Source organism: Anabrus simplex, chromosome 5 (assembly GCF_040414725.1).
Source record: "Anabrus simplex isolate iqAnaSimp1 chromosome 5, ASM4041472v1, whole genome shotgun sequence".
NCBI classification, from domain to species: Eukaryota; Metazoa; Arthropoda; class Insecta; order Orthoptera; family Tettigoniidae; genus Anabrus; species Anabrus simplex.
Window position 1 is genome coordinate 348,752,273 of NC_090269.1, and position 72,089 is coordinate 348,824,361.

Genomic DNA, 72,089 nt, shown 5'->3' on the forward strand with positions numbered 1-72,089 from the left:
TACCTTCCACCCCTACAAGGGCCTTCATGGCCTGTACGGAGATGTACAAGCAACAGATTAACACTTTTCGACGATACCAGATTTCTTTTTAACTTACGGAGCCAGCTACCGACGCTTGCACAATGTTCCCTTTCTTCGAAATCATACTAAAAAGTTTCATTTGGGCAACCCTTATACATAGATTTCCGTTATAAATTGTTATACCTTATAACAAGGCTGTAAATATCTTCCTTTAGTTCTACACCTCTTATCTTTAAATAATAACAACGAGTCTAATCAGCGTCGTCCTGGTCTCCTCCTGGCCGAGCTCATTCACCCCACATAGCCCCACCAGTAGGGTGACAAACCTTCCCGCATTTTAAGGTATTTCGTAAATGTCCCGCGTGGGACGTCATTTATACCGCAATTGTTCCATTTTTTATCTGAACGAATTTTCGTGTTATTGCCATCGGTGCGAATTTTCACAATACATAACTGTCCTGCCATCTAGCTTCAAATAAACATAACGTAATGATTGCCAACATAACGATCTTAGAAAGTGCTAAGAAACAGCTTGTAGTATCTTTGGAGAAGCATTCTGGAGGTACCTTTGAGTTACCGCTAGTCAGTGGCGTGGCGTGTGTGGCCATTCTGTAGCACGAAGCGCATCAACATAGATGTGTTGTATTAAGGGGGGAGACCCAGCTTAACAAAGGAAAAAATAGGTTAATATTCATTCGATTGTTAAATATGCCACAATTGTTGTTGACAATTGCTGCACATATCTCAGTATTGGCATGCTTCCTGGCAACCAGAAGCAACTTCAATAACGTCAGAATTTTAATTATTTTAATATTTTAAAATAAAATATTCAAAATTTCCCGCCTTTTTAACAGTAGATCACTGTTTCCCTTATAAATTCCAAGTTTATAAGAATTTTCGTACTTTTCCTTTTTTTAAAGTGTGTATCAAAACTCCAGCTACAAAATGAACATGAATCACTAACATAGACTGTGATTTGGATTTTTTGTCGCGTTTTTATTCCGAGCACCAGAATATATTAATAGCTTTTAAAATAAAAATGTTATATAAAATCGAATTTAAATCCTATCGATCTGAATGAGGTACAGATTGTAGTACAACATTACGGGAGCAAACTCTAAAAAAATCATAATTATCCGTGAATCACTAAGAGAGTTATGAAGGAAACCATGATATATTGTTAAAAAGGCGGGAAATTTTGAACATTTTATTTTAAATAATTAGAATTTTGACATTATTGAAGTTGCTTCTGATTGCTCTTAAGGATTCCAGTCCTGGGATATGTGCAGCATTTGTCAACAACGTTTGTAGCATATATAACAATCGAATGAATATTAGCCTATTTTCCCCGTGTTGAGCACTGGCATTTTTTATGTAAGTTTTTGTGATTTTTGGAATAGATTAGGCGTCAGATAACGATGACTACTTCTACTTCGTTACAAAAATGAAATCCATCATTTAAACCCGAGAAGTCAAAAGGGAAAAATAAACGCGTATGTGCACGCAATGCAAAGTCGGAAACGATCACGCCATACTTGGAGGTAACGTTTACAAGATGTTTTGTAAACTTTGCAAGAAGACGTTCAGTATATCTCATGGCTGAAGGGTCTTCAACCCTCAGGCTGGCAAAGAAATTTGACAATTAAGATGAGTGAAGTGCATTTTTCTATAGTACTTTTTGTCAAAAAAGAGGGGAGTTGGCAATACAAAATGCTTTTGAAAATGTTATCCGACGCCTAATCCATTTCAAAATCACAAAAACTTGCCGTTTTAAAATTACCGCTAAAAATGTAGCTGTTCCCCGAAATTTTGGAATGTCCCCCTTTTTTGACTGTCTTGTCCCTCATTTCTTCCTTCAACAGTTGGTCAGCCTACCCACCACCGAAGTTGGTACATGCGTACGGCTTCAACCATTGCGTTCATTCTTAACGTAGTCAGTATCTCGTCAGTATTCTCACCGGCTTAAATCATTCATTCTTGCTAATGACTGCTACTTTTTACCTATGAATAAGATACCTTGTGTCTACCCAACTTCCACTCCTGTACAGGAAAGGCCTTCCGGAAGTAGACCGATGTAAGGAAAATTTCTCCGAGAGCTCCGTTTTCTTACAATATTATCATTGATCACAACTACGAGCTCCCTGCATTAACTTTGTTACACTTTGATTGGATTTACTTCTTACTATACCACCTTCTTGGTATAATACACATTCTATGTATGTGAAAAGATCTACCCTTTCCAGTTAAGTTTCTAAAATTTCTTTTCTTTTACGATTTGCTTTACGTCGCACCGACACAGATAGGTTTTATGGCGACGATGAGATAGGAAAGGCCTAAAGTGGGAAGGAAGCGGCTGTGGACTTAATTAAGGTAAATCCCCAGTACTTTTCTGGTGTGAAAATGGTAAACCACGGAAAACCATTTTCAGGGCTGCCGACAGTGGAATTAGAATCTCTATATACCGGATGCAAGCTCATAGCAGCGCGTCTCTAACCGCACGGCCAACTAGCTCGGTGTTAAATATTTTTACTTGACATTCAGTCCTCTTAGGTTTCTTCACAACTTGTATCTCTAGTCTTGGAAATGATACTTTTCGTGGTATACTCACTGCTTCTCTTTTCAAGCTTCAAGATAGATTGCAGGCTTTTAGCACAGTACAGCATTAAGACCAAGTCATGGGCATCGGCCAAACAGATCAGTACATTTCCATTTAGCTGAATACATCCCTGTCATTTTATAGCTCTCAGTAAATGCGCACAGTAAAGGTGGAAGATTATAACCTTGTCTAACCCCTGCAACTACTTTCAAGCAAGCCCACACAGCAACGTAACATATACAAACTATTGATAGCAAGAGACTCGTCTGCAATTGTTAAACTAGGTTCGGACAAAGTTTTGGTGATGAGCGGGGAAATATGAAGCTAAAATATTATGAAAATTACTTCTGGTGATTAATACGTCGACTGTCGGAGGGAGAAGAAGAGATGCTGCGCGTTTGTTATTCCTGTAAAGTGAACACTTGATACGGACAAATGAAGCTGTTTGAAGACCGTAGTCATTAGCAGACGAAGTGTAATGGAGAAGACGAATTCTCGCAGTATCTAGGTAAGTGATCAAAGAAATTCCCCTGGAGAGTGCTTGTTATAATACCGCTTAACATTGAGATGTAGGCCGTTGTTGTTGCTTGTAATTAAGAGGCTAGATACCGAGCGAGTTGGCCGTGCGGTTAGGGAGCGAAGCTGTGAGCTTGCATCCAGGAGATAGTGGGTTCAAACCCCACAGTCGGCAGCTCTGAAGATGGTTTTCTGTGGTTTCCCAATTTCACACCAGGCAAATGCTGGGGCTGTACCTTAATTAAGGCCACGGCCGCTTCCTTGCCACTCCTAGACCTATCCACTTCATCATCGCTATGAAACCTATCCCTGTCGGTGCGACGTAAATCAAAATTGTAAATAAATCTCTATGTACACTAGTATCCAAAAGTTAAGCATAAGTTACGAGTAAGCAGGGCAACAGGAAATAGACCACAAATCGCACGACATATGAACCTACCAAACTTACTTGTTCGCTCTGTATAGGAAATGAGTGTCCCCTGCTTTGACTAGCGGCATAACCGCAAGGTAAACAGAGCCAGTGCCTGCGCCCCATATTCCCTCAGTCGTGTTTGCCCTGTTATAGTGTGCGAAATGTAGCATCGTGGTGAACGTGACAATATAATGACACAACGTCACCATTTGGACCCCTTTTTGCAGGGTAGAATACTCGGCCGCCTTTAAGCAGGCCAGACACAAGACCAAAGTCGTCGTATCCTTGATTGTGCCACAAAGTGTCATTTCCAGGCTTTGGAGACGATTTTGAGACACAGGAAATGTTAGTCATAGACCAGTACCAGGTCGACCAAGGGTAACCACCCCACAGCAGGATCGAAATCTGGCCTTAACCGCCCGACGAAATCGGAGTGCACCTGCAAGACAATTGTCGTCGGAGCTTGCAGCCGTCTCAGTGGTTGCCGTTTCCAGGCAAACTGTGTACCGGAGACTCAGAACAGCAGGGCTGTTTGCCCGACGTCCAGCGGCGTGCGTCCCGCTCACTCCAGCACAGAGACAGCTCGTTTACTGTGGAGCCGTCAACATCGAAACTGAACCATGAATGAATGGAGGCATGTGCTCTTCACAGATGAATCCCACCTCAGTTTGCAGAACGATTCCCGTCGCACATTAATCTGGAGAGAACCGGGTAGCCGATACAACCACCGGAACATCATGGAACGGGACCAGTATGTTGGTGGGGGCGTCATGGTGTGGGGCGGCATCATGTTGAATGGCCGTACGGACCTGCACATCTTCATGGGTGGTCCGAGGAACACCTTTAACGCTCGGAGATACAGGGATGAGGTACTGAGACCACATGTTCGACCCTTCAGAGGTACGGTTGGTCCAGACTTCCTCTTAATGGACACCGCACCACGCTGCTCTGGTGGATGAATTTCTTGCTGGGGTAGACATTTATCGCATGGACTGGCCAGCGAGGTCTGGGCATCTGAATCCTATACAACATGCCTGGGATGCATTGGGGAGGCGAATTGCATCCCGCCAACCTCCATCAAGGACACTCCAAGACCTTCTCATTGCCCTTTCAGAGGAATGGGATCGACTGCCACAAGAGCTCTTGGACCATCTGATAGAGAGCATACCACGTCGGTGCGAAGCATGTGTGGCCGCTAGGTGTAACCATACACCCTATTAACAACATATTTTGTTGTGGAAGACATTGCCAAGTTTTGTTAGTTGTTGTCAAATGTGTACCTTAGCTATCAGAACCTTTCTGACACTGTTTTCATAGACAAGTTGTGTGACATATGGCGTGTGATTCAGCTTCCGTTGGTTCAGCAATCCGTCTGACATTCCTATCAGGCGGTAAAGCCTCGTTTAGTGATTATGCTTAACTTTTGGACACTAGTGTATAAAATGCTAATTCCAACTGGCTTTAATAAACGCGCAGCCCAAACTACGCGTCATAAAATGAAATTTTTGGGATACATTTATATTAGAGTGTAGGTGCTCACTAAGGAAGAATTGTTCGATATTCGGTCGCTAAGGGAGTTGAAAGGGGGTTGAACTGTTTAAATTAATACATCTATATCTCAAAAACTAAACCGTTTACAGACGTAAAAATTGGTATTTGAAATCTAAAAATAAAGATACACGTACTTTTTGTTTTCCGGAAATTCCCTTAAGGGAGGGGGGATGAAAAGAGATTGAATACCTTTTATGAGGATACTTTTATCTCAAAAACTGAAGATGTTACAGACATGACAAAAAATGGTATTTGGAATCTACTCTAAAAATAAAGGAACACGTAATTTTTGCACTCGAAAAATCCACTTCGCGTCGGGTGGGGTGTGAAAGGGTTAACAGGAGTTAAAAATGGGTGAATTTTTGAAATGAGTACGGTATATCAAGAGTATATATGAAAATGTAACATTCTATAGACGTAAAGATTGGTACTGTATTTGGAATCTCCTGTAAAATTAAAGGAACACGCATAATTTGTTTTTGGAAAATCCACTTAAGGGGAGTGAAAGGGGGGAGCTGAATTTTAAAAATGAGCATATCTACAGTATATCTAAAAAGTTAACATGTTAAAGGCGTGAACATTGGTATTATTAATCTTTTAAAAATAAAGGAACACGTATTTTTTATTTCCGGGAAAAAGGATACTGATATCTCAAAATTGAAGGTTAGAGGCGTGAAAATTGGTACCTGGAACCTTCATTAAGAACAAAGAAACACGCATTTTATGTTTCGGTAAATCCAGTTGAGGGGAGTGAAGTATTTTTATAATGATACTTATCTGCATAAATAAAATCGTAACGACAGTGTGTCTATACATTGACTATTTTGGTGAAATTATCGTACAGTTAGGGCTATCCGTTTCAGGTGTAACAATGACTATCTGCATATATTTTAGCTTTCCTTTCCTGAAAACACTCAACTTCTACCCCTCCCCCCAAAATCAAGATGGCGGAAAAATCTGCCAGACGAGCTAGAAAATTGGAACTTGGCAAAATTATAGGTTTTGGCCTGTAACCGAAAAATATCGAAAGATAGAGGCAGTTTTAATGACGGCGCAGAGACTCGTTCCGATGTATGTCGTGGCTACACGATAAGTCGTTTTACAAAACGAATGGCACACCCGAACTCAGCATGTCAAGAGCTACAACACTGGTCCAGTGATATTTTGTCGTATCTCCATCCCTTATACGTTATAAAGAGCAGCCTTTCACGATTTTACGTAAATTTTGTACGTTTATACGTATTTTTATACTTTGGCACACTTACAGGCAAGATAGAGTAATCAAATTCGGCACATCTATTCAAATAACGCATGGCCATATAAAAGCCAACTTTCATTATTCTAGCTTCGACATAAGTATACGGAAAATAATGTAATGTGTTAAGAATGTACCCAAATTTCGCCCTATTCACAATCTCTAACTCAGTCTAACCCCTAAATATTTGAGATGCGAGAAAATGTTATAGGACTAACCGTGTAGAATGATAAAAGGGCGTCTGATAGCGCAATCCGTTTGTCGATATGATGTACCAGTTAGGAGCAGTAAATCTTGAAATGAATCTCAGCACTTATAAACGTGCCCATGCTTATCTGTCATCTACAGTATATCTCTCTATATAAAAGGCTAAGCGGGTAAAAACGGGGATGAACTGTTTAAATGAGTACATCTATATCTCAACAACGCAACAGTTTACAGATGTAAAAATTGAAATTTGGAATCTAATTTAAAAATTAAGAAACATATTTTGGTTTTCAAAAACAGGAGTGAAAAAGGGGTCAATTATAAAAATGAGAATAACAAGAGTATATCTAAAAATTTAACATTCTGCAGACGTGAAAACTGGTATTTAGAATCTCCTGTAAAGGTAAAGAAATATGCATAATTTGTTATCGGAAAATCCACTTAAGGGGAAGTGAAAGAATTTTTAATATGAGTATACAGTATCTACAACATGTCTAAAAAAACTGAAGATGTTACAGACGCGAATATTGGTATTTGGAATCTTCATTAACAGTAAAGAAACACGTAGTTTTTGTTTTGGAAAAGTCCACTTAAAAGGGGGGCTTGGAAAGAAGTGAGTAGGGGTTGAGGGTTTTTTTTTTTTTTGCTACTTGCTTTACGTCGCACCGACACAGATAGGTCTTGTGGCGACGATGGGACAGGGAAGGGCTAGTAGTGGGAAGGAAGCGGTCGTGGCCTTAATTAAGGTACAGTCCCAGCATTTGCCTGGTGCGAAAATGGGAAACCACGGAAAACCATTTTCAGGGCTGCCGACAGTGGGGTTCGAACCTACTATCTCCCGAATACTGGATACTGGCCACACTTAAGCGACTGCAGCTATCGAGCTCGGTGAAGTATTTTTGTTATGATATGATTCGTAAATAAATAAAATAATAACGACCGTGTGTTTGTACACTGAATGTTTTGGCGAATTTTTCTAACAGTTACCGTTTCAGGTGAATAGTGATCATCTGCATATTTTTTAGCTTTACTTTCCTGAAAGTCTTCATTTTTTGCCCATCTCACCCACATCAAGATGGCGGCACAACCTGCCAGACGAGCTAGAAAATTGAAAATTGGCAAATTTATAGGTTTTTAGCCTGTTACACACGCAAAAATTCCAAGATGTTTAAATTTTTCACATTTTACCCCCGGAAAATATCGAAATATGGAGGCAATTGAAATGACGGTTTAGACCTTCGTTTCGAGGTATTTCGTGACTAAACGGCAATTCGTATCACAAAAACGATTGAACAATTTCCGTTCAGTTTGGAGTGATCTACAACTTTCGACTCGTGTTGGTTTTATGACTTTTTGTCGTATCTTTATCCCTTATGCGTTAGATTTGGACGTATTTATCGATTGAACGTAAATTTGGCACTTTTTATACATATCATTCATAGTTTGACACACTGATAGGAAAGACAGAATAATCAAATTATGCACAAATATTGGCCCAGAAAATAGCCGTATAAGAGTCAAATTCTTTGTTTCTTGCTGTCACTTAAGTATCCGAAAAGTAATGCAGTGTTTGAAAACCTTACACAGATTTCGCCCTATTCAACGTTTCTCTCAACCTAACCCATAAATAGACGAGATACGAGAAAATGTCATAGGATGAATCATTTAGACCGCTAAATGAGACATCTTATGTAGCAATACGTTTGACAATGTAGTGTACCATTTAGCAGCAGTTAATCTGTGAATGAAGATCTGCAATATTGTAAACATGCATATACTTTCGTATGTTGTTCTAAATATATTCATTGAAGTCGATTTGTAGCGATCTAGAAAGGGTGTGTCAGCCATTATAGTTAATACTTTACAAATCGATAGTGACTGTCAGCAAGAGGGCGTCTGTTACCGGTACTGTAATCAATACTCCCCACATCTACTTTGGCTGGTAGTAGAAATGGGGTCCTTCTCCAACTCCTGAGTAATTGACATTAGTAAGGAGGTTCTACCAGTGTAATGAATAATTCCCTTCTTGATTTGACTGGTAAAAGGCAAGGGAGCATGAAATTTTCTTCAAAACTCCCCTAACCGATTGTGTCTGGAAGTAGGAAAGGGGTCTGCTATTGTGACGAAACTCGCCAAATCGATTGGGACCGCACAGTAGACAAGAAGGACTTCTATTATATTGAAAACTTCCCAACTCGGCTGTGAATGGTAGTAGGCAAGTGAGCCTGCCGTTATCATCACAACTCCGCAACTCGCACTTTACAATGGAGACAACGTATGGGGACCTCCCGATGCTGTTTTTGTATAACGTAAGAGACATGCAATTTTAAAATGATCAAATTATGTACAAATATTGGCCCAGAAAATAGCCGTATAAGAGGCAAATTCTTTGTTTCTTGCTGTCACTTAAGTATCCGAAAAGTAATGCAGTGTTTGAAAACCTTACACAGATTTCGCCCTATTCTTCCTCTTCCTCTTATTATTATTATTATTATTATTATTATTATTATTATTATTATTATTATTATTATTATTATCCGAAGCGTTTATCCCACTGGTGCAGGGTCCACTTGATGGATGAAGGAACATCATTCCCTACGATGGAAAACATCACTGGGCTTTAGGTGGAAAAAGCTCTTATGTCGTCGTCGATGGCATCCTGTCATCGTTGTTTTTGTTTTCCAATTGGTCGAGATTGGCTGACTTTAAGGTGGTAGGCCATATTTGCAACGGTGTTAGGTGCTGCGCGCATGATGTGGCCATACTATTAAAGTCGTCTCTCACGCATGTTATCATTTACTGGGGCGATGCCAATCTTCCGCCGAATAGCGTCGTTTGTATTGTGGTCAAGGTGAGAGATTCCCATTGACCAAGGCAACATGCACATCTCCATAACGTGAAGTTTTCGCTCTATTCGTGTCGTAACTGGTCAGCACTCTCTTCCATAGATAGGGACTGGTATGGCATACTTTCGACTTCAGGTGTATCGGCATTCTCTAGTCATAGAGCATCTCCATTACCTCCCTCCACCACATTCATCGAGCATTTATCCTTGCCAGCACTTCAGCGTAAATGTTGGTGTTTCTACATAAAAGAGATTCTAAGTAACGGAAGGCCTTCGGCAGGTACTCACCATTCACTTCCATTTCACCGTCAGTTTGGTTTGTAAGGAATTCTGTCTTCTTGATGTTGAGACGAAAACCAAATCTGCTCATGACATCATTCCAGGCTTGGACCTGGTGTTGAAGATCATGTCTGGAGGTGTTGGCAAGCATGCTACCATCCGCGTAGAGTTAGTTCCATGGAAGTTCGCGCTGTAGGTCTCGAGTGATCATGTCCATTACATGAATAAAGAATAGAGGTGACAAGGGTGAACCTTTATGGACACCAACTTTGATCGGAAAGCAGTCTGGTATACCAGCGGCGCATCATACTCTACTACTGGTGTTAACGTACCACAGTTGAATCAAGACCGACTCCAATCCTCAGACCTTAATGTTACTCTCGATCGTTCAAAGATGGCGAATCGAGTAGCCGGAATTGTTGGAAATGTGGGTTTGTTGTGGTTTATTGTTATCGTGTGTAGTCGGTGTAATTTTATGAAAGTTGACGATAAATGTTAGTTTCTTTGTAGAATATAAGTGTGCGAGTGTATTTATATGAGTCAGTGGATACACAGGATCTGTAATTATACGCAGTAATATGAGAATGTGCTTGTTTTGATCGTGTTTTTACCCATTAAAGAACATGAGTGCACTAGGTGGACCAGTTTTTAGTCTAACTATGACAATGCCTCTAATACAACTATTCTTAAGTTTCCTGCGGAATAGAACATTAGAAGAGAAATCGATTAGGAATACACATCGTGATTATTTTGAAGTCCATGGCCAAAACCGTAGCGTGCATACATCATTTTGAGAATAAGTCTGAGGTTAGGGAAGCCAGTTCTTTACTTCGAAACTATTCATGTTCCTCGAAAAATACTAACTTAGATATAATATAATTGATATTGTGTTATTTCGTCAGTGTCTATGTCTTTTCAAAGTGTCTAGTGATTTAGATGCAAGTGTATTTTACAATAATCTGTGCTTTGCCTGCGGAAATGTTTGGCTGGATCTTGGAGTATAACAAAACTTATAAGTGTGACAGATGGAGCAATCTGTATACTGTTACACAAAAGAAATAGTGACCTGGAGGGATTATCTGAGTTTGTAACGTAGGATTTTACACTACCAACATCTTCCGATTCATGCTGTGGCTATCTCTTATCAAGCAGACTGCGCCGAACTGAAGCTCGTCCATGTGGTTAAATATCAATGTTTAGTCAATAGAGTTTTTGCACTCATGTTCTTTAATTGGTAAAAACCTATTGTATCTTTAGTGTCTGAACGTTTCATTACTAAGGTTACCATCATTGTGTGAAGCGTTGTTATGCCATATGTCAACATTATATTAACATTACCAGGGCCGTTCATTGGGTTAATATAATCATATCGGGTGTACTTGATCTGAGTGACTCAGACGGTTAAGGCGCCAGCCTTCTGATCCCAAGTTGGTAGATTCGATCTTGGTTCAATCCGGTGGTATCTGAAGGTGCTCAAATACGTCAGCCTTGTGTCGGTAGATTTACTGGTACGTAAAGGAACTATTGCAAGGCTAAATTTCGGCATTTCGAAGTTTCCGAAACCCGTAAAAAATGTAGTTAGTGGGACGTAAAGCCAATAACATTATTATTTCGGGAATACTGTACTTCCCATTCATTGGGTGGTTAATTTAAGAAATTGTCCGCCACTTCAAAACTAAGGCAACAAGTTATGTTTTTTCACCGTTCTCATGAGAATGAATAAATCGAGGAATTTCGCACCTGAATTTATTTTGAAACATTCAGAATGATTACATGTAATAAATATCATGTCCGATAGTCACCATAAGAAATATCTGTGTCGGTTGGACGTAAAGCAAATAGTTCAATTGTACCAGGCTCCTCTTCCCACCCCGATGGTATAAATTATCTGAGACCTAGGTCACCTTTTATCTGTATGTCATATTTGGCCCTTCCTTTTCCTTTTCTTTTTTCCGATACCTTCAGGTACCTTCAAAAGATTGAAACTCTTCATTTTTCTCATTTGATTAGTGTTAAGAGATTGAGCAAGTTGGCTGTTTTAGAATTTGCTTCCGTCGCACGGACACAGGTATGTCGTAAGGTGACGATGGGTTAGGAAAAGCCTAGGAGTGGGAAGGAAGCTACCGTGGCTTTAATTAAAGTACAGTTCCCGCAATTGCCTGGTGTGAAAATGGGAAACCACGGAAAACCATCTTCAAGGCTGCCGACAGTAGGGTTCGAGCCCACTACCTCTCGAATACAAGCTCACAGCAACACCCTTCTAACCGCACAGCCAATTCGTTCGGTAGCAAAAATATGTATGCACTAATGTTTGTCTTCGTAACATGATACGTCGAGCCGATATTTACCGATATTAGGTCACGAGTTTTCTTCCTCATCAAGTTCCCATTCGCGGTTTTCGGACCGCCCGTTGCTCATCTTACTGTGCAGTCGCAAGGGGTAGGAGAATCTAATTGAGAGAAGCCAGGATTTGTCAAGAGCTGTCGTAGCCGCAGACAGCGCAATGCTCTTCCACGTAACGAAAAAGGCTTTTGTTAGCAATAAAGATCAGATTGACGAAGGCAAAAGCACAGCGAATCTGGATAGGCATTAAAATCCTTCGCCTTAAAATTATAAGCATTGATTTGATATGCAATATATTTAAGATCTGAGGTATTATCGCGGCGAACAGAAAATCCTGTCTGGTGGTGGTGTTTATTGTTTTAAGGAGAAGCAAAACTGCGTAACCATAGTCTCTTAACACTTTTCTTACAGTCTGCTTTACGTCATACGAGCACACATATGTCTTATGGCGACGATGGGATACGAGTTGGAAGGAAGCGGCTCTGGCCGTATTACAGCACAATCTCAGCATTTTCCCGGTGTGAAAATGGAAAACCGTCTTTAGGGCTGCGTACAGTGGGTTCGAACCCACTATACGCCGAATGCATAATTAATTACGAAATTAAAGTAATTCCTAGCACAATGCACTCATTCAGGTTGTTCAGCTGTGCGTGGGAGCTAAAACCTGTAAGCCGATTAGGAAACGCTTTAGCACGGAAATGCATGTCTCTCAAATTTTATTAATGGACACAGTAGTTTCGTGTGGAAGCAGGGATGTTATACTTCAATTACGGCCATGCTTTTCATGTTATCAATTCCTACAGTTGCAATTAAAAGCAGCTCTTGCTTTAAAGCTGAAATATTTTCGCACAAAAATCCCAGTAAGAAGGTAACACGAAATCATTTCGAATTAATTTATTCACAACAGGCCTCCTGTCATTCTTAAATACCACTCGCTTTTCAGAACAGAACAGAACAGAACAGAACAGAACAGAAGAGAACAGAACAGAACAGAACAGAACAGAACAGAACAGAACAGAACAGAACAGAACAGAACAGAACAGAACAGAACATATTCACAGTAACACATATTGTTCAGTAATCAGATCTACCAAGTTTATAAAGTATACAGTTCTAATCTACCAAACACAAACATGAAATATTGTTAAAGAATTTCCATCCAGCTACAAAACCTAAAGATATGCGGAATCGTATCGAGGTGTCTCATTGATTAGTATACCAGGCAAAGTATTCACTGGCATCTTGGAAGGGAGGGTGCGATCAGTGGTTGAGAGGAAGTTGGATAAAAAACCAGTGTGGTTTCAGACCACAGAGGGGCTGTCAGGATCAGATTTTCAGTACGCGCCAGGTAAACGAAAAATGCTACGAGATGAATATACAGTTGTGTTTATGTTTCGTAGGTCTAAAGAAAGCATATGGCAGGGTACTGAGGGAAAAGATGTTCGACATACTGGGGGACTATGGGATTAAGGATAGATTGTTAAAATCAATCAAAGGCATTTATGTTGACAATTGGGCCGCAGTGAGAATTAATGATAGACTGAGTTATTCGTTCAGGGTACTTACAGTGGTTTGGCAAGGCTGTAATTTTTCACGTTTGCTGTTCGCAGTTTACATGAATCATCTGCTGAAAGGTATAAAGTGGCAGGGAGGGATTCAGTTAGGTGGAAATGTAGTAAGCAGTCTGGCCTATGCTGACGACTTGGTCTTAATGACAGATTGTGTCGAAAGCCTGCAGTCTAATATCTTGGAACTTGAAAATAGGTGCAATGTGTATGGCAGAATAAATTGATGTCAGTAGGTGAGAAATTCAACAGAAATGAATGTCAGATTGGTGATACAATGTTGGAACAGGCAGATAATTTTAAGTATTTAGGTTGTGTGTTCTCCCAGGATGGTATTATAGTGAGTGAGATTGAATCAAGGTGTGGTAAACATAATGCAGTGAGCTCGCAGTTGCGATCAACAGTGTTCTGTAAGAAGGAAGTCATCTCACGGACGAAACTATCTTTACATCGGTCTGTTTTCAGACCAATTTTCCTTTACGGGAGCGAAAGCTGGGTGGACTCAGGATATCTTATTCATAAGTTAGAAGTAGCGGTGCTGGTGACTATTGTTTAAAGAGGAAGTACAACTAGGCAACCATTCTCTATATAACACTAATCAGAGAGAAAAAAAGGAAGGGATCCGACACTTCGAAAAATGAAGGTATCGGCCAAAGGAAGACAAGGGCCACGAAGGGCGTGAAAATGAAAGACTCCCTAGGCCTCCATTTCGTAATACCGTCGGAGTCGGAAAAGAACAAGAGTTGACCAAGAGAGGTCGGATAGGATAGATGAAATCGAGGGGCCTGGCACAAGTAAGTGGAAGCAGTGCCAGGACTCAGCTAAGGGCCCCGTGGTCGCCAACCCACGCTGCAAAATTCAGAGCCCCTTGGGGTTCCTTTTAGTTGCCCCTTACGACAGGCGAGGGATATCGTGGGTGTTATTCTACCGCCCCAACACACAGGGGGATAGAAGTGACGGACATGAAAGGAGCGAGAATGATTGCTGGTACAAACAGGTGGGAACAATGGCAGAAGGGTACTCGGAATGAGGAGATAAAGGTTAAGTTAGGAATGAACTCGATGGATGAAGCTGTACGCATAAACCGACTTCGTTAGTAGGGTCATGTGTGGCGAATGGAGGAGGATAGTTGACCTAGGAGAATAATGGACTCTGTTATGGAGGATAAGAGAAGTAGAGGTAGACCAAGACGACGATGGTTAGACTCCGTTTCTAACGATTTAAAGATAAGAGGTATAGAAAAAATGAGGCCACAGCACTAGTTGCAAATAGAGGATTGTGGAAATGTTTAGTAAATTCACAGAGGCTTGCAGGCTGAACGCTGAAAGGCACAACGGTCTATAATGATAATGTATGTATTTCTGTATAATAATAATAGTAATTGTTACGGGGATACCGTGGAACGCAGAGTTGTAAGAAGGTACCGGGGTGAATGGGTGAACAGACAAAAGATCGAAGCATAATTAAAAACACTAACATTTGAAAATTTCTTTCTTTCTTTCCCTTTTATTATTTCTTTCTTTCTTAATCTACTTAACTTCCAGGGTTGGGTTTACCCTCGGACTCAGCGAGGGATCCCACCTCTACGCCTCAAGGGCAGTGTCGTGGAGCGTGAGACATTGGGTCGGGGATACAACTGAGGAGGATGACCAGTACCTCGCCCAGGCGGCCTCACCTGCTATTCTGAACAAGGGCCTCTTTGGGGGAAGATTGGAAGGGATAGTCATGAAAGAGGGAAGGAAGCGGTCATGGCCTTAAGTTAGGTACCATCCCGGTATTTGCCTAGAGGAGAAGTGGGAAACCACGGTAAACCACTTCCAGGATGGCTGAGGTGGGAATCGAACCCTCCTCTACTCAGTTGACCTTCCGAGGCTGAGTGGACCCCGTTACAGCACTCTTACCACTACTCAAATTTCGTGGCAGAGCCGGGAATCGAACCCGGGCCTCCGGGGGTGGCAGCTAATCACACTAAACACTACACCACAGAGGCGGACCCCTTTTTTCTTCTGACTTTTAAATTTTGATAAACAACAACAACAATACAGGAGCTCGTCGGCTCAAATGACTGGAATGATCAAAGTTCAAGTTGACCGGGTGAGTTGGCCGTGGGGTTAGGAGCGCGCAGCTGCGAGCTCGCATGCGGGAGATGGTGGGTTCAAATCCCACTGCCGGCAGCCCTGAAGATGGTTTTCCGTGGTTTCCCATTTTCACCCGAGCCAAATGCTGGGGATGTACCTTAATTAAGGCCACGACCGTTTCCTTCCCATTCCTAGGCCTTTCCCGTCCCATAGTCTCCATAACACCTATCTGTGTCGGTGCGATTGTAAAGCAAAATAGCAAAAAAAAAAAAAAAAAAAAAAAAAAAAAAAAAAATAGCACAATAAGTTGTAGGATGAGCTTGTAGCTCCAAAGTTACATTATTCAAAAGAGCACCATTGCTCCATTCAATTAATACTCTGGGAGACTGCGCTCCAAAACTTATTACAATCTAGCCTCTCCAAGGCACAATTTTCTAATGTAAATTAGATCATTACAAAACAGCTTTTACTGTTTTACCCGCCCAACAGTCTGATTTACACCTTACAATGAATAGTTAGAAATTAACTAGGGGCAATAAGTGACCATACTAAATGGCCTTAGAGGTCAAAAGAAAAGGTTTACGATATCGGCCGTAAACAAAATGCTAGGTGGCGAACACTTGCACTCGTTTGGAAGTACATATTGAAACACTTAAAATTCTATCTGAGCTTATGGCCCTAAGTTACCTAAATAGCCTATACTACAGAGGGTGACTAGATGGAGAAAAATATTGAGTCCCAAAAAGAAGAGATAATTTTTAAAATTTTACAAAACCGTAGTCACCCCAAATACCAAGTTGAATGGGAATTTAAAGAAGATGAACACTCTTTATTCTCTTTCATATTGTTCCGCAGGGACTTGAATAAAGTCTTTAGACTTGCTTGAAAACTTACATTTGGAAGATTATATTACACTTTAGAAATTTACATTAAGAATGAATTTCGAAACCTTCCCCTCAAGTCAGCTTTCTCAAACTATCGCATAATTAAAACATGCCTGCCATTACCTTGAGATGGTCGGCCTTCCGACGGCGGGCAAAGCTGCCCCTGCCTCTACTACGAATGCACTCTGAACCTCTTGACTGGAGCGATGAATAAGACAACATGGCCCAAAAGCTCCCAGCTTTTATAGTAGAGGAGAAAGTTCCATAACTCTCTAGGCTGAAGGTCTGTACATACCCTCCATTTTGATTGGCTACCAAATATATACACCAACATTTCTGATTGGCTAATAATTTCTTGAAGAAGTAAGTGATATAAGTGCTAGTAACCTTAGAAAATAAGAACAATCTACAAACACTTCACGTTATTAAACTTAGAAAGTACAAATTTCTTTGAAAATTAATTGTCCATCCACCCACCAGAGGGGGCACATAAGTCGACAGTAGAGACATCTGAAGATAAAGTTAGAAACTTTTTCTAATACACAGTTCAAGGTTCACATTACAGATGGCCTTCTAAAAAGCGCTCAGAAAATGTACGGAGCAGGTGTACCATCGGTATCATAATAATAATAATAATAGTAATAATAATAATAATAATAATAATAACAATAATAATAATATACATTATCGTTATAGACTGTTATGCCTTTCAGCGTTTAGTCTGCAAGCCTCTGTGAATTTACTTAACGTCGCCACAATCCTCGATTTGCAACTAGTGTTGTAGCCTCATTTAGTTCTATACCTTTTATCTTTAAATCGTTAGAAACTGAGCCTAACCATCGTCGCCTTGGTCTACCTCTACTTCTCTTACCCTCCATTACAGAGTCCATTATTCTCCTAGGTAACCTATCCTCCTCCATTCGCCTCACATGACCCCACCACCGACGCCGGTTTATGCGTACAGCTTCATCCACCGAGTTCATTCCTTAATTATCCTTTATCTCCTCATTCCGAGTACCCTCCTGCCATTGTTCCAACCTGTTTGTACCAGCAATCATTCTTGCTACTTTCATGTCTGTTACTTCTAACTTGTGAATAAGATATCCTGAGTCCACCCAGCTTTCGCTTCCGTAAAGCAAAGTTGGTCTGAAAACAGACCGATGTAAAGATAGTTTCGTCTGGGAGCTGACTTCCTTCTTACAGAATACTGTTGATCGCAACTGCGAGCTCACTGCATTAGCTTTACGACACCTTGATTCAATCTCACTTACTATATTACCATCTTGGGAGAACACACAACCTAAATACTTCAAATTATCGACCTGTCCTTGCTTTGTATTACCAATCTGACATTCAATTCTGTTGAATTTCTTACCTACTGACATCAATTTAGTCTTCGAGAGGCTCATTTTCATACCTCACTCATTGCACCTATTTTCAAGTTCCAAGATATTAGACTGCAGGCTTTCGGCACAATCTGCCATTAAGACTAAGTCGTCAGCATAGGCCAGACTGCTTACTACATTTCCACCTAACTGAATCCCTCCCTGCCATTTTGTACCTTTCAGCAGGTGATCCATGTAAACTACGAACAGCAAAGGTGAAAGATTACAGCCTTGTCTAACCCCTGTAAGTACCTTGAACCAAGAACTCATTCTACCATCAATTCTCACTGAAGCCCAATTGTCAACATAAATGTCTTTGATTGATTTTAATAATCTAGCTTTAATTCATTAGTCCCCCAATATAGTGAACATCTTTTCACTCGGTACCCTGACATATGCTTTCTCTAGTTCTACGAAACATAAACACAACTGCCTATTCCTCTCGTAGCATTTTTCAATTACCTGGCGCATACTGAAAATCTGATCCTGACAGCCCCTCTGTGGTCTGAAACCACACTGGTTTTCATCCAAATTCCTCTCAACGACTGATCGCACCCTCCCTTCCAAGATGCTAGTGAATACTTTGCCTGGTATACTAATCAATGAGATACCTCGATAGTTGTTGCAATCCTTCCTGTTCCCTTGCTTATAGATAGGTGCAATTACTGCTTTCGTTCAATCTGAAGGTACCTTATCAACACTCCATGCTAATCTTACTACTCCATGAGGCTATTTCATCCCTGACTTCCCACTACACTTCACCATTTCAGGTCTAATTTCATCAGTTTCTGCTGCTTTATGACAATGGAGTTTATTTACCATCCTTTCCACTTCCTCAAGCGTAATTTCACCAACATGATTTTCCTCCTCCCCATGAGCTTGGCTGTTTGCAACACCACCAGGAAGATTTCCTTTTATATTGAGAAGATGTTCAAAATATTCCCTCCACCTCTCCAGTGATTCCCTGGGATCTGTTATGAGTTCACCTGAATTACTCAAAACATTGTTCATTTCCTTTTTCCCTCCCTTCCTAATAACAATAATGATAATAACAATAATAATAATAATAATAATAATAATAATAATAATAATAATAATAATAATAATAGGAGTGCTCACAGGTGCTCGTGGGAAATGGAAATCCAAAGGCTTTCAACTTAAGGAAGTGGGTGGGAACCACGGATACCCTAGCTGAGTCTGAAATTTTTTCCACTTAGTTCTTTCATCTTTCCACTCTGACCTTCCTTGGTCAACTCTTGTTCTCTTCCGACCCCAAGGGTGTTAGGTTTGTGAGGTCTAGGGAGTCTTCCCTCTTCACGCCATTCGCGGCTTTTTCTCTCCTTTGGCAATACCTTCATTGCCTTTCGACCGTTCAGGGTTTAACAGTAACTAATGTCTACTAACCACCTACGGTTTCATGGCCCACTCTTGCGCTTCCAACAGCAAACCATACGGCCATTTTTGCAGGATATTTCAACAGCCAACATGAAAACTGGAGTTACGCCCAGTGATAACTGAAGTAATTCTCTCGCTTTATGGGCTGAGGAACCTGCTGCTAAGGAGCGAAGAAACATTCAGATCCGTTGCCTGGAAGATTTAACATAATACAGACGTTTGTTTTGCCACTTGTAACCATAAGAGCCAACAACTCCCCGCAATGAGAAACGTTTAGCGTGCTTTTCCTCACAACCAGCACAGACCAGTAATCCTAGTATAAGACTGTCTGCTCCATTTATAACATCATTCCCTCGGACTCGACGGAACTTCAATAAAGATGAATGGGCTAAATTTGGAACTGTGTTAAATGAATGAATCAGATGGGCTATCATAAGTTTGGTGGACTTGTAAAGTCTGTTACCAGTGAATGTATTCGTAAGGTATATACAAACGAGTATGTTCCAGGGCGGAACGAGCAAAGTGATGGTCTCAAAATAATATCTGGGAACAGGAAACCATGAAATAGCTGAGGAGCTCCTACATAACCTGGACAATCACGCAGACTGGCCGGAGACTGTTGGGAAATGGAACTTCCAACATTCAAGCAGGACAACTTGGAGTTCTCTGAGAAAAATTGTGGGAAGTTCTTTGGTCAGAAGAAATCAATGTAGTATAATGCCCATGAGATAGCCAGACATATTGTAACAACTTTGAACGTTGTCCAGGATGAAAACCATACCAAGGTGGTGAAAAGAAACCTAAAATTTAATTCACCACTCCCATCAAATTCTTCTCACGCCAAAGTGTTCACCATTGAGGACGTCAATGTGGCAATAAAAGATATCAAGCATGGAAAAGTCCCTGGCTTCGATGGCATCCATCTTGAGTTTCTCTTAAATCTAGGGAAGAATATTAGGAAATGGCTAACTAATTTCTTCAGTGATATCTTACGCTTAGGCATACTACCCAAAGAGTTTAAACACTAAAATGTTTGCTCTTTTTAAACCTAGGAAAATTAAAGACCTACCCCAATATTACAGTCCTACAGCACTGCTAAGCTGCTGCTACAAACCTCTTGAGAGGCTGATTTACGAAAGGCTAAGTTCTCCCATCCTGCAGCGTATTCCTGTGGAGGAGGCCGGTTTCATATCCAATCGTAGTTGCTGCGACCAAAAAAATCATCAGTTGTGTTTTTGGAGCTCTCTGCAGCGTATGATACGGTCTGGAAGGAGGAACTATCCTAAATGTGTTACAAATAATAACCTATAATACTACAGTTAAGCTTATTGCTATTTTTTCAGCAGCAGACTTTTCCACGTCATCCTAGGAACAAGTATGAGCAAACAAAGGAAGCTGAACAATGGAATTCCCCAAGGGTCAGTACCGGCTCCCCTTATTTTTAGTCTGTACGTATCTTACATATCTGACTTACCTGAAACACAGTCTACAGTCTACGAAATTTTGATTATACAGCTGTCGTTAAAAGGTATAAACATAGCCTATTCATATTAACGCCAGGAAGAATATACTGACGACCTTCCTTGACTTAGAAGATATTTCCATGAATGGGATCTTTAATGCAGCACAACAAAAGAAAATGGTATCCTGTTTTCATTTGAACAACAGAATGACAGATAGTGTGATACACATACCGTTTGAGGGATCGGTTGTTAGGTATAATAAATAGGAATAATCCTGGACCGAAAGCTGTGTTTCAAATAACACCTCAAAAACGCAACTGCCAAAATTAGAAGCCTCAATAATATATTGGAAAATGTTGTGGTACAACTTGGGATGCTTTCGCAGAAACTCAGGTGTCCTACTTTAGGGCTGGTCTTCCCCACGGGTGAATACTGTGCTATAGTTTGATTGAACAGTCCTAATGTTAAGTTAGTCAACACCCAACTTAACAATTCCACGAGATTACTCATCGGCCAAATCAGATCGACTTCCACGCACTGGCTTCCAGTTCTCCGAAACATCGTACCTTCTCATCTGTACAAGGTTGCTCCAATTCGAGAATACAATACGGTCATAGTAAACCTGGATCTGCCTATTCACGAAGACACACCTGGCTAAATTCCAAATATCCCCACATGAATTATGCCCAGATATTAAGAGAGTAATTTTTTATGCAAATGCCCAGTGGAGAGAAGAATGGAAGTTGAATAACAGTCCTCAGCTTCGGTATTATTTGAAGCTAAACAACCCTGCACCTGGTTTTAATCTACCAAGGAAAACTTAACAGGGTTCGGACCAATGATGGAATCTGCGCTGAATCTTTTAAGTGAATAAATTCCCAACTCCTCAGTGTGACTGTGGTGATCCCATACATTATATTCAGAACATTGTGTCTGCATGCAAGATAAAGGAATATCAAACAGACTTGTCTGATTTTCAGCTGGCATCTCCTGGAGCCGTAGAGTGAATAATCACTTTGGATCTGAGGCCATAAGCCCTTCTTGTCATGTGCCAGCATAAATATTTGTACATACAGTATATTGCCATATGATAAATAAATAAATTTTCATTTCGAGCCATCTTCATTATCTTCCTCGTCTACCGTAAATCGGCTTTGTACGATCGTACCACAACTGAAGGCTGATTGCTCTTCCTGTAGCCATCGGTCAAGCGCACTCTTCAGTCGTATTATAGTAAGACTACACAATAAACCTTTCCACCTATTGACAGAAGCGTGATGTTTCACAAATCCGCACAGTTAGAAAAACTAATAGCAATCGTTCAATGATGGTCTTCCTTCAATCTTCTGGGACCGTCTTCCATTGTCTGTAGTCATTGAAAAATCGTGCTAGTTTTTCAGCCAAGCCATGCCCCCACTCTTAGGAGTCCCATTGTATTTTCGTCGATACTAGAAGCTTTGTTATTTCGAAGACCATTTATCGGATTATTTGCTTTTACCACCATGATGTCAGTGGTATCAACGTCAAGTTCAGCAAGTTATTCCTACTCATCAAAGTGATATGCTGCAGGCGGATCGGGTTGATTAAGGATGTCTCGGACGTGTTTCATACACCACTCATGCTGTTAGTTCTGGGTTACCAAAAGATTACAATATTTATCTCTAATTGGAACGTTTGAATTGTTGCGTTCTCCTGTCAGATCCTTGGCGATCCAGTAGAGAGTTTCAGAGTTCCCACTATCAGTGATCACTTGGGCTTCTACCTCTTTCTGCAGGAGCCAGTCTTTCTTATCACGACAAGATGTCGTAACTTGGCAACATCCAGTAGTATCCTTCAAGGGCTAGGGAATCTTTCATTTTAACACTGTTCGGGGCCCTTTCTTTTGTCGATACCTTCATTCTCCGAAGTGTCGGACCTCTTCCATTTTACTTCTAATTAATAATAATAATAATAGAGGATGGTTGCCAAGTTTTACTTCCTCTTAAAACAATAATCAGCACCATCACCACACTAGCTGCCTCTGTGGATCAGTGGTAGAGTGTTGGCCTCCGGATCCCAAGATAACGGGTTCAAACCCGGCAGAGGTAGTCGGATTTTTGATGGGCGGAAAAAAGTCCATTCGACACTCCATGTCGTACGATGTCGGCATGTAAAAGATCTCTGGTGACACATTTGGTGTTTACCCGACAAAATTCATTAAATCTCAGCCATAGACGCCCAAGAGAGTTTTGGTTTACTCGGTCTGCCATCTAGCGGGCCTAGAGTAAAACGGAACGTCGAAATTGACGAGCAGACAGCCAGATGGCGTCAAATTGAAATGTCTGCACGCGGTAGCTGAGGCCATACGATTATTATTATTATTATTATTATTATTATTATTTTATTATCACCACACTTAACTTGGTACTCAATTTCTGCATACCGTTATGCGGCTTCCTTCTGCGCGTCACCTGTGTTCACTTGATCTCTCCTTGTTTTGTACGATTCTATTCGTAGGTCAGTTGCAAAGACCTTGTTTGGATCCGTTGTTCTTTGCGTTTTCTTCCTTGGTGTCCAATGATTTCTTCAGTACAACTGCTTAGTGTGGTCTTGATTGAAGCCCAGTTTTCCTCAATGTCAGATAGCTGGGCGAGGGGCCCGCATTATTCCGCAGCTCGAGGGCGAAACTTTTCAGGGGATTAAGGCGTGTGATTTGCGGCTTTTATACGGTGCTCCACTTTTAGCTTGAAGTCCAACCTCACCAAAAAATTTTCAGAGTCAATTTCTTCTGCCTGATATGCTCCGGCATCATACTCTGATACCCTCCATCTGCAGCTGATTCACATGTTGTCAATCTCATCACAAATTACACTATCTGGAGGCCTCCAAGTCTTCTTATGTATATCAGGATGTTATACGTAGGTATGCCCAACACGAAGTTCGTTGTAATCACAGAAGGAGGCCAGGAGTTCATGGTTGTTGCTTTCGCAGTCGGATGATGCGAAATGACCAACATTTTCCTCCAATCAATACAAATCGTCGCGAAATGGGCGTTGAAGACACCGATATCAATCTTGAGGAATCAACGTGGTTCCTCATTAAGAATGTTCTGGAGTTGACGATAGAAGTCATTTATTTCAGCATCATCATCACTTTTTTTCGGTGCATACACTAGAATGACTGTGATTCGGGTGTAATCGAACGAGAAGAGCCCTGTAACAATTCTGTCATTCACTGGTTTCCATCCCACAAGCGCATTGACAACCTTCCTGAGACGAAACCAACTCCTCTTTCGTGCCACTGTTCATGGCCCGAAAATAGGATATTCTTGTCATCGTCGGCCAGTTGGCCCCTACCAGTCCATCGAACTTCACTGGTTCCCAAGAGGTACAGTCGATAATTGTAAAATTCTCGACTTGAAGAATTTGGGCAAGACGTCTTTATAGTGGAGCATTCACTTTTGCAGTATTTATGTAAGGAACATGGCTGTGATGTCCTTTGTGTACAAGAAACCCATCGAGACAATAATCAGAGCAGGCCAAGAATTTCTGGCATGCGTTTAGTGGTAGAGAGACCAAGTCAACAGCATGGAAGTGCAATATTTGTCAAACCTGGTATAGCAGTCCTAACCACTGATATATCTGACTGTGCTGACGTAGAACTCCTTACAGTTGAGTTAAATCATTGCACTGTTTCCTCTATATATAAACCACCAAATTCTGCATTCCATTTCCAGAAACCAAGGAATTTCGACAATCAAGCCGTCCACATTGTAATTGGTGACTTTAACAGCCAAAGCAACGTCTGGGGATATGAACATGAGAATGAAGATGGAGAGGCTGTGCTGGAATGGGCTGAGACCCACCAGATGCTACTGTTACACGATGTTAAACTTCCTCCTTCTTTTAACAGCGGGCGTTGGCAACGAGGTTATAACCCTGATCTAATCTTTGTTAGCGAAGGAATTGCTCAGCAGTGTATAAAGAACATCGGCACCCCAATACCACACACACAGCATAGACCCATCATGTGTCAGGTATTTGCTGCGGTACGTCCTATGAGCGTACCTTTCCGCAGGCGATATAATTTTAAGAAAGCAGACTGGAACAAGTTTACTGCATATCTGGAAGATGCTGTATCTGATATAGGTATTTCTATGACTGACTACGGTCTGTTTGTAGATGCAGTGAACAAGAGCTCCAGACAGTCAATTCCCAGAGGTTGTCGAATGAATTATGTTCCTGGACTCAATCAACATTCCTCAGCTCTGCTGGCTGAATACATTGATCTATTTGAGAAGAATCCCTTTGGCGAAGAGACTGTGCAGAAAGGTCTAGAGTTGACAACAATGTTAGCGGAAGATAAACGAAATCGTTGGATATCTACCCTTGAAGGGCTGGACATGTCTAAAAGTAGTAAGAAAGCCTGGCGACTTTTAAAGAGGCTTAATAATGACTTCACAAAAGCCCCTGTACACGTCAATTTGTCCCCAGATGTCATTGCTCATCAACTTTTGCTCAATGGGAAAATAGGGGTTATATGAATAGAGTTAAAATTGAACGCCAAATAGATAAGGAGTCTAGCGACCTCACTAATAATATCACCCTAGAGGAATTAGAGAAAGCCATAAACAAATCCAAAAATGGCAAGGCTACAGGTCTGTATGATATGAGAGTGGAACAAATAAAACATTTTGGTTCCAGAGCAAGGAAGTGGGTTGTTGATTTTCTAAACAATTGCCTGCAGAGTAAACAGATACCTAAGGTATGGAGGAAGTCTAGAGTGATAGCTATTTTGAAGCCAGGTAAGGATCCGTTAGATCCTAAGAGCTATAGGCAAATATCATTACTTTGTCACCTATATAAGATATTTGAGAGGATCCTACTTGAGCGCCTCACATCTAAAGTAGATCAACTTCTTATTCCAGAACAGGCGGGCTTTAGATCTGGAAGGAATTGCACTTCACAGGTGCTCAATTTAACCCAGCACATAGAGGATGGGTTTGAAAGATGTAAAATCACAGGTGTGGTATTTGTGGACCTTACAGCAGCATACGACACAATGCACCATAGAACTTTGATCACCAAGCTCTGTAACTTCACCAGAGACTATGGTTTCACGAAGATTGTTGAAACTCTCCTGCAGAATCGCCGGTTCTTTGTTGAGTTTCAAGGAAAGTGCAGTAGGTGGAGAGACCAACAGAATGGACTTCCTCAGGGCAGTGTCCTCTCGCCAATCCTCTTTAACATCTACACAAATGACCAGCCAAGGCCTTCCTATACAAGAAGCTTCATTTATGCCGATGACCTGGCTTTAGCTGTCCAGTGCGACGACTTTCAAACCACTGAAATGCAGCTCTCAAATGCACTTAAGGAACTTTCAGTGTACTATCAGAAGAACCGGCTACTGCAAAACCCGACTAAGACCCAAGTGTGTGCATTTCATCTTCGAAATCGAGAAGCTACTAGACAGCTGTGCGTAGCGTGGGAGGGTAAGCAACTGGAGCATTGTTTTACACCTAGGTACCTGGGTGTCACTTTAGACCGGACCTTAACATACAAGAAACACTGTGTTAACTCTGGACAGAAAGTCTCAGCCCGAAATAACATCCTCCGTAAACTTGGCTCAAGCAAATGGGGAGCCCATCCAACTTTGTTAAGAACCTCAGCTCTTGCTCTGAGTTTTTCTGCAGCTGAGTATGCGTGTCCTGTATGGTTTAGGTCAGCCCATACGAAGCGGGTGGATGCAGCCCTTAATGAAACATGTAGACTAGTAACTGGGTGCCTGAAACCTACTCCCACTGACAAACTCTACTGCTTGGCTGGTATTTCTCCTCCAGACATTCGGCGAGAAGTGTTTGCAAGGCAATAGAGGTCGAAGGTGGATCTCACAAGCAACCACCCGTTATTTGGACATCGACCTCCACCCAGAAGACTGAAGTCCAGGAAAAGTTTCCTCAATGTCTCCAAGGCTCTGGATAAACCAGCAAGAACAGCACGTTGTGATATGTGGCGAGCAAAAATGGAGCATCTTTCTGATTGGTTGGTGCCTTCTGAATCTCCACCCCCTGGTCATCATTTGGAATGGACAACCTGGAAGGCACTTAATCGTTTGAGGAGTGGAGTAGGTAAATCCAAGGATAACCTTAAAAAATGGGGTTATCTGAAAGATCAGTCAGACTTCTGAGTTTGTGGGGAGCAACAAACTACCCAACACCTGTATGACTGTCAGTCCTGCCCTGTTCGTTGTACACTTCAAGACTTGATTCAAGCCACTGAAGAGGGAATTTCCGTTGCCCATTTCTGGGCAGACATTGTGTGAAACATGTTTTGTGACATAAAATGTATTCTGTTTTATTTGTATATAATACCTTATTCATATTTTTTAAGTTTCTCAACACTCTGACACGAAATAAATAAATTCCAGGTTCCAACATGTGTGATAGTCTTGGACGAGAAACTCGAATCTAGAACCTTCGAACGTTGGAATCCATTTCCTGTTTGTTCCGACGCCGTCATCCGTGTAGAGTCCGACTCGTTCGTGTTAGTAACCCTGACTAGGTGAGATATTCATTGTTTCATAAACGGTGTTTCCGATGGGGATGAGTTGGTAGCCTGTCATCCAACCCCCTGCTTTATCCGAGTTTGGGACCGGTTGCAGCAACTACGGGGCTACGGAGTTCATCTTGTAGATTTATATATTAACTAAAAAACACCACACAGAAATTAACATCTTCAATGGTGAAGTTGATGTCCAATACGTAGTAATGACAAGAATATTACCAATGAGTGATAACGACTTACCACAGTTTGTTTGATAAATAAGTTACACCTTTGGAGCCATTCAACCTGGCAGCTTCAAAATTATTTGACGAATTTCCTTAAAATAATGTTTTCATTATTATATTCACTCTCATTACTGGACTTATTATCTTGATGCTCCTAGTTTCTAAATGAGATGACATATAGCCAAGTTACATGGTCTCTTGCTTCTCATCAAAGTGCCCGTGTTTCGAATCCTGGCAGTGCATGCGCGATTCTTAAAATGAAATGCCTTGTCACTGGGTTTGGATTCCACGGATGAAGATAAAGATGTGGAGAGAGAGAAGGAAACGGCGAAGGATTAGTTCAGAATGTTTTGTATGTTTAGACATGAGGAGCAAGTAGAAAAAATTCGGTTAATTTGTTGAATGGCCAGCGTACCAGCCTTCAGTTCAGAGGATCCCGGGTTCGATTTCAGGCCGGTCCGGGGATTTTAACAGCGTGTGAACCCTTGCTCTGTTTGGGGGACTGGGCATTTGTGGTCGTTTGAAAATACGCCACCTGCACACCACACTACCAACGAATACATCCCTCCGTAGAGGGTTGACGTGAGGAAGGGCATCTGGCCGTGAAACTGGGCCAAATTCACTTCAAGTGCCGATCCCATTACACTGGAAAGAAGAAGAAAACGACAAGAAGAGCAAGGGAGGAAGAAGAGGCAAGAGGAATAGACAGAAAGTAGAGAAAGGTGAAGAAGAAGAAGAGATTGAAGTGGTTTATGCAAAGAAACATGAATAAAAGCAGAATGGAGAAGAAGAAGCAGCAGCAGAAGAAAAAAGATATTTTCTTATTTTTCTGCCCCTTTCTTCCCACCCCGTTAAATTCATGGATGCCATCTCTATCACACTTGTGAACTTGGCCCAAATTTACGGCCAGATGCCCTTCCTCACGCAAATCCCTTGTGAAGGGATGCATTCAGCAATTACGTGTTGCTGTGGTGGCTGATGATGTGGTGTGTTGTGTATAAATGAAGAGACGTGTAATAAGACAACAACAACAACAACAACTGAATATCTCGATGCTCCAAGCTTCTAAATTAGATAACAGAGGGCGTGCTAGCCAAGACCCAGCTAAAATCTCCAGCCCAGCCAGAAATCGAGTACAGGACTCTCTGACCTGAAGAACGATGTGCTAACTATTCTTCCGTGTAATCGAGCTTGAAGAAAGTATATACAATAATTTTAAGAAAATAAGGAAAAATGAAGGTATATTTCTTACATAAAGGTGTAGGTTAGATTTAACGTAATGTAAAACTATTCCCTTCCTTAGCTGGAAAAGGATACATAACTGAATGTATTCCCTGTTCTTCCAAATCTCAAGTATATTAACGAAAATAATAATAATTTCGTGTGGCTATTTCTAGCCGGGTGCAGCCCTTGAAAGGCTGACCCTCCGATGAGGGTGGACGGCATCTGCCATGTGTAGGTAACTGCGTGTTATTGTGGCAGAGGATAGTGTTTATGTGTAGTGTGTGAGTTGCAAGGAAGTTGGGGATAGCACAAATACCCAGCCCCCGAACCATTGGAATTCCCGGCCGGGAATCGAACCCGGGACCTTCTGAACCGAAGGCCAGTACGCTGACCATTCAGCTAACGAGTCGGACTTAACGAAAATGATATATGTGTAAGTGTTCAACGTTTGTGTTATGTTGGGCGCGACAGTTACACGACGATATCACCTAAAAATAAAGAGTCAATGTTTATAGGAGACAATACTATTCTCCCTTTGAAGTGAAGCAAGGAGGGAGGGGTGGCGTCCAGCTTTATAAGAGATGCCGCCCCCTGCCAGCCGGCTCAGTCGCTATCGCTACGCCTGACATCGTCACCGCAGCATCCAGACGTCGCCTCGCCGCGCAGCGCGCAGGTAAACTTTGTTATACGTCAGTTCGTCTGTGTGGGATGTCCTGCCCTTGGATTGTTTATTAATAGAGGTGGGGAAATATACACCAAAAGACGCCCAAACTTATTTTCCACGAGTGGATTAAAGAGAGGTTTAATCCCGTCTTCGGTAACACTTCATAGGCCACATTGTGGTGTGGTCACAGGCCGTACACAGGAAGACTTTGAAAATGTATAACAAATTTCGTTAATTTATTCTACGTTTATTGGCATGTTATTTGGGTAATGAAAGGAAATTAACTTTGGATTCGGGGAAAACAATCTGTTAAATATTACGAACTTACTTGAATCATATAGATTTTTAAGCATGATGGCCAATGGTTGAAATTACGAACCCGTCTGTCTAAAGAAATAAATTCGTCTAGGATCTTTACGAGGACCTATTCGCCACTTCAAAAATATTAACTTCTTGTTAATAATGAATATTTTAACAATTTATTTTTCCCACATTATGTTGGGGGCGACAGTTCGTCCATACTAAATGCATTGGCTGGTGGGGTGTTAAAGAACAAACAGTTTTCCTTCTACCACGCGCTTGTCCTGGTGAAGTTATCACTTGAAGTCGTCGGGATTTGAATCCTGGACATTCAGTTCCGGCGTAGAGTGGCGAGACAACGCACCAGTTTCCCTTTCAAGTTAATAATAATAATAATAATAATAATAATTATTATTATTATTATTATTATAATATTCAACGCGTTTGACATTTTTCTACAGATGAAGTACAGTCGACGGTGAAGTGTCAATTTTTTAATTTTTTAAAAACTGCCAAAAATATATGCTGATAGGTGTTTCGTGGATTTGAACACTCTCAGCCCGTTATTAATTGTGATACGGAATATAAAATGTCATTTTAGCGCAGCAAAAGAACCTTTGAAATATAGATTATTATTATTATTATTATTATTATTATTATTATTATTATTATTATTATTTATATTTTATCATGCTCATGGCTTTTTACTTTAAAAATCTGTAATGTGGTTATATGACACGTCATATATACAACACTGAGCAACAGTAAGATTCTGTTAGTTGCTCCCCAAGGTTGTTTATAGGCCTACTGGTGAAATACTTAGCAGAAGGTAACCTGGTATTTATCCGTACTGCTACCATATTCGTCATGGAGCTACTTACCGCACAGGGCCAGTATTTCACATTTTCTCTCAGTTATAACAATATTGTTGTTACAGCCAACATACTGCTTCTAGTTTGCTGTGACATTCCCTGAACTTTGATAAATATGACGATTCACTATGAAACCAAACGAAATGCCATGGCACAACATTCCCGAATGTCCGATGTCTTACAGATTACGAGGTGTCGTGTGGTCGGCACGACGAATCCTCTCGGTTGTTATTCTTGGTTTTCTAGACCGGGGCCGTTATCTCACCGTCAGATAGCTCCTCAAATGTAATCACGTAAGTTAAATGGACCTCAAACCAGTCCTCAGATCCAAGTAAAAATCCCTGACCTGGCAGGGAATCGAACGCGGATCTCCGGGTAAGAGATATGCACGCTACCCATACACCGCGGGGCCAGCACTATTCATTTTGAGTGAAAAGAATTGAAGCAGTCCTCTCTCTCTCTCACTGAACATCATACAAACATCAAATATTATATTTACACATTCATCATTCTTTCATCAATATTAACATCAAAGTTAAGATATTTACTGTTAAATAGTTAGAAGAGCACGGAAAGCTAACCAAAATACCGTTTAAAATTAATGCACTATTGAGTTAAATTACAATTCATTGAGCTGAAATTCAACTCTTCAATCTGCAGAACAGACCTTTCATTATTTACTTAATCCGTTTGCCCTTCAGGGTTGGTTTTTCCCTCGGACTCAGCGAGGGATCCCACCTCTACCGCCTCAAGGACAGTGTCCTGGAGTGTGAGACATTGGGTCGAGGGATACAACTGGGGAGGATGACCAAAACCTCGCCCAGGCGGCCTCACCTGCTATGCTGAACAGGGGCCTTGGTGGGGAATGGGAAGATTGGAAGGGGCAGACAAGGAAGAGGGAAGAAAGCGGCCGTGCCCTTAAGTTAGGTACCATCCCGGCATTTGCCTGATGGAGAAGTGAGAAACCATGGAAAACCACTTCCAGGATGGCTGAGGTGGGAATCGAACCCAACTCTACTCAGTTGACCTCCCGAGGCTGAGTGGACCCCGTTCCAGCCCTCGTTGCACTTTTCAAATTCCGTGGCAGAGCCGGGAATCGAACCGGGGCCTCCGAGGGTGGCAGCTAATCACACTAACCACTACACCACAGAGGTGGAACCTTTCATTAATTCATTCATTCATTTATTCATTCTTACATCCGTTCATTCATTCATTTTTTTTTGCTATATGTTTTACGTCGCACCGACACAGATAGGTCTTATGGCGACGATGGGACAGGAAAGTCCTAGGAATGGGAAGGAAGCGGCCGTGGCCTTAGTTAAGGTACAGCCCCAGCATTTGCCTGGTGTGAAAATGGGAAACCAAGGAAAATCATCTTCAGGGCTGCCGACAGTGGGGTTCGAACCCACTATCTCCCGGATGTGAGCTCACAGCTGCGCACGGCCAACTCGCCCGGTCATTCATTCTCTCCTTTCTCCTCAGCTCTCTCTCACACTCTGGTGGTGACACAGGTGGAATCTTAGTCGGACGTGAGGACCCGGCCCAGTTTTGTGACAAAATGTCCTTCCTGACGCCACCTCCTATGTGGAAGGATGCAGAGTGTGATACCGGTAGTCGCTGTTTCTCTCCATAGCGAATCTCGCCCAACGCATAAGAAGTAAAGTCCATGTGGTTCGGTGCTCACGTAAAACATTGGGCCCTGTGACTGTGATCATGCTCTCAACAGTCACGTAAATCTACAAACTTGCTTGGTTGCTTATGGATCTATTATATGTTTCTGCGGTGGCTAGTAGTGTAGTGTGTTGTGTTGTGTGTATTCAGTCGAACGCCAACAGGTTTCGCCCCGAGCTACGGGAATTAAGCGGATCTGGCCCGGCTGCAGATTAAACCTGCTGCACTGATCACCCAGTCAACTGAGCATTGTAACCCATACAGGTTAGAACACTTTTTCTCAATACAATATTTCATTTTGACTTCAGCCCACCTCCGTAGTGTAACGGTTAGTGCTTTTAGCTACCGTCCTTGGAGATCGGGCGTCGATTCTCGGTATTGCCAGACATTTAAGACTGACAGGAGGGCTTGATAAGAAGGTACACGCAGTTCACCTCCATTGGGACTCTGCCTGGAAACAGCTGCAATCAATTTAGGACGATCACGTGAAGTTTGTCCGGCTAAATGGTTAGCATCCTTACCTTTGGTCTAAGAGGTTACAGGTTCAATTCTCTGCCAGGGTCAGAATTTTAGCTTTTATTAGTGAATTCCTCTGGCTCAGGGACTGAGGGTTTATGCCGTCTTTAACATTAAAATACATCTTAGTAAGGGCCCAATCCTCACAGACGCGTAGATCGCTAATTGGACGTCAACTCAAAGACCTCCACAAGGCCTCTACAGAGCTGTAATTTATTTACTTTGACTCACATCATACAAACAAATATTATTTCAGAAATTCAAATTCCTGTTAAAGATAGATCATGTACTCGAAGTCGCTGAATGAGATGCACTGATTTGGATATGTATCAGTATATACGACACAGTCGTCCCTGTGGTGTAGTAGTTAGTGTGATTAGATGCCACACCCGGAGGCCCGGTTTCGATACCCGGCTCTGCCACGAAATTTGAAAAATGATACGAGGATTGAGACAGGATCCACTTATCCTTGGGAGGTCAACTGAGTAGAGTGGAGTTTGATTCCCACCTTACCCATCCTCGGAATGGTTTTTCGTAGAGGTGGGGGAGGAGATGGTTTGATTCCCACCTCAGCCATCCTCGAAGTGCTTTTCCGTGCTTTGCCTCTTCTTCCCCAGGCAAATGCCGGGATAGTTCCTAACTTAAGGTCGAGGCCGTTTCCTTCTCTTATCTTTGCCTATCCCTTCCAACTTCTCATCTCCCTCAAGGCCCCTGTTCAGCATAGTAGGTGAGACCACCTGGGTTTGGTACTGGTCCTCCCCACAATTGTATCCTCGACCAAATGTCTCACGCTCCAGGACACTGCTCTTGAGACGTCAAACGTGCGATCGCTCGCTGAGTCCGGGGGAGAAACCAAACCTGGAAGGTTAAATAATAATAAAATAATAGGCCTATTAATAATATTTGACATATTGCAGACTACGAAAATTTCTAAGCATGTCTTTTCGATAATTAGACATCAAAATTTGAAGTGTGAGGTGTTATAGTTCTGTGAAATCATGTTACCATCATCGAAATAGTTACGAACATTCCTCTTTTTATTTAATTCTAAACACACTAAATTGTGTGAGGATAGGTGATGTTAATTGTAAAATGATTTGTAATATTATCTAATAATAATAATAATAATAATAATAATAATAATAATAATAATAATAATAATAATAATAATAATAATTTTACGTCCCATTCTATACTTTTACAATTTTTGGAGACGGCGCGGTGCCGGAAAGTTTGTAACTCCACTCCAGACCTTACAATAAATGGTTGTAAATAATAATTTGAAAATTAATCTCATAACTAATAACTGAATTAGTTTTCCTTGGGTCCGAAGATGAGTGCTTGACCATCGGAGCATGTAACATCCCTTATTTTTGCTCTTACCGTAAGATTTACGCCACCTAATGTAATTATTATGTCTTATCTTCCTGATGCTTAATGTTTTGTGTTATTTATTCAATCTAATACATTATGTCTTTCACTTTCACATGAGTAGTCTAAGCAATTGATGTGATTATTTCTACATATTGTACATCAGTCTTATGGGAGATTCTATAATGTTTTAATTGAACAATTAATACTATCAAACGGGACCGTTTCGGAGCCACGGCTGCAAGATTTAAGGTAGAATACGTGCTACGTGACAGCTAGACTATTGTCGAAGTGAAATATCTAATCAGTGAGGCTTTGAAATATTATAATTGACCTCTTATTTGTGAACTATAACAAATGCACACATCTTCAAGGCAAAGTGGATGCACAAGGGGTCTGTGATATGAAAAGTAACACACTTAGGGAAAGAGATCGACCTTAATATTACCCGTGGAAGTTAAATCTATGTTTGAACCACACAGAATCGTCGTATCTACGATGGACTTACCGGAGCCCCATCTTCATCATCACCAGGGTGATCGGTATCCACATATATGAGTTACAAATCATTTTCCACATGCGTAGATATGTTCGGCTGGCACTCGCCTTACGTCGCTCGGCCGCCTTAAGTTTGAGACGTTCCCGAAAAGCCTTTCGACACTCGGCATTGGTGAATTTGGGTTTGTCGAATTCTGACAAGCAATTCTATCCTATAAATGCATTTTAAGTAATTTTGAAACCACTTATTTTTTCATATGTCACGATATTTTGCCAAAGAATTATTTCTTTTTGTATTCCTTCGCACCACACTTTTCTCAGATGTTCTCTACTTTTATCTACTTTTCACCGTGTACCGTTCGGAGACCGCCTCTGTGATGTAGTGGTTAGTGTAATTAGCTGCCATCACCAGAGACCCGGATTCGATTCCCGCCTCTGCCATGAAATTTGAAACGTGGTATGAGGACTGGGACGGGGTCTACTCAGACCCGGGATGTCAAGTGAGTAGAGGGTGTTCGATTGCCACCTCAGCCATCCTCGAAGTGATTTCCGTGGTTTCCCACTTCTCCTCCAGACAAATGCCGGGAATCTACCTAACTTAAGGCCATGGCTGCTTCCTTCCCTATTCCTTGTTTATCACTTCAAATCTTCCCATCCGCCGACAACACCCCTGTACAGCATAGCAGGCGAGGTACTGGTTGTTCTCCCCAGTTGTATCCCCGACTCAAAATCTCACGCTCAAGGACACTGCCCTCGAGGTGGTAGAGGTGGGATCCCTCGCTGAGTCCGAGGACGGTAAATGTATTAGGAGGAAGAATATACCATTCGGATTTATACCAAACTTGGTGCACGAATGACTTACTCTTAGGAGACTAACCGCTTGGGAATAAGACATCCCTAGCACCCTGTGGGGGCGGGGGTGCGGGGAGGGGGGCGTGAAGTATAAAATCCAGAAATAGTGTCGAATCCACAGTTTTCGGGATCACTGAGATGAATAGTGCTACCCCGGAATTGTTTAAAGTTCAAGTTCAGCACCCCCCCCCCCCCACCCCGCTTGGTATAGAGGATGAGAACGCGTAAAAAAATAAAGTGACCAAAATGACCGAGATTTGTATATTTCCCAGCATAGCAAACAACTAAATTTGGTGAAATATTATTTACTATATGTGAAAAATACCGTGTGGATGATAAACCCCGAGAAACTTTAGCGGAAGTGGTGAAATGCAATTATAAATAAAATCGACCAATAATAGTGTCGAACCAATAGTTTTCAGGACTACTGGGGCGATTTGAACCAAAAGTTGGTACAGTTATGACTAACTATCAGGAGACTTCAGCCTCTATCGGCATGGCGATGAGAAGGATGGGGGGCGAATAAATTGTCCAAAATGACCCGAAATAACGGATGTATGAGTGTCTCTTCTAACATAGTCCTCATACAAAATTGGTACACATATGACTTACTATCTGAAAAAAGTACTGTTGGGTAAAACACCCCTAGCACTCCTATCGGAGATGGCGAAATATAAACATAAACGAAAATGATTTGTATTAATGTCGAATAACATCGTTTACGAGGTCGCTGAGTTGAACTGTGATACTCTGGATGGTTAAACCATACGTATGGGTGTATATGTGTATGTTCCAGACTTGATCCCAACGAAACTTGGTACACAATATGACTTACCACCTGGAAAACGAATACTATGGAGACGAAACATACCAATCCCAGCTGAGGGTGGGGAATGGGGGGGGGAGGCATTTAAAAACAATGGAATATTACCGATATTAGTGTCGAATCCATTGTTTATGCGTCGCTGAAACGAATGTTGACGCTCCGAATACCGTTTAAAGTCCACGTTCAGCCTCCATTGAGTCGAGAGTTTGAATTAGTTTTAATTGTAAATAGTCTAAAATGACCGTGATTAGTGTTAAATCCACTACTTTTGGGGTCGCAAGGCTGATTGGTGACAGTCTCAATGGCAGTTGAAATCGTGTACATCATATCTATAGCACGACGGATAAATACATGTAGTTATCACTTATTTTTTGGAAGGATCAAATACTTCCCAGTCAATTTAAGCTTCCACAAGGATAAAGTTTTACTCGGAAATTAAATCATCTAAAACTTGAAATCAGATACATCTAAATAACCCTAAAACTACATAATAGACGCTAAAAATCAATATCTCGAAAAGGAATTCAATAAAAATTTACTTCACACATGACTAACTGGTAAAAATAATCTTCAAAGTAAACATTCAAAAACAAACCGGGCAACGCCGGGTACTACAGCTAGTATAATTATATAGATACTCCCGAATTAAGGCATGCTTGCGTGTGAGTTCTGCTGGTGGAATGTGACTCAGTGCCGGTAGCCAGAATGCAGGCGTTGATGTGACTGTGCCAGTCACAATTATTCTCATTGCCTGATTCAATTGAGTATCAACAAGTTTCGTATAGATGCTGTTGATCCACACTGGAGAGCAATACTCAGCGGTTGAGAAGACCAGACTGAGGGCGACTGTGCGTAGAGTGTCAGCCAGTTTTCCTGTAGTTTTCTTCAGGTGCTTACATTGAACGACAGAGTTCTGTCTAAAATGATCCCCAAATAGTTGGATTCATTATTGTGGTTCAAACGGTTGTTACCCAAGTACACTTCTAATTCATAATTAGCTAGATTATTGGAAACATGTCACTTTAGTTTTATTTGGGTTTGGCTTCAGCTTCCAATTGCGGAAATACTCATCAAGACTGCCTAGGTCATTAGTTAAAGTCCTTTCTGTATTTTCGACCTGTCTGTGTTGAGTAGCAATCGCCCAGTCATCCGCATACCCAAACTACCAGGCATGGTTGCAGGCATGTCAGAAATGTAGAGGCGAACGAGAAGTGGGGCTAAGACAGAGCCTTGAGGTAAACCATTATCAAGTTTCTTCTGAAAACTGTTGGAATTTTCCAAAAATACGGGGAATTATCCGTTGTAATAGAATTATCCAATTCTGAATCTTAATCATCTCTGATCAAACAAATAACGATAAAATGATATTCTTTTTTTACAATTTGCTTTACGTCGCACCGACATAGATAGGTCTTACGGCGACGATGGGATAGGAAAGGAATAGGAGTGGGAAGGAAGCGGCCGTGGCCTTAATGAAGGAACAGCCCCAGCATTTGCCTGGTGAGAAAATGGGAAACCACGGAAAACCATCTTCAGGGCTGCTGACAGAGGGGCTCGAACCCACTATCTCCCGGATGCAAGCTCACAGCTGCGCGGTCCTATATTTATTTTCTCATGTGAGAAGTCATCAAATATTACAGTGGAAAACAAGTACAGTATAATTATGTATTTGAAACTGATACTATAAACACTATGGACGTTCACAAACGTAAGGTAAATATATTGTATATAAAAATTAAATACATTGTGACTTGTACCGTGCCAGAACACTAGTTTCAGGTGTTGCATGCGTCAGTTCCCCTCAGGCAAAAATAACCAGGCACAGTTACGGACAATGAGATGTTCCTCGGTTTGCTCTTCACAGCATTCACCCAGACTAGAGTTGCGGTAAATCCCCAATTCTTCAAGATGGTCCTTGACCGACCAGCTCTGGAGCGTCACCTGTTGAGTGTTTTCCATGTCACCCAACTTTCTTCTTGACCAGCAGGGAAATTTTCAGATGGTACTATTCACCATGCAAGACTATTTTTTCTGGACTTCGAAGATCTCAGTCTGATTTTTGGAGGTGGTTCAGTTAGGCTTTCTGTGTAACAAATGAACTTCTTGAATTGCGACGAAAAATCTTTGGGTAATACTGATGTAATGTATGGGTCTTGATGCCTTGGACCTCTCACTTCTGTTTGTAGCCTGTAGGTACGATACTTGTCAGGCGGTAAACGTTTTTCAACTAGAAAATATCAGATAAATCTAAATCAGGAACTCCTCGACACCAGCACATTCTGCGCATAACCCACGATAACAATTTTTACACTCAAATCAACGTAAATAATAGTTTCGTGTCGCTACTTCTAACCTGGGGCAGCCCTTGTATGACAGACCCTCCGATAAGGGTGAGCAGTATCAACCTTGTCTAGGAAACTGCGTGGTATTGCAGTGAAGGATAGTGCTGTATATGGTATGTTAGTTGGAGGGATGTTGGGACTACACAAACACCCAATCTCCAAGCCAATAAATTAATCATTTAAGGTTAAAATTTCCGACCAGGCCGGGAATCGAACCAGGGGCCCTCTGAATAGAAGGCAACTACTCTGACCACTCAGCAAAGGAGCCGAAAATTCAGCGTTAAAAACACAGCATATCTCATTATGATCTCCATATTTTAAAATAATGTTTATAATTCAAATCGTAAAAGTTCATTTTTGTCCGCCTCTGAGATGCAGTGGTTAGTGTGATTAGCTGCCACCCCCGGAGGTCCGGGTTCGATTACCGGCTCTGCCACGAAATTTGATAAGTGGTACGAGGGCTGGAACGGGATCCACTCAGCCTCGGGAGGTCAACTAAGTAGAGGGGGTTCAATTCCCACCTTAGCCATCCTCGAAGTGGTTTTCCGTGGTTTTCCACTTCTTCTCCAGGAAAATTCCGGGCCACGGTCGCTTCCCTCCCTCTTCCTTGCCTATCACTTCCAATCTTCCTATCCCGCACAACGCCCCTGTTCTACATAGCGGGTGAGGCTGCCTGGGTGTGGTACTGGTCGTTCTCCCCAGTTGTATCTCCGACCAAAAGTCTCACGCTTCAGGACACTGCCATTGAGGCGGTAGAAGTGGGGTCCCTCGTCGAGGTGGTGATTGGTGGTGGTGATTATGGTTTTAAGAGGAAGTACAATTGGGCAACCATCCTCCCCCTCGTCGAGTCCGAGGGAGTTGTTTCTCTTTCATTTTCCTCGATTCCTAACACTGCAGTTTCATATTTATACAGATAACCCTTTCTGTCTCTATACTTGATTCCCATCATCTTCAGAATCTCAACGATCTTGGACTAATCAACATTATTAAATACCTTTCCCAGATCTACAAGTGTCGTATAGGCTATTCCATTCTGCTGTATAATAATTGAAGAGTGTCTGTTGAAAAGGTGCTATTTCCAGCCCAAGGAAGTTGTGGTAGAATAGGAAGAAACACAAAATAAAAGGCACAAGGAACGTACCCATGATCGAGTTTGGTACAACTTTTAAGGAATTACGTCTTCCTTATCTGAATTGCTCATGACAATCGATGAATGAAATGCCGTATGGCTTTTAGTGCCGGGATATCCCAGGACGGGTTCAGCTCGCCAGGTGCAGGTCTTTCTATTTGACCCCCGTAGGCGACCTGCGCGTCGTGATGAGGATGAAATGATGATGAAGACAACACACACAACCAGCCCCCGTGCCATTGGAATTAACCAATTAAGGTTAAAATCCCCGACCCAGCCGGGAATCGAACCCGGGACCCTCTGAACTGAAGTCCAGTACGCTGACCGTTCAGCCAACTAGTCGGACATGACAATCGATAATATTCAACTACTGCAATGCATGTGGACAAAATACTGATTTATTTTTTGGAAGTGGAAATACCACCTTTTGAACAGACACTTCTCAATTAATTATGAAATTTTACATGCGTAGAAAACTAAACTAATCATGAAGTCTTCTTCACATTCAGCACATTTTAAATGGAATAGTTTTCCAGTTATTGCAGGTTCTCGTTGGTTCCATGAAATTTGTTCCTATTGATATTCTGATCTCGTAATTGAGTGTCCCATCTTCTCAGCGTCGTTAGCCTCCTCTTCCTCCTCCTCCTTATTCTTATTCCTACCCATCACCCCATTCGATTTTGGGTCGGATCTCCGAATTTGGATATTCCAGCTAAGTCTGCCCTGGGTGGACGCTGGGCATAACTCAGCTTCCTCCAGGTCTTTGTTGACTACATACATCCACATTTGAATAGGTCCTCCTCTGTTTCCATTGTTTTAACAAATACTATCCAATAACTATGATACTCCAATGTTTTCAAAGCCATGGATAAATACCACATTTTACGATAGAGAAATGAAATGGCGTATGGCTTTTAGTGCCGGGAGTGTCCAAGGACATGTTCGGCTCGCTAGATGCAGGTCTTTTGATTTGACTCCCCTAAGTGACCTGCGCGTCGTGATGAGGATGAAATGATGATGAAGACGACACATACACCCAGTCCCCGTGCCGGCGGAATTAACCAATTATGGTTAAAATTCCCGACCCTGGCGGGAATGGAATCGAATCCAGGACCCCTGTGACCAAAGGCCAGAACGCTAACCATTTAGCCATGGAGCCGGACTACGATAGAGAGTTGCGTGACAACAGGCATCAAGTATGCAGGCAGGACCGCAAGGTAAAGGGAGGAGGTGTTCTATTTGCAGTGAAACATTCCCTAACCGTGCTCAAGGTCGAGGATAATGACACAGGCTTTGAAGGAATTCTCCTAAAAATAATACCTAACGGGGGTCGTTGCTTTCACTTGCGTTGTCTTTACGTTACACCTTCAGTAAGTCACTTACCGTATTCTGAGTTCTATACTTAGACTGAATTCCGTGTGGAAGTTTTGAACTGTCCATTATTTATATGCGGGGTTTAAATACCCTAAATCCGAGGTAATGATGAGTTCGATAACTGTGGTATGGTATGTCCGGAACTTGAAAATGTTATGCATTTACTTGATTTAAAACCTCATAAGTCTATTTCTGATCGAAACAATTGAACTCTATCTTTGAACTGTCGAACTCAAAACAGTATTGAGGTACTAAGAAATACAGACTCCATCCTACCTGTACATATACTATTATTATTTGTTAATAATAGTACGGTTCTCCATATTATTATTATTATTATTATTATTAATATTATTATTATTATTATTATCATTATTGTTGTTGTTACGGGGATACCGTGGTGGATAGAGATGAACGAAGGTGCGGGCATGAATGGGCGGATACAGAAAAGGAACTAGTAATTAAACACTTTAAAATTAGTAATTTTATTTCTTCCTTTTCCTTCTTTTTTCTTTTCAAACTTTAAACTTTGCTGAGCAATGACAAATATTCAGGTATACAAGTTTAGCTCGTGAGCTCGAGAAACAGAGTTAGAAACTCCTAAAACAACATTAAATAACAACAAGAGCTTGAAGTTCCCCAGTTACAAATTTTACAAGAGCACTACTGCTCCCTTCAACCCCTGTGTGGGTGGGGGTGGTAGAATAACACCCACGGTATCTGTTGTAACCAAGGTTGAAGTTTACAAAACACAACTTTTATTGCTTCACTTTATGATATTTACACAAATAACTGAAATTTATTTTGAAGCAAAAAGGAATATTGAATCTTGAGAAAAGTCTGTCTTTATACAATATGTACAGGTTTACAGTCTTTAGATACACTTCTATCTTGAAAAGATAGTCTTTGTGAATTGACACGTTGATAGTCGAGAACTATCTGGCACACTAACATAAATGTCTTTGAGAGTCCTTGTTTGTTGAAGTGCTTGAATTCCTAAAAGGCAAGTTCAATTGATTGAAAATTTTCCACCTAGCGAAACTAAGGGAGCTTGCGTAAATTAGGGAATGAAAATGGCTTGTAAAAGAATTACGGTACATAGGCAGCGGAAACAGGTAAGGGAACGGTGACCAGAGGTGAAACCTCGTACTGCCAGAAATTCAGTCCACCTGGTCGAAGCACATTTTCAAGAGGAGTAGCCTCCGTGCTCGACGTAGGGTGTATTCTGGAGCTGGACACCGGGGCAAGTGGGCGATTGAGCAGGCAGGGAGCTCCTATTTATAGTACACTCGATGGTCAGGCACGCGCACTGAGGGCTGCGCGTCGAAGCTAGCAGAATGATACACAGGCGCGCGTGCAGCTGGCTGGTGGAGCGAGAAGTGAGCGCCGGACATACAACAGTATCCCCTGCCTGTCGTAAGAGGCGACTAAAAGGGGCCTCAGGGGCTCTGAACTTTGGAGCGTGGGTTGGTGACCACGGGGCCCTTAGCTGAGTCCTGGCATTGCTTCCACTTACTTGTGGCAAGCTCCTCACTTTCATCTACCCTATCCGACCTCTCTTGGTCAACTCTTGTTCTTTTCCGACCCCGACGCTATTAGGTTTGCGAGGGCTAGGGAGTCCTTCATTTTCACTCCTTCGTGGCCCTTGTCTTCCTTTGGCCGATACCTTCATTTTTCGAAGTGTCGGATCCCTTCCTTTTTTCCTCTCTGATTAGTGTTATATAGAGGATGGTTGCCTAGTTGTACTTCCTCTTAAAACAATAATCACCACCACCTGCTCCCTTCAATCAATACTCAAGGGGACTGAGGTCCAGAATTTACAATAATAGAAAAAGAGCGTCGTCGCTCCACGCAATTACAAGCCTATTAAAGGCACAACCTACATTAACAAAAACCCAGAGTAGACACTGTCTTATTTGTTCAAAAGTCGAAATTACATAGGGAAATAGAATGAATATAAGTGCCCATTCTACATGCCCTTAGTTGAAAAAAGAAAAGGTTAAAGTTACTGGCCGAAAATCAAAATGTTAGGAGGCGAGCACATGCACTCCTTTAGAATTCACCAAAACACCATTAAAACCCTATGTGAACCTATGGCCCGAAGTTTCATAGGCTAAGCCTATATTACGGAGGTGACTACATGGTGAGAAAGTTTTAATTTGCAAAATTAAGAGATAGATTTAAATATTAAAAAATCATAGTCACCTCAATATCAAGTTGAAAGGGGGTAACAAGAGGGTTCTCATTCTTTATTCGCTAAGTTCGGTTAAGTTCCTTAGAGTGGTTTGAAAGGTCACATAAAGAAATGGAAGTTTACATTACTAAATAATTTTGAAACCTTCCCCCCCGAACTCGTTTTCTGAGACTATTACATGCTTACAAAATGTCTGCCATTACCTTGAGCTGGTGGACCTTCCGAAGATGGACGAAGCAAGCCCTCCCTTGCCTCTTTTACTAACACACTCTACTGCTGGCCTGGAGCGATCAAAGACAATATGGCCTGAACGGACCCAGTTTTTATAGCGGAGAGGAAGTTTCCAGATTTTTCTGGGCCGAAGCCCTGACACATCCACAATTTCTATTGGTTAATTTAAAAAATATCAAAATGTTCTCATTAGTGAATCAAATAAATGTACAACATTCCCTATTGGCTACAATATTAAGCTGGCGGGAAGAAATGAAAGTGTTGATAACTTTAGAACACCAAAAACAATCTACAAACAATTCAGTTTTACAAACTAATGACTACCAAATTTCTCTCGAAATTTAATTGTCCATCCTCTCATCAGACGGAGCACCTAGGTTGATAGTAGAGACCTCTGTCGAAAAACCTTCAAACTTCTACCACCACATAGTTTGAAGTACTAATTACAGATGGCCTTCCAAAAGGCGCTTAATTTAAATCCACGGAGCAGGTGTAGCAGCGGTACAATTATTATTATTATTATTATTATTATTATTATTAATAATAATAATGTTATTGACTTTACGTCCCACTAACTTCTTGTACGGTTTCCGGAGATATCGAGGTGCCGGAATTTTGTCCCGCAGGAGTCCTTTTACTTGCCAGTAAATCTACTGATGCGAGGCTGACGTATTTGAGCACCTTCAAATACCGCCGGACTGAGTCAGGATCGAAGGGGAATCAGAAGGCTAGCGTCTCAACCGTCTGAGGCACTCAGTCCGGCTATTATTATCATTATTATTATTATTATTATTTAAATTCATTGTGTTTTAATTTCTTAGTAGGTATTATTGTACTTAGAAAACAAAATGTTAATTTATATTGTGTATTATAATAGATATTTTATGTACAATAAGATGGTATAGTGATTTGTTTCAGTCCCTTTTTATTTTATTTAACATTTTTATTTCATGTTATTTATGTAACTCACTGGTTAAGTGTAAGGCAGGGACACGTGTCCCTAACTTTTCCAGTTAAAATAAACCACGCCTATCTATCTATCTATCTATCTATCCCCCTTGGGTATTGCGGTCCCTGTCACTGTCACTCTAAGTTAAGTTTTCTTGAAAACTGAAGCCAGCTATAATTTAAAACAGATCAAGTTAAAATTTTAACATAAAAACTTTCTTCAGCATATCCCAGTTTTTGTGGAGTCGCTGGAGCCACCCAGGATCATTCTGGATTTGAGGGGGGTTTCCGGCCGGATGCTCTTCCTGACGCCACGTGATTCTTGAGATGTAAACCTCAATTCAGGAACAGACCGGGATTCGAATCTCAGCCTTCTTTGTGGGAAGCCAACGGCTAAACCAATGAGCAAATCATACCCACAACTTTAAATCTTTGTATAGAGATCTGCTTAAGGAGAATGTGAATGGCCTCTCTCTCTAATGTTAAATTTGCTAAATTCATGACCCGTTTTCTCAAGAACTACTTCATACAACTTTCGCAGGTTACTTATACATGCTTCGTGTATTTACTAATATTCGATTGCAGTTAGCCATGTATTCTAGGAGTTAGGACAGATTTTTCTGATTTTTTCTATTAAAAGTTTTCCTCACATTTTTGTGCATTTTACTGAAAACATACAAGCTATCCATACCATTCTAAAAGTATAGTAACATAAAGATATTGTAAACGAATTGTGAAACAATCAAGAGTCTATCTTCCATAGTTACTGAGAAAACGGGCTATTTGCCTGAAAAAATAAGTTATTCAGAAATTGCTATTAACATTAATTTAAATTAAAACTTGCTTTTTTTAATGGAAACAACAGCTAAAACGCGCCAACACTGTCGTCTTAATCATCTTCTACATTGTCCGAGTTCTTATTATTGCTCCTCAAATAGTTTTGGCAGAAGAAACAGAAAGAAAAAAAATGGCGAGAAGGAAGACGAGTACAAATTGTACGTGTACAATTTTTTCATTCTTTGTGCTGTTGTATCCTGTGTGTTAATTATTACATGTATCATGACAAGAGAGAAAGGAGGGTACAGTAAAGTAAAAAACAAAAGAGAAAGGTACTACAGATCTCGTACTGGTGTATTAAACGTTGCGAGAGAGGTTAAGAATGAAAGTTCACCAAGTTCTTCAGCTCCATACCTAGAATATCAAAGGCACAACTTAAACAAGAATCATAACTGATATGCCAGTCCTACTAACTTGTGTAACTAGGTTTACACTAGAATTTAAATCAAATCACAGCCTTCTAGGCGTTACAGTTTTTGAGATATTCATTTTTAACTGACCAATGATTTATGAAATCGTAAAAATGCCCTATGCAACTTATTAAATTAAATTAAATTAAATTAAATTATACTTCCAGTCAACCAAATTTAATAAATCATACACCGAATTAATTTAAAAATTCCAAATAATGTTTCTCCATGTAAAATAAGTATTAAAATTTTCAACAAAATGGCCATTTATACTGCGTTTTATTTAAAATGGGATTCACTTGATGCACTTAATATTGTATATTTAGTTGTAGACTATTTTTATAAATGAGTGTATTCTGCGATGGATACTACTGTTTCAAGATTAATTGCCTAGAGGCAATTCGTTTAATTCATGTCTGAAATAAAACAAGATCTGATATTAAAAAAGTACGGTATCGTTATATTGCATCGGTTGAGAGAAACATAAAAGTGGGTAGGAAATCGTTGTGGACATTCATAAAAAATAAAAAGGAAAATTGTTGAAGATGTGAAACAATGTATTTGAATGGGGGAGCCGAGGAGTGGTGAGGCAATTGTTGACGGTTTGTGCGATACTTTCAGTACGTATATACCTACCTCAGAGAAGGCAAAATACAATATTCCCGATACAGAGCACGCGTTATCTGAAGCATTAAAAATGAAATACATAACTATGGATGACATCTCAGCTGCAATTAAGACATTGAAAGGAAAAGCATCTGCAGATCCAGATTTAATCTCTACCTATATCATCAATGTTTGCGGGGATTTTCTAAAAGAACTATTGCATTCTCTTTTTAATCCCGCACTTGAAACTAATATTTACCTGCTGCCTGGAAAAATTCCAGGGTATACCTAACACTCAATTTAAATCTGGTAACCGGCTACTAGTTAATAACTATCGTCCTGTCGCAATATTATCTTCAGATTCAAAATGAATCGAGTTTATATTATGTAAATATAGTTTTTCATGTAAAAATTGCGTGTGTCAGAGAGTCAGCACGATTATATGTCCTGAAAGTTGGTAAATTTCTCACAGGATATTTCTGAGTCATTGGATGAGGGTATTCAGGTGGATGTAATATACACAGATTTTAAAAATGCGTTTGATAAAGTAGATCGTGACCAGCTTCTAAGTTAATTAAATTCGAAAGTTATCTGTAAGCCACTTCTCCACTTTTTCAGTTCATACGTAAAAAAAGTAGAGCACATTGCGCCACTTTTAGAATTAAAACACTTAAAGAATTCTCTTCCTTCTCAAGAAATCCACAAGGTTCAAATCTGGGACAATTATTTTTTGACTTTTTATTGCTGATCTCACAAATTATGCAAGACATTCCAGCTGATTATTTTATGCAAATAATCTGAAACCAAATGAGCGTATTTCAACAACAGAGGATTGTCATCTTCTACAATGCGATATTGATAACATCTGCGAATGGAACATTCAGAACTAACTAAAATTCAATATTTCCAAGTGTGTAACCCTTTCTTTCTCAAGATCCGAAGTGTCGGTAACTTTCACTTACTATATGTTAGGGGAGAATTTGAAGAGTCATGTAATACAATGACCTTGGTATATTATTTGATGCAGAGTTAACTTTCTGAGTCGTATTGAAAGAACAGCTAACAGCGCTTATAAAATTCTAGGATTTCTTATCCGTAATGCCATTTAATGGAATACAACAATTATTACACTCAACAATACGTTATTATTATTATTATTATTATTATTATTATTATTATTATTATTATTATTATTTATTTATTTATTTATTTTCCACTAATTGTAGGTACAATTTATGGATGGTGAATGGAGAAAGGGCATAGCCCCACATACACGAAAGTGCCTGCATCACCACTTAAAATTACAATATTCATATATACAATTACATTCTACATAGTGCGCTTATATACAGTTACCGTATTTACAAGGCATATTTTCATAATACTCACAAAACCTGTTCAATATTCAATTAATTCGACACACACACACACACACACACACACACACACACACACGCTACTGTCATATGGAACTCATGTAAACAATAAAGTATCGAATTAATAGAAAAAAATCCAGAAACATTTCCTGAAATGTCTATTCGTGAGAAAATATTGTGAATTTCCTTTTAATGTAAGCTACGGGAGAGCGTGTTCACAAATTCCCATTAAAAATCTCTTAGATCACGTAGATATTTATGCGATGTGATATTTATGCGCGAAGTTGTAAATAGCATACTTGAATAATGGCCGTAAACCGCATGACACGAGATTTTGGCTGCCACAAGCAAATTTTTGTACATTAGCTCAGGTTCATGATTTATGCACTAACAAGAGTTTAAAATGTGATCAGTTAACTAGTAGTTAAGTTAGTAGTAATTATTCCATGAAATTGTTACCATCCTTGCCATCATGATGTTCATTTCTACGTGTTAGTCCATATTTCATTTTCACGAGCAACATCATTAATAAGTCCGGCTCGATGGTTAAATGATTAGCGTGCTGGCCTTTGGTCAAAGGGGTCCCGGGTTCGATTCCCGGCAGGGTCGGGAATTCTAACTATCCTTGGTTAATTTCGCTGACGCGGTGGCTGGGTGCACGTGTCGTCTTCATCACCATTTCATCCTCATCATGACGCGCAGGTCGCCTACGGGAGTCAAATCAAAAGACCTGCACCTGGCGAGCCGAACATGTCCTCGGACACTCCCAACACTAAAAGCCATACGCCATTTCACTACATCATTTATACAATTAGTATATATGCTGTTATATTTTTAAACTGTAAACTATGGTGTAACTGGAGACTTGTTCTCTGTTGTATACTTATCATTACAATTAAATTAGTTCCCATTTGCGTCAGTCGTATGGTCATGTGGTCATCATTAGCATGGATGGCCTCTTCTCATAAATAGGAAGTCGTAAATATGTCGGCTATCATCTGCCGGAAGTAAAACATCTATCAGTTATAAAAGGCTGGAATAGTTATTAATGCAACAGCCAGATAGAGTGATGTTTTACCTAATGAGTGAGATGTTTACGAAACGAGTAGGGTAAAATCACTAGAGGACAGATTTTGGAATATTTACATATTTTGTTTCTTAAAGCAAACATATATTTGACTTCTTTCGTAACCGCAAAACAAAATCCAACAGGTTTAAAAAAACTGAACACGACCTGGTAGAATTAAAAATTACAGAAAATTCACTATTATATCGAACAGCTAAAGTTATAACTAAGGATACAGAATGTGCAAAGAAAAAGTCACTAGTTATGAAGGCACTTAGGAGAAGCAGGGAGGATGGTGGTCAAGTAGCTAGAAACGAATTTTGTAGAAAAAGGAAAGAATACAGAGAATTGTTAAGAAAGACGAAGTCGGAATGGCAACAAATGGCTGCAAACATAAGTAAAAAGTGTAAGGAAAATAACAGTAGGAAAGTATGGGATAAAATAAATCAGATGACCAAAAAGAAATCAGGTTCAAGGGGGACCAATATAAGTCATAGTACATGGGTCCAGTATTTCTAGAAATTATTGAATAAAGAAGACAAATGGAGAGCTCATTATGAGGGAATTATTGTATCGAGGGGCTTGAGTGTCATTCTGCCTGAATTAGATGGGGCTATTTCGACTCAGGAAATAATGAACCAGTTGCAAGGAGCTAAAAAGGGAAAATCAGGAGCTATTTCGGGTATCACATATGAATTTTGGAAAGAGGTGGGAGACAGAAACGGCATGTGGGAAATTTTGACAAGGATATTCAATAAAATCTTCGAGAAAGGGGTATTCCCGAAAGCTTGAAAAGAGGGGATCATATGCCCTATATACAAAACTAAAGGGGATAGATTAAATCCTGGAAACTATAGGGGAATTACATTATTGGATACATTGGGAAAGTATATACTGGCATACTAGCAAATAGACTAAGGAACTGGGTGGAGAGACATTCAATCCTGTCGAGATTTCAAGGTGGATTCCGAAGATGGAGAAGAACAATATATCGTATTTTTATAGTGAGAACTCTTATTGACAAGTATGCAAAGAAAAAAGGAGGTAAGAGCTATATAACATCAATAGATTTAGAAAAAACATTTGATACTGTGAACAGGGGGCAGTCGTTCTAGATTGAGACAAGTTGGAGCGTCATGTAAAATGATAAGAGCTATAGAAAAGTTGTATGCTGAAGTAAAGTGTACGGTGAGAGTGGAAGAAGGTGTAGTAGTAGGAGACATTGTCTCCAAAATGGATCTGAGACAGGGGTGTAAATTGTCACCTATTTTATTCATATTGTTCATTAACGATACACTAGAATTTGAAGTTAAGGAAAGATTTGCACTACCATGTTTAGAAATTTAGGATATTCCTGGTCTTGTTTTGCTGACGACATACTTCTGTTCATACTAACGCCAGTTGCAATGCAAAAAAGTATCGATGGTATAGAGAAGTATTGTAAAGAATGGAATATGAAAATTAACGTACAGAAAACTGGAGTAATGGTGTGCAAAAAAGGGAACAAAATTAGCAAAAAAGGGAAAATGGTATCAGGGAGGAGTAAATCTGGGAGTAGTTAAAAGTTAGAATATTTAGGAATTATAATATCAGGAAATAGAAATTGGTCTGAACACATCAAGAGGGCAAAAATGATTGGTGCAGCAGCCCTAGCTAGTATTCGAATATTAGATAAAAGGATGCCTAATATTGATTTTAAGGTACAAAGAAATGTATTGAATACTGTGATTAAATCTAAAATGTTATACGGTGCAGAAATATGGGACACAGAAAAGGAAATCGCAATGCTCGATTCAGTCACTAGTAGATTTATTAATATAATTACAGGTTTACCAATATGTACAGCAAATAGTGGAGCTAGATTACTGTGTACAGACATTAATATAAAGGTGGATATAATTAAGAGAGTAATAAAATATAGGTTTAGGTTAAAAAGGGGAGTAGGGGGAGAAATTCTAGATTTAGCTTACCTGCACCAAATGAGGTATCAGGATGGGTACTGGGCGGGTAACTTAAAGGAAGTACTATAAGGAATTGGGATGGGGAACTATTGGGACAAAGATTTAGAAGAAAGAAAAGTCTGTAGGAAAGTGGCACAGAGGGTAGCAGATCTAGAAATACAAATACTAAGAGCTGAGGGTATTAATAGGAGAACTCTGGAGGAATTCATGAATATATATCCAGGTATGAAAATAATACATGGTAAATTAACCAAAAGAGAATACAGGGGATTGATATGGTGGTTGATAGGAGTTTATAAAAAAAAGCTTTTACAGAAGTGGCAAATACATGTTTATTGTGTGAGAAGGAGTTAGGAAATGCACATTTCATGAGACAGTGTGAAAGTATAAGAGCATTACGGGTTAAATACTTGGAAGCGGAAGAGATAAATAAGATGGAAAGAGAATCAGAATATTATACTCTTGTCAAATTAATGAACAGGGAATGGAGACGGCCAGGGAAACTATCGAAATATTGACAATTGTAAAAAGCTTGTGTGAGAAAAAAATAAAAGTGGTGAATGAGGGAAGGGTAAATGCTGATGAAAATGATGAAAGAGGGATACTCAGATATGGAACATTATAGAGTTCAAGCCAGTAATAGTATGGGCGACAATAATTATAATTTTAGTGTTATGTTCCGTTTATATATAAATATATAAATTCAGTTTTGTTGCTTTGCTCCTTACGTATTGTATATTTTATAATTAGTAGTATTTTAGTCCATTGATAACTAAGTCGTATTCTATTCCTTCCAAGTAGGTTGTTTGTGGTTGTTGGTAAGTCGTTTGTCTGTCTGTTGGTTTTTTGTTACATAGTGTTTGGCTGGTGAAGTAGAGATTGAAGAAGGGGAGATAGGGCTGACCTATCTCAAGCTAAGTGCTGATTCAGTACGTCTGCACGTGTAGAGTAGAGTAAGGTAGTGAGTAGTCTTAGGTTAGAGGAAGTAAGTTGTCAATGAGACAGCGAAAGATGAGCCGAGTCATGCCACCGTCTCGGCAGAAGAATACAGACGTGACGGCCTACATGTAGAGCTGGCATCCGCACACATGTGAGCTGTTACATGAAGGAGTGGTGAGGAATAACATTGACAACGTAAGTGGTCTGTGAGCTATCGGTTTCCGAGCCTCATGAGACATGTCTGGTCGTGACATCCCAGGGAAGGGTGGTTGCAGTTCCTCACCAGGGGGGTGCCGCGGCCAGACAGATTTAGGATAGAATTAGTATAGATTTAATGTAGTTAAGTAGTTAGTTATAGGCTTCATTTAGATGTAGGTGGTGCCCTAGCATGTGGGCTGGTCGTTCGCCCGTGTAAGGGGCCGCTTAGTAATTTAATTGGTGGGTTTTTAGTTCTGTCTATAATTGTTCAGTTTCACTGGGTTTAAGGGTTCTTTGTTTTATGAAATAGAATTGTGAACATGTATCTGGGTTAAAAGCCTGCAATGTTCAATAAATTACTTACTTACTTATAACTAAAGATGAAAAAATAAGGTTCCAAGAAAAATCTACATTAAAAGCCAAATCTATTTTCTCGGAAGACGAGAGAAAACGAAGATCAGAAAAAGTGAAGAAATACTGGGCACTAAGAAAAGAACCAACACAATGTATCCCAAAGCGGGTGAAACGAAAGAATAGCAATAATGCCCATAATAAGTAAAGGCGATTCATACCATTTGAAATCGAATGGCTGAGTTTTATAGTGCATAAATAAATGCATATATACGGAATACGCGCATATTCTTGACATACGTGCATATTAATGTATAATTACATTTTTATTTGTTGTATAAAACAATATATATTGATATTGAAATCAGTACAACAGTGCAAATAAATGAATACCGGTATGTAAAAAATCCATTTGCTGTCGGAAGCATTTACAATGCATTGTTGTTGACAGTCCACAATATTAACGACAGCTTGGCAATAGGTGGGTTTTTTTTTCGGTGGCGTTTTGGAATTCGGTTCGGATGTTGGAATTATAGAAAAATACTATTTTAAAATACCTGAAGTAGTAGAGAGGAGATGCTTGGCAGGGACCAACCTGTCCCCCCCCCCCCAAAGTATTCTTATTTATATAGAAGAATTAAAACAGACAGCCTGAAACTAAATAATGCCAAGATTTTCTTTGTTCCTGTGGTCTTGTCACTAGCAGTACCTAACAAATCCAGACCATTAGTTTGTAGCTCTAACGTACCTTTCAACTTTTCCGTTCATCTTTCGTGTTAGCCAGTATATGTGGATAATGTGCCGACGTAGGAAAGCCTGTTCAGTGCATTGCGAGCTTATCGGAGCCGCAATGTTGGATGTACCAGTGACATGCCGCGAGCGACACTCCGTTTCTTATCTCTTCATATTCTGACGTAACCTGCCCGCTGGCAGTAGTTCCCCTGTGAAAATCAGTTGGTAGATATCCCATTCATCACTTGTGCATGCGGGACATTTATAAGTAGAAAATACGGCGTTCGAGAGCCACCTGGTATAACCTATCCTTTCATTTCTTCGTTGTATGAAGACCAGAAACCAATAGAAATCATGCCAAAAGAAAAAAGTAGATACACGTATTCTACTTCAGCAGTGGATATTTGGAGAACCAACTTTATGTACAGAGTGATTTCTTCCACCGTGTGCAAACTCTAGGGATTGATCGTGGAGAGGAACAGAACAAACATGGTCTAATAAACGTATGTCCGGAAATGCATGGTGCCCATGCTAGCGACCATGTATTCAATCATACTTTGTTACAGAGACTGCAGGCCAATACATGCTCTACCATGCCGCCACAGGTACTGTATGCGTGGTCGCATAGAGTTACGAACACACTGGAATATGCCCGGTGTTGTACGTATTGCTTGAAAGGATCTTACAGTTCTGCTATGTAGTGTTGCTTCATCCTCCACAACATACACCAAGGGCTTTGCGTAACTCCAAACACAGTAGTCCGATGGGTTTAGATGGGGGCCAAGAAAGTACGTATTTCCGGATCCATGTTTACATTCATAGTTTCCCTTCTCTAGATGTGAGAAATCCATCCATGAAATTATGCTTTGAATTTTTTAAACACACTGTATACATACTCTTTATTAAATTTGCCGTATCATGGAATGTCGAACCACTGTCAGAGGTTCTGTACCAAGGATAATCTTCTTCACACACGTCGAGAATTCCCTTCTATGATCAGTTGTATGAGGCTGTGACCGAAATAGCAGTGTTTTGCGAGGGTTAGAACTTCGAATGATATCCCGGTACGACGGAATAGATCCTCGTTGGTCTCGCGGTTTACCCTTGGAATCTTCAACATACTACATACACTTTTAAAGCCTATGCTGGGATCATTGACGACGCCTTTAAAGTCCAGTACCGGAGTGAGGCAGTGTTGATTGTTTCTGTCGGGAGACCATTTCTGTGCATGCGTGTACAACTTATCTCAGACGTGTGATATCTGCTATGGCGGAGCCCAGCAATACACAACGGGTACAGTTTTCCTTCAAATGTCTTCAAAAACAGAAGGTCGTTCGGGATCTCTGGGAACGATATTTGAAGGGTACCGGTAACCAGCTAATGAAAAGCCATGTCTCCACCAACTAACACGCTCAATTCGAAAGCCAGCATTTCTGGCTATAGACCGTCAACGTAATTTCCATTGCAGCAGACTTTTTCGCAGAGATAGCATGTCTATCTTATCCCACTCCTGACAGGCTTTCTAGAGGCAATTGATAGTTCGTGGACGTCTATTTCCTAAGGCTATTTTTAGGAGTCCAAATGCACAAAAATCCATGGGTGACCCACTGTGTGCCTTCACTGGAATGTCAGTAAAATGAATTGCATGTATTCCAGTTTCCATCTACATTGCCGGGCTGAGTGGCTCAGACAGTTAAGGCGCTGGCCTTCTGAACCCAACTTGGCAGGTTCGATCCTGGCTCAGTCCAGTGGTATTTGAAGGTGCTCAAATACGTCAGCCTCGTGTCGGTGGATTTACTGGCAAGAAAAGAACTCCTGCGGGACTAAATTCCGGCACCTCGGCGTCTCCGAAAACCGTAAAAGAGTAGTTAGTGGGACGTAAAACAAATAGCATTATTATTATTATTATTATTACCATCTCCATTCTCTCTAAGAACAGACGAGTCGAACTTGAGGTGTGGCTGGATGTTTTATATTCATGTATCCATACCTGATTTTTCGCCCTCCCATACAATCAATCAATCACTACTGATCTGCATTTAGGGCAGTCGCCCAGGTGGCAGATTCCCTATCTGCTGTTTTCCTAGCTTTTTCTTAAATGATTGCAAACAAATTGGAAATTTATTGACCATATCCCTTGGTAAGTTATTCCAATCCCTAACTCCCCTTCCTATAAACGAATATTTGCCCTAATTTGTCCTCTTGAATTCCAACTTTATCTTTATATTGTGATCTTTCCTACTTTTAAAGACACCATTCAAACTTATTAGTCTACTGATATCCTCCCACGCCATCTCTCCACTGGCAGCTCGGGAACATACCACTTAGTCGAGTAGCTCGTCTCCTTCCTCCCAAGTCTTCCCAGCCCAAACTTTGCAACATTTTTGTAACGCTACTCTTTTGTCGGAAATCACCCAGAACAAATCGAGCTGCTTTTCTTTGGATTTTTCCAGCTCCTGAATCAAGTAATCCTGGTGAGGGTCCCATACGCTGGAACCTTACTCTAGTTGGAGTCTCCCCAGAGACAAATATGCTCTTTTCTTTATATCCTTAATACAACCCCTAAATAACCTCATAACGATGTGCTGAGATCTGTACCATTTATTTACAATCAAATTTATGTGATTACAGCAATGAAGATCTTTCCTTATGTTAATACCTAGGTATTTACAATGATCCCCAAAGGGAACTTTCACCCCATCAACGCAGTAATTAAAACTGAGAGGACTTTTCCTATTTGTGAAACTCACAACCTGACTTTTATCCCCGTTTGTCATCATACCATTGCCCACTGACCATCTCACAACATTATCGAGGTCATTTTGCAGTTGCTCACTACCTTGTAACTTATTTATTACTCTGTACAGAATAACATCATCTGCAAAAAGCCTTATCTCTGATTCCACTTCTTTACACATACCATTGATATATATAAGAAAACATAAAGGTCCAATGATACTGCCTTGAGGAATTCCCCTCTTAAGTAAGGTATACATATGCTTCGTCTAATGTCATCACATTTTTCCATCTGTCCCCAGCGAGATAACCCTCATACAACCTTCTTGCGTTAGTGCGACGTTCCGAAATGTGATGAGCCAACAGCTTGTGAACTCGGCACTTATGCCACTTTTCTAATTGCAGGTCCTTGTTGATTATGGTGTTAACTGTTGAAACAGACATCCCCAACTTACGTACGATAGTCCTGAGACAAGGGCCTTCACTTTCCTCATCACTTCTCGTGTACGGCTGCTGGCTGGTCGTGGATTTGCCTGTTTTTTCCCCTTTGGAATTAAGCGCAATCGGACTTGGCATTTTTTATTTAATACAGCACTGATGCATTCCTTGATATCAAGACATCACGCTTCCTGCACATTCCTTGGATTCCAGAATAGCTATTTTTAGCACCGGAAAGGGCTGTTATGTTGCCCTCCCAGCAAGGGTCAATACGCTTCGGCATCATTGCAGCTAATGCCACAAAACTGTACACACGCGTACTCACTAGGGATGTGCCACTCGATCGCCTGCTCGAGCAGTCTCGAGTGCTGACGTCACGAACTGGTGTGTCGAGCTTGGTCGAGCAAGATCGAGCAGCACAGAATTCCCTCGTAACGTAGGCTTGCATGCGCTCTAAGCAGGACGTGTGTGTTGTGACTCGAGCCACACTTCCGTCTTCACTCATTCTCTTTGGTCTTCACATTCCGGCATTACGTTGTTGTAGAGTAATTCGCGAACATTCTACGGAAGTAAGGACGTACCACAAGTCGTAGTTGATGTAATCAGTTTATTAAACTCAGATTTGCCCAGAATATTTTTTAAAATGAAATTTAACAGACTGCCTAACATGAAGATGAGCTCTGCATAGTGATACTATTTCTGTGGTTTTCCTGTCGTTATTTGATTGCTACTTCCATTTCTGGTTCTTCTGATCATTGGATGTATAATTTTAATAACATATTATTTTCATTTTTATTATAGTGCTATGATACTATTTCTCCTACACAAAGATATGTTATATGAAATACGCAATTGGCATGACGGGACCTTCGATATTGAATTTGTATCCATTCAATTTATAATTCATTTGCTGCCGTATACGCTAATTAGGAAAAGGGAAAGGAGGGAGAATAGTAATAATAATAATAAGAAAATTTGAATAGAACTGAAGTCCTGAATCCGAAAGCATATAACTGAACTTTCAGGATTTAAAAAAAATTCATCTCACAATCCGTTACGAAAATACATCACTGGACACATACTGTAGGGCTGGTTTTATGTTCTTGTAATTCTAGTGAATAAGTCATCAATAATTCAATATATTTCGATATAAACTTATTTTAATACCACGAACATGCGGTATTTGACATCAAAGAGCAAAAAACTTGCCACGCAACTGATTTAGTACAAGGAAATCACTCAGGGCCGATGACCTTCGATGTTAGGCCCCTTTAAACAACAAGCATCATCATCATCAAGCAGGAAATCACTCATAGATGGCGGGCCATACTCCTGGTCGAGTACTGCTCGACTTACATCCAGCTGTGACGTCATCAGCTCGAACTGCGCTCAAGCCCATCCCTAGTACTCACTACTGACGTGAATCATCACTCCCCGTTTGAACGTGCTCAAGTTGATAACAGCGCTAAGACTCATCACCAGAAATCCCAAATGACCGCTACACTACGTTCCAACTTCTGCCTCCACTCACGAATACCCTGCTCACCAGCACCTCTCTCTACGCGGAGAAAATAAGTGAAGCAGTGTGGTTAACTCACCTGATGTGAGTGGTGACTACAGGATCATACTGAGTCCATCATTTCTTGATATTACTAGTGGTAAGCGTCTCTCTTCCATCATTCCTCACTCGATAAACTCCTATTTTCTTCCCACCCAAACGGTAATAGCTTTGAGAGTGGCTGTACCATCAGGCTATGACTCCCCATTTCAGCAGTCATTCGCCCCAGAACTTAATCAAGTACCCATTTCTAATTTAGGCTGAGTGAACTCCAGGGTCATGTACTGCCCCCAATATTCCCAACATGCTCAGCTGGAGAGCGAGAGCCCCAAGAGTGGACCGTTCGCTGTCTGGCTTCGCTTACCTTTAAAGGCAGCGAAAGATACAAGGGCTAGCGACAATGATAAATAAGATTTAAAAATAGGTTTTGACATTTATTTACAAACTAGCACTTTATAATACACATAACAAATTATAATAATTAAATCTTGATGGTACTTCAAAATTAAAAATCTTCTCAGCCAGTTTCCTTAGATACAGCATTATTGTTCTCCGACCTTCCGAAATTGAATTACACTGCAAATATAACAAACTAACATTAGCCTCCTTCTAGCTTAACGAAACAAAATTTTAAAAAATTATGTTGGGAGGACCTCCTCCTAATAATATTGTAATTATTTACAGGTTGCAAAAACTATCTGCCTCGTAAATGATCCCAAGTCATTTAAATTATCAGGTTCATTCATGATAACATCCACTCCTTCAAAATGAACTTGAAATTCTTTAAGTAAATGAAATAAATTATGGCGTCACTATTTTACAAAAATCCACTCAAAAATATTTAATCACGTTGTCCTACTCGTGGATAAGCTTAAATTACCTTGTATCATTCATCAAGTCTGAGTTTCATTGAACTGTACTCTAAAAAATTATTTGTAGGAAATATTAGTTAAACATATCTCTATTAGACTTATTTCCATTAAATTATACTCTCACAATAATTATGTCCACGAAACTTCCTTCAACATTTGACTGAACAACACGTGAAGTTAACTCTTAGCCTCTGACGCCTTGAAAAAAAAATTACAGGCTTTACAATAAAAGTGAACTTTGTTCACACGATTGAAATAATACGCACTTATTCATCGGTATTGGGTACCTTAATCTTGCCTCAACTTGATTTTAAAATAAAATTCAATAAAGGTTTAACTTCCAATAAATCAAATCAGCTCAAATAACGATGTCGATAACGTGGGCCTAACATGATGAATATGTGGCCAGGTCAAAACCACATTTCAAAAATATCACAAATTAGTGAAAATCACTGCAACGCACACACAGCATTCACACAAAGACACAGAAAATTATTTATATTATTTACATCGAATTCTAGACTTTGAATTTTATATTTTGACTTTTACCATCTGCACATGAAATATCACGATGACGGTATCGGTCAAAAATCCATTTACGACTCTCTCAGAAATGTGATGAAAATCTGAGTGATCATTTAGTCAGAGATGATGTTTTCACAACGTTGGTCAAAATAATATCAGCGGTTGATATTTGGAAGTATTGTCGTCTACAGATATGCATATAATAGTGGTCAAACATTAGCATCCGAATTCATGGTTCATGAGTCACGACATTATTATTACTTAAATCTACACTCATCAATCAACACGTGCTCCACGTTTGAAGAAATTATGTTTCATCAAACACATATTCTTCAAATAAATTCAATAAATAAATTCAATAATTCAATAAATACATTAAATTGATCCGTTGGGATTCTGCCATGTTCCAGGCTCATATTCTACCTAACTGAGCACATATTAACATCTTACAACAAGATCAAGCAATATTTAAACTCATGACCCTTTATCTTTGGTTTAACCCGAGCTGGAATTTTTATAATAATTATTATTATTAGACGTGCTGGATATTTATTTCCCGTAAATCTGAGTTCGACTATAAACCAGATGACAGTAACACGCGTGAAATCCAACAAGATAAATAAGAAAATTTACATTGAAATCCGGTGTAACAAATATGCCGTAAATCTGTCGCACATGGCTTCCACATTTAAAAATTATTTCAAAATTAAATTATCATTTATCTATGAGAACAATGATTTTTAAGTAACACTGAACTTTTAATTTGGACACTTAGAGTAATCATAGAAGACACGCACACAGTCTAGCTACTCTAATAGAATCCAATATTCACTCACACACAACGTGACAACTCTACCATTACCCAAGTGAAAGAAGAATGAAAATATTAACTATTTCTGAAAATCTAATAGAAATACTACAACTAATGAATAAGTAAGCATTATTTCTACAAAGATGAACTGGTAAAACATCATAAATTGGTACTTAAATGTATGATGAAACTGGATATCCGCCAGTGATCTGGAAATACTGGATCACATGTTGCTGGTCATCTGCTTCCGTCGTTATGTCCCCATGTTAGATGTTGCCTACATTTTAGTACACCATCACAGCAACCAAGTTCTGACCAGAAATAATGTAGGTTTCCTCTTCAATTAGTTGAACTATCTTGATGAGCTCCAGTAAACACGTGGAGATCCTCTTCTTTCCTCTAGTACGATGAAGGGTGAAACTGACACAAATTTTTAGTAGATGTTCCATACACAAATACGTCAAGTTTTATAGATGAACAGCACGTAACTTAGCCTGCGAAAATCTGCTAGACTTGTTGACTGTTATACTGTAAGAAGGTAGTTGATTTATAATGCAGCAGAGTCGAAATATTACTGAACTCAATAGTGCCTGCGCCGTAAAAATCCAAGTAGAAGAATGCAAGTAAGAGAGCGTTTCTTCGGAAAACTTGAGTATATAAGTATTCCTCAAGGTGGGTGTGTCATCATATCGACTCGTAATTGGCCGTCGTCTTACACATGATAGGTTACTACAATTCTCGAAAGTACTCTCACTAGAAGATTTTGACACGCACAATGCACCTTGCGATGGCCTTGAGAGTTCCCACTGGGTCATGGGATACAGCTAACTGGTCGATTGAAAAATCAATACTTCGCTTTCGGCTGTTAAAAACCTGTTCCATGCATGCGGACACGTCTTCGTAACACAGGACTGGAAATATTTCACCCGGACTAATGAAATAATAGCCTCTCACTTTAACACACAATAAAATGTTTATTGTAGGCCAAATTTGAAGGGGACAGTACCTCTCCACAAATGGAAGTCATGTTTCTGAATATTACGACTTATTGACTAGGGATCGAACCAAAGTTCTCCAAATGAATCGAAAGTAGCATGCCTACCTCTAGGAGGCAGGTACCCGATACAGAAAAGTGCTTATCATGAAATGAGGCCCTTTAGTTGGGTCACACATGAAATAAGTTACGAATTAATTTATGAGCTTTAAACATTAGTAAAAGATAATGGCTAATTAGAACTGAAATAAGAGATAAAAGTAATTTACAAAGTAACTGACGAGAAACTACATTGAATCGCAAGGAGAGTGAAAGCTAATCAAATGGCACGAAAACTTTAAACGCTTAGAACAGATTTATTTAATGTATTATTTATCGTGTCAGAAGCGAGAAACATTATATTAAAAAATAATAATACATCTTGTCTTCTGTTGGCTTGTCTCGTCTCGTCTCGCACTACAGTATATACAAATGAATATTTGTTTGTTCGTCTCGAACTGGGCTCAAAAACTACTGGACCAATTTCCCTGAAAATTTCACAATTTGTTCTTATTACTCTTGAGAGGGTTCAGGAAGTGATTTGAACGAAATCCGATGGGTAGATTTTTAAGATGAGTAGTTTTATGTAGTTAGTTTAATTGCAAAGCCGCACCATGATTGTATCGACTTGATGGACAGATTGTGGTTGGGTGACAGCGACTTGCTTTATATCATGATAGTCCGGTAATAAATGCTGTATATAGGAAGACTAGCAAAAGTGCCCGTGCTTCGCTACGGTATTCTACATTGTATACGGATATGAAAGTAAACTACTGTACACGCAGTGAATAAGTTTTTATAAATTGCACACCTCTCAGCGTTATCCAACAAACAGGATAGGGAGGTCCCCATGCGTTGTTTCCAAAATAAAGTGCAAGTTGCGGAGTTGTGATGATAACGGCAGGCTCACTTGCCTATTGCCATTAACAATCGAGTTGGGAAGTTTTCATTTTAATAGAAGGCCCCACTATACTGCGCACAATCGATTTGGAGAGTTTCCGTTACGGTGGTAGGCCCCCTTTCCTACTTCCAGATACAATCAGGTAGGAAAGTTTTGTACAAAATTGCATGCTTCCTTGCCTTCTGCCAATCAAATCGAGAAGGGAATTATTTATTACAATGACAGGCCCTTCTTACTAATGCTAGTTATATAGGAGTTGGAGAAGGATCTCATTCCTACAGCCAGCCAAAGTCGATGTGGGGAGTATTGATTACACAAGCAGACGCCCTCCTGTAAGGTATTAATTCTAATGACAGACATACACCTTCTAGATCGCTACAAATCGACTTCAATGAATATACATAGATCGACATACGAAAGTATACGTATGCTTACAATATTGCAGACCTTCATTTACAGACTAACTGCTGCTAAACGGTAAGTTATATCGACAAACGGATTACACCATAAGACGCCTCTTTTAGCGGTCTAAATGGTCGAACCTGTGATATCTCCTATATTTTTGAGTTAGATTGAATTAGTAACTTTGAATAGGAAGAAATTTAGGTAAGGTTCTCACACACTGCATTACTTTTCGGGTACTTACGTGACAGCTAGAAACGTAGAATTTGGCTCATATATGGCTACTAGGAGAGCCAATGTTCATGCCGAATTTGATGATTCTGTCTTTCCTATGAATTATACGTATAAAAACTGCAAAGTTTACGTACAATCGAGAAACTAAGCCCAATCTAACGCATAAGGATAGAGATACGACAAAATGTTACAGGACCAAAGTTGTAGATCACACCAAATTAAACCGATATTGTGCCATCCGTTTTGTGATGCGACTTACCATTTAGCCACGAAATACCTCGAAACGAAGGTGAGCACCGTCATTAAAATTGCCTCCATATTTCGTTATTTTCCAGGGGTTAAAAGTGAAAAATATAAACATTTTGGATTTTTTCGTCGGTTACAGGCTAAAACATATAATTTTACCCATTTTCAATTTTCTACCTCGTCGGGCAGATTTTCCCGCCATATGTATTTTGGGGAGAGGAGTAAAAACGTGGACCTTCAGGAAACGAAAGCTAAAATAAATGCAGATGTCCATTATTACACCTGAAACCGATAACTGTACGAATATTTCGCCAACATAGTCAATGTACAGACACACGGTCCTTGCGATTTTATTTATGTAGATAAGTATCATAATAAAAATACTTCAACCCCTATTTCACTCCTTCCCACCCCCCTTTGTGGATTTTACGAAAACAAAAAATACATGTGTCTGTATTTTTAAAGGAGATTCAACATAACAATGTTCATGTCTGTAACACCTTCAGTTTTTTATATATACAGTATGTATCCTCATAAGAGGTATTCAACCCATTTTTCAGTCCATTTCACAGCCCCCTCCCACATCTCTTAGCTAGATTTTTCGAAAACAAAAAATATACGTGTTTATTTAAGGAGATCTTCAGTTTTTGAGATGTAAGTATCCCCATAAAAGGTATTGAACCCCTTTTTCATCAGTTTTCACCCACCTTAGGGGAATTTTACGAAAACAAAAAACTCGGCTTTCTTTATGTTAAAAGTAGATTCCAAAAACCAATTTTTCCGTCTGTAAACTGTACTCACTTAAACAGTTCACCCCCACTTTTCACCCCCTTAGCGACGGAATATCAAAAAATCCTCCCTTAATGAGCACCTAAAATGTAATATAAATGTATCCCCAAAATTTCGTTTTTTTATGTCGCGTAGTTTTGGCTGGGCATTGATTACAGCCAGTCGGAGTTAGCCTTTTATATAGAGAGATGGGAACACGCGACTATGTTTTATGAAATGCCTTTCCACATCTTCTCCTAAACCACTGGAGTAATTTCAAGTAAACTTGGTACACTTATTACTTACTATGTGACTGTGGGGGTAACCCTTCCCTAGCACCCGTAGTGATGGGAGTGGAAGGGGGTGGCATATAAAAATCGAAAATAGTGTCGATTCCATAATTTTCGGGCAGGGATGAGTGGCTCAGAAGGTTGAGGCGCTGGTCTTCTGACCCCAACTTGGCAGGTTCTATCCTGGCTCAGTCCGGTGGTATTTGAAGATGCTCAAGTACGTCAGCTTCGTGTCGGTAGATTTACTGGCACGTTAATGAACTCCTACGGGACTAAATTCCGGCACCCCAGCGTCTCCGAAAACCGTAAAAGTAGTTAGTGAGACGTGAAGCCATTATTATTATTATTATTATTATTATTATTATTATTATTATTATTATTATTATTATTATTATTATTATTATTAATCGGGATCGCTGAGATGAACAGTGACACACTGGATGCCGAATAAATTGACAATTTATTTCTTATAATTTATCTCCAATGCGGAACAAAAATGAAATTTATAGCTTATAACTCTGGATGCCGTTTAAGTTGAAGTTCAGTCCAACTGACATGAGGGGTGAGAATAAAATGTCAAAAAATGACCGAGATTGTATATGTCCCAGCATACCTCTGAACTAAACTTGGACCGGGGGAGTTGTCAGTGTGGTTAGGGGCGCGCAGCTGTGAGCTTGAATACGGGAGATACTGGGTTCAAGCTCCGCTGTCGACAGCCCTGAATATGGTTTTCCGTGGTTTCCCATTTTCACACCAGGCAAATGCTGGGGCTGTACCTTAATTAAGGCCACGGCCGCTTCCTTCCAACTGCTAGGTCTTTCCTATCCTATCGTCGCCATAAGACCTACCTGTGTGGGTGCGACGTTAAATTGCAACCAAACTTGGTACAAATATGACTTCCTATCCGGGAAAAAATACTGTTAAGGAAAATTGAGGGAGGAGTGAAGTATAAATATAGTCGAAAGCATCCGATATTAGCACCGAATCCATAGTTTTCGGGGTCGGTAAGATGAAATGTAACACTCTGGATGCGTGTAAGTCAAAGTCCAGCCCCAATCAGAATGGGGGTTAGAAGGGGTGAAAAAGAAAATGTCCAAAATTACTGAGGTTATGGATGTTCCAGTATACCTCTTGACCGAACTTGGTACTCATATGACTTACTATCTGAAAAAAAAAAAATAATGTAGGGTAATATAATCCTAACATCCCTCGGGATGGGGGAGAGGAGGGGTGACATGCAAAAATAATTGACAACGAACAATGTTATTGTGGAATCCATAGATTTCTGGGTTGCTGACACGAATAGTGACACACCGGTTGCCGTTTAAGTTTAGTCCCGACAGGCGCGTGGGTTGAGAAGAGATGAAAAAGTATGCATAAAATGTCCGAGATTATGGATGTATCTGTGTATGTTCCAGCATGGCTCTCAACCAAACTTAGTACACAGAGGACTCACTATGGGAAGCAAAATACTGTAGGGGTAGGAGAACGCTACCAGTCCTGGGGGTGGGGGTGGTCAGGAGTGATATAAAAATAACAGAAAACTACCAATATTAATGCGTAGTCCATAGTTTTTGGGGTCGCTGAGATGAATGTTGACACACTGGATGTCGTTTAAGTCCAAGTTCATACACCGTCGACACGGTACTAAGAAGGGATGAAAGAGATTATGTCCAAAATGACTGATATCTGTGTTGAGTCTACAGTTTTCGAGGTCCCTAGTCTGATTGGAGACAGTCGCAGTGACAGTTGGAATCATGTCCGCGCACCTTTTAGCGATATTACTTTGTACGGGGGTGAGGAGTAAGGAGGAAGCTCTCCCGGTTCCGGTTGTACTGCCAACTGAATGGAAATGAAATCTGAATTGAATCGATAATATGATCGATCAATGTGAATTTTCTAAACATTTATTATCTTACGCCAACAACTGTGTCACACATACATTATTATTATGTCCGACTCGTTGGCTGAACGGTCAGCGTACTAGCCTTCGGTTCAGAGGGTCCCGGGTTCGATTCCCGGCCGGGTCGGGGATTTTAACCTTAATTGGTTAATTCCACTGGCACGGGGGCTGGGTGTATGTGTTGTCTTCATCCTCATTTCATCCTCATCACGACGCGCAGGTCGCCTAAGGGAGTCAAATAGAAAGACCTGCACCTGGCGAGCCGAACCCGTCCTGGGATACCCCGGCACTAAAAAAAGCCATACGACATTTCATTTCATTATTATTATTATTATTATTATTATTATTATTATTATTATTTGCTATTTGCTTTACGTCGCATTGACACAGATAGGTCTTATGGCGACGATGGGATAGGAAAGGCCTAGGAGTTGGAAGGAAGCGGCCGTGGCCTTAATTATGATACAGCCCCGGCATTTGCCTGGTGTGAAAATGGGAAACCATGGAAAACCATCTTCAAGGCTGCCGACAGTGGGACTCGAACCCACTATCTCCTGATTACTGGATACTGGCCGCACTTAAGCGACTGCAGCTATCGAGCTCGGTCATACATTATTTAATATTATGTAACATTTCTCGATGGGAATCTTGTTCCTAGCTTGAATTCTATAGTTTGGCTTTGCTGTGCAAAACAACAATAGTATTAGTACGTAAAGTGTACGCCAGATGTCACACAGCGATGCATAAGCGATTCATAGTTTGTGTTTCGAAGGTTGCCAGTACGGATCTCGGAGATAACCGAGGTCGAACGATTCAGCACTAAGGTGTGCATGTATCACTAAAAGGTGAGTCAACAACACAACAAAGAAATCTATTAAAAATCACTTCAAACAGTGAATACAAATCCTAAAGTTAAACATTCAAAGAAAGTGGCTGAGCAGAGCTGGGAACTACAGCTAGTTAATATATAAAGCACTTTGGAAAATATAAAGAAAACAGACGTACACTGCAGTTTGTGGTCACAAGATTAGACTGTAGAGGACCAAAAGCTGGCTACTTCAAGAGGATTTGGTGTCGCCTTGAGGAGGTATTCCACTGTACAACGGCTGTGCATGCACCACATTGCAAAACTGTGCTGTGGCTGCTCTTCTCCACATTCATACAAACATTAGTTACGTAAACAATAGACTTCCATTTTATATTTTAATCATCTACCCAAATTAATTCGGAAGTGCATTATGTGTCGAACAGCTGCGTGATGCCTCTTACCTAAAGACTGTGGGTTCAATTTTTTATTCGGCCTCTTTTGATAATTTCTACGTAATATATCTTAGGAAACCGTCTTCACTGATCTCAGAATATTCCATTATCTACTGACAGGTCATCATGATGTGCAAAAGTGCTTCAAGCCCTTCATAAGCTACATAGGTCACAAGTTGTTGTACCTGTCGTTGATGGGGCGGTCACTTCGCAAGAGCATTATTACATTTTCTTTGACCCCTCGTGTCGTTCCTGAGATTCTGAGATATGAGGGCGAGCGTGCCCCTCCCTGTCAGTGGCTTGCTGTGACGTACTCGATTCTTGGCTCTCTAGCCCTTTGCAATTTCACCTTTTTGTGGCGTTATTGCTGCTATTGATTGGCTTTCGTTACAAAAGTGATTTCTCACGACAATATTCAAGAAGTTCAAACAAACGAACAAAGTCCTTAAAATCTTTTCGGGATGATCTCCATAGCAATTCTCCATAGTATTAGTCATCGGTTCTCGAAATTTTCACGTGACTACCATTGATATTTCCCTTACAGAACAAAGAAATTATAAATGATGTATCAAATACATTTTGTCATGAGCAATTTCCTGTAAAACTAACCTAAAAGGAATATATATGGAGTTTTATATTTCAACCTCCCTCTGAAGCCCGCTGATACTGAATTTTTTGAACTACTTAAAGCTAAGATCCTTCTTGCCCTTATTCTAAACTTTAAAAAACACGTTTCAGGAATATCAGCCTATCAATTTTCCCGTGAGGCTAAAGCAAACAAACAAACAAACAAACAAACAAACAAACAAACAAACAAACAAACAAACAAACAAACAAACAAACAAACAAACAAACAAACAAACAAACAAACAAACAAACAAACAAACAAACAAACAAACAAACAAACAAACAAACAAACAAACAAACAAACAAACAAACAAACAAACAAACAAACAAACAAACAAACAAACAAACAATAATTTAAATTGAAGCCAACATCCGACATAAAAGAACAAGTATCAGTTCAATATTCAAAAACGACTGACAGGAATAAGATTTTATTATTAAAATAAAGATGTTCCGGGAGGAAGAGTAAGCAGTAGTATGTACTATTTCGAGTAAAATACTTCCTATAAGTATGTGTCTAATTTGCAATATGTGTTTGTGAAATTACAAGTGTTTAGATGGTGCGCATAAAAATAACCTTAGAAAAATATTATTGGACACACAAATTACTTATTCATGCGTTTATTTATGTTCAAGCCTTAATCCATTAGGATTTTGTACTTAGGGATGGATGAATAACGAAGCCTACAAAGAAAAGGTAACCACAACAGACGAATTGATCACTCGCATTATGCGCAGTTCCGGCCTCATGTGGAGACGCCAAGTCGTCCACTGTTGAGCTACACTTACTATTGTTAATAGAGCTAAGAAGAGAATTGAAGTCGGTGGTGGTGTTTCAGAACATGTACTGTGAACTGTTCGAAAGAATGTAGGTTTGTTCATTAGTAATTAATGTCGTGTGTGTGTCATTAATAATAACATTTTTGTAAGATAGTTTTACGTGTAAACAGCTGTACTGTAATTCCACACACATTGCAGATTAGGCACATGTTTAAATGACTTCCAGAAATATTCATTATTCCTCAGCCTTGTCTCTTTTCCCATGTATCTTATTGTGGCCGTAAAATATCAAAAAGAAACCACTTTCTCCTTTGTGAAAATCAAAAATCATAACTATATATCCCGGTCATGGCCTTCCATCACCGGCTGCTAATTTCAGATGGCAACCAGCCATAAACAACGACCAATATTATACTATATAGGCAAGCTGGAAGGGCTCATTCAGCGCTCCTAGCTGAGGAAAGTTGCAGCACACCGCCGTGTTTCCTGGGGGCACTCTTCAGCCGTTAGTTGCCAATAACGAAAGATGCCTAAGTAATTAATGGCACGAATAGAGGTGATACAAGAATAAATATAGCATTTTATAAGGGATTATTTATTCCTTTCTGCCACCAGAGAACATGGCGGAGCAGCTTTCAATTCTCTTCAAAGATGGCAGGTCTTCGCCACTCTATGTAGTATAACATAGGTCGTTGGCCATATGACATAGCCTGCACGGTTGTTAGCTAACATTGCCTGACCGTCCATCCATACCTTACATCACTGCCTGCACGGTTGCTAGGTAACATTGCCTGACCGTCCATCCATACCTTACATAACTGCCTGCAAGGTTGCTAGGTAATATTGCCTGACCGTCCATCCATACCTTACATCACTGCCTGCACGGTTGCTAGGTAAAATTGCCTGACCGTCCATCCATATCTTACATCACTGCCTGCACGGTTGCTAGGTAACATTGCCTGACCGTCCATTAATGCCTTACATCACTGCCTGCACGGTTGCTAGGTAACATTGCCTAACTGTCCATCCATACCATACATCACTGCCTGCACGGTTGCTAGGTAACATTGCCTGACCGTCCATCAATGCCTTACATCACTGCCTGAACGGTTGCTATGGTTACACTTTTGTCACACATTTTGTCACGTCACGTTACACAAATTCTCGGATGACATGTTTATGTCTTTCAATCATGTATCCAATAGATGACGTCGCATTCTTGAAGCAAAGATCTCGATTAGCTGACTGGGGGTTAGCGAGAGAGTTTTGAGCATTGTGTTATAGGCAGGAATAGTAACCAGCGTAATTAAAAGTGACTTTTATTTGCTGCTAATGAAGCAATGGTGCACTGTTGTATAGCGTACGGGTGCAAGGAGACTTTCAAAAAGGATCTGGCATTTCTTTTCAAGCGTAAGTTAATATTTACCTAAAATAATCTATGGTTTCTTAGACAATCACAAACTATGATGATGTAAGGGGTTTATATGTTTCATAAAGTCGTTGTCGGGTGTCTGCAGAATACACTTAAGAAAATGGAAATTGCAACACCATGAAGGCATTGGTCGTTTGTGTTGATTTTCAAGATATGGAACGATGTCATGTAGGTATGTAAACGATCAAAGTTTCAGACCCATTGGATTGTTGCTACAGGTCTCCCCACGTGATTGGTCGCGGAGGAATCAACTCCAGTATACGGAATCTGGTGTGCGTAGTTGACTTGCAGTCTGTGCAGTGAAATGTTTCGCGTCAAACATGCCTCGACGACAGAGAAGAGCACGCTATCAACAACTGTCGCCGTTTGAGAGGGCTCGGATAATTGGGCTGTGTGAGGCTGGATTATCGCTAAGGACTGTCGCTGCTCGTGTTGGCCGACAGGCATCTACGGTACAACGTATATGGTAGCAGTGGTCAAATGAAGGTACCCACACTCGTAGACCTGGCACAGGCCCAGCGCGACAGACAACTGTGAGAGAGGATCGCCGCATCATTCGGAAGGCCCGGATGGAACCCCATGCAACAGCAGCGCAAATTCGAGCAGCCGTGGCACCCCACGTTACACAACAAACAGTTGGTAATCGCCTGCGTGCAGCTGGCTTACGAGCCCGCGTCCCTGCAGAAGGTGTTCCATTGACCCCACAACAGCGACGTGTAAGGCTGGCCTGGTGTCGAGAAAGATCGACATGGGTCGACGAATGGCATAGGGTCATCTTTAGTGATGAATCGGGCTTCTGTCTTGCCCGCAGTGATCGTCGGAATCGTGTGCGCCGACGTACCGGGGAGAGGGGCTGCCCAGATCTTATTGTCGAGAGGCACACAGGGCCAACACCAAGTATTATGGTCTGGGGAGCTATTGGCTTTAATGTGAAATCACATAGTGCTTGTTGAGGGCATTATGACTGCTCGACAGTACGCTGATAGGGTACTCAATCCAGTGGCTGTCACTATGATGGCGAACATTGATAATGGGATGTTTCAGCAGGACAATGCTCGGGTTCACACTGCACGCATCTCTAGAAAAGCTCTCCACGACATCACAATCTTAGAATGGCCCGCCAGATCCCCGGACCTCAGTCCTATTGAGCATGTGTGAGACATGATGGGTCGACAACTGGCCAACCGTCCTCAGCCACCCACAACTCTGGAACAACTGACCCGTGCAGTGCAGCAAGCAGGGGCCACAATTCCTCGGGAAGCGATCCAGGGCCTTATTGACTCCATGCCTCGACGAATTCATCAATGTATTGCAGCTTGTGGTGGGCACATCCTGTATTGCTTGTTGTCCAAACCTGCAATCAGAGGGACCTGAAAGTGTAATCATCGAATCACAACTAAACACTCGTCCTGTATGTTCAATTGCAGCAATGTAGCACCACTCCTTCTGGGTGTTGCAATTTCCATTTTATTCAGTGTACGTATAATTACGTGTAATCCATTTTATTGGTTACAGTTCCAGTTTCCTGGGTACTGCAACTGTAAATATTGTGCTTTAATTTATTTCAGTTTTCCTGCTGAAGAGACAAGCAAAAAGCAATGTGTAGTTGCATTAAGAAGGGAGAATTTCTTGCCTGGAAAGCATTCAAGATTATGCTCTAAGCATTTTTCACCGGAATGTTTTGATAATGAAGCATTTGATGTGGGAGTTGAACTGAAGCCAAATTCAGTAACAACAATTTTAAATTTTCTACCCCACCTTTTACTATCAGGATGTTTTCTTTTCTTCAGATGTTACTTCCTATTTGTAGGCCTGCTTCAAATGTGGCATATGCATTAGTTTATGATGTACTTAAAACTAAGCCTAATTTAGTAGGTGGCAATGGAATGAAATTTTAAAGCGTCTTTATTGTGGCGAAGTTAGGGCTCCCGGCCCTTTCTTACACTTAACCACTTCATGTATATACAATGTATATTTTACATAAAATTTAAACATATGAAATCTTTACAACCTAAAGTATAACTAAAGCAACTAAAGTATCACTAACTAAACTAAGGTGAGTAAAGTATAACTAAATTATATACAGGAACACATTGCAATAAACAACCATATTCACTCTCATTCATGCATCCCATTCACACTCAAGAAAGACTGGAAGTGCTTAAAAGATGACGCTGGCAAAGGATTTTAAATTTTGTCTTAGATTTAGCTTCCCTGATGTCAT